At 34.2% G+C, this 72,089-nt stretch overlaps 4 protein-coding genes and 1 non-coding gene across 8 annotated transcripts; 1 reads left to right on the top strand and 4 right to left on the bottom strand.

Annotated features, from left to right (window-relative positions):
* Positions 1–40,141: 40,141 nt before the first annotated feature.
* On the bottom strand, positions 40,142–44,095 carry LOC115719054 (uncharacterized). Its single transcript, XM_030647940.2, has 15 exons — positions 43,935–44,095; positions 43,726–43,813; positions 43,607–43,653; positions 43,308–43,397; positions 43,133–43,186; positions 42,644–42,721; positions 42,487–42,555; positions 42,250–42,405; positions 42,041–42,167; positions 41,582–41,619; positions 41,250–41,339; positions 41,026–41,130; positions 40,742–40,888; positions 40,465–40,574; positions 40,142–40,386 (listed from the first exon to the last, which is right to left on the bottom strand). The coding sequence occupies exons 1-15, from the start codon at positions 43,968–43,970 to the stop codon at positions 40,311–40,313; spliced, it is 1,311 nt and encodes a 436-aa protein (XP_030503800.2). The 5' UTR covers positions 43,971–44,095; the 3' UTR covers positions 40,142–40,310.
* Positions 44,096–44,169: 74 nt separating this feature from the next.
* TRNAV-CAC (transfer RNA valine (anticodon CAC)) lies at positions 44,170–44,243 on the top strand. Its single transcript has one exon. It is a non-coding gene; the product is annotated as a tRNA-Val (tRNA).
* Positions 44,244–44,330: 87 nt separating this feature from the next.
* LOC115719053 (pentatricopeptide repeat-containing protein CRR2, chloroplastic) lies at positions 44,331–47,298 on the bottom strand. Its single transcript, XM_030647939.2, has one exon. It carries the CDS (start codon positions 46,463–46,465, stop codon positions 44,486–44,488), a length of 1,980 nt encoding a protein of 659 aa, XP_030503799.2. The 5' UTR covers positions 46,466–47,298; the 3' UTR covers positions 44,331–44,485.
* Positions 47,299–48,428: 1,130 nt separating this feature from the next.
* Positions 48,429–49,745, bottom strand: LOC115719292 (uncharacterized). Its single transcript, XM_030648272.2, has 2 exons — positions 49,259–49,745; positions 48,429–49,164 (listed from the first exon to the last, which is right to left on the bottom strand). Exons 1-2 carry the CDS (start codon positions 49,599–49,601, stop codon positions 48,623–48,625), a joined length of 885 nt encoding a protein of 294 aa, XP_030504132.1. The 5' UTR covers positions 49,602–49,745; the 3' UTR covers positions 48,429–48,622.
* A 12,315-nt stretch (positions 49,746–62,060) lies between these two features.
* On the bottom strand, positions 62,061–67,319 carry LOC115718952 (serine/threonine-protein phosphatase PP1 isozyme 2). 4 transcript variants are annotated; one of them, XM_030647780.2, is made up of 5 exons: positions 67,086–67,319; positions 66,716–66,976; positions 63,483–64,042; positions 63,173–63,395; positions 62,061–62,414 (listed from the first exon to the last, which is right to left on the bottom strand). In XM_030647780.2, exons 2-4 carry the CDS (start codon positions 66,915–66,917, stop codon positions 63,210–63,212), a joined length of 948 nt encoding a protein of 315 aa, XP_030503640.1. In that variant the 5' UTR covers positions 66,918–66,976; positions 67,086–67,319; the 3' UTR covers positions 62,061–62,414; positions 63,173–63,209. The 4 variants fall into 4 exon arrangements, with proteins under 4 accessions (XP_030503640.1, XP_030503641.1, XP_060966699.1 ...); XM_030647781.2 differs by having other exon boundaries at positions 62,061–62,403; positions 67,086–67,318; XM_061110716.1 differs by having other exon boundaries at positions 62,061–62,403; positions 66,716–67,299.
* Between the last annotated feature and the right edge of the window lie 4,770 nt (positions 67,320–72,089).

Raw genomic sequence — 72,089 nt, 5'->3', positions numbered from 1 at the left:
AATTATTTAATTTTTTTATTTAAATATTTAAAAAGTAAAAAATGAAATTAGTTGAAGGATTTTTTAGAAAAAAAAATGGCTGCACTTGTTATCGATTGATTAGCTTGAGGTCTCATACTTAGTTCATATAATTGTAACAAAATAATTAAATATCATTTAAAAATAATTAATTATTTGAAAATTTATTATAAGAAGATAATTTTAATTTGTGTCAAAAGAAGTTTAATTTTTGTAAAAAAAATAATTTTTTTTTGTAAATATTATAATTAAATGGCTTAATTATTAAAATGATTCAAGTAAGGATTTAAATATAAATATTAATTACTAAAAAGAGGTCTTGTTAAATATTTAATTAATTATTTTAAGAAAATAGTTAATTATAATTAAATAATTCTAAAAAAAGAATGTCTATTTAATTAATTATTTTAAAAAAATAATTAATTATAATTAATTAAATCTAAAAAAAGAAAGTCTACCTATTAGTAACCTGCTATTACAGGTTAAAGAAAAATGTAACCATATGGTTACAATAAAAATGTAACCATTAAATAGTCACCCATATATATATATATATATCAATATATTACCACTTTATAATTGGCACATAAAAAATATAAAATAAAATTAGCACAAAATTATAGAAACCAATAAACTATGTATTGCTTAGGGAGAATGGAGATTCATGAATAGTACTAAATATAATCATTATAAATATAAGGATTAGATTAATGAAGAATAACTATACATGGAAAGAAAGTATATATATAACTCAAAATTTGAGATTTCCACACAAATTATAATTGATTCACTAAATAAATGTCTTCTTTATAGCATTTGTAACAATTTTTCTTATTCTTTATTGTATTTTCAACAAAATACAACCTCAAGCATCTCGAACCCAATGTTATCATCACTGAAATTTGCAATAAATTAATAAAAATTATAAATACAAATATAATTTAAAGAGATAGGAGATGAAGAGATAAAGAGAAAAGAAAGAATACCTATACTATTTGTACTCGCTCTTTACTCACACATTGATCGTCTATAGACCTCAAGTACATTGTTGCAAGAAAGCCACTACCACACTATCAGTGAGATTAGTCAAGTCAAATATAAATTCAATATGTAACGACAACAATTTATAATAATAATAAAAAAGAATGCACACTATTATATTTATGGGGAACAATAAAAGATTAATCAGTGAGAGTAAAATATATGTCATTATATAATATATATATACTTAAGACATTTAAATTCAGTTAAAAGTATAATATTAAAGAAAACAAACATTAGAATCTTAAATATCAGTTCAAATATTAATGAAATTGGTTTTATTATTATTTTATTATATATAAATAATATTTTATTATTTTATTAAATAAAAATAAAAAGTCACCCATAAATTTCTCATAAACTAAGAATTTTAGTTATATAGGCACACTTTATATAGAATAGATATTTGAAACACAGCTAAATACGTTTATTGTTACTGATTAAAGATCTACAATTACCAATACACTACATAGAGTCTAAGTGCATGTTTGACATCATAACTAAAAAATTGTTTTTTGTTTTTAAAAATAAAAAATTATTTTTTGAAAATAATTTGACTTGTTTAGCCTTGTTTTTTTTTTTTTAAAAGACAGCTTTCAGAAAACAAAGTTACAAAAAACAAGAATTTCGAAAACTACAAAATGTTGTTTTCTGTTTTGGTCAATATTATTTTTAAAAAATACTAATTAAACATGACTTGTGTTTTAAAAACTTCAAAAACTATGAGCATGTTTGGTATTGTTTTCTGTTTTTTGTTTTCAAAAAATTATTTTTAAAAATGAGAACAAAAAATAGTTTTTAAAACACAAGTCACGTTTGGTTAGTGTTTTTAAAAACAATATTAACCAAAAGTGAATTGATTTTTAAAACAAAAAACAACATTTTGTTGTTTTCAAAATTCTTGTTTATCGTAACTTTATTTTCTGAAAACTGTTTTTAAAAAAACAAGGCCAAACAAGCTAAATTATTTTCAAAAAATAATTTATAGTTTTTAAAAACAAAAAACAGTTTTTTAGTTATGATGTCAGACATGCACTATTTTTTGTTCTCATTTTTAAAAACAATTTTTTGAAAACAATACCAAACATGCTCCTCTTGTAGTTGTTAAAGGACTGCAATCACATTAAAACTCTGTCTCTGATTTTTATTGTTTGTTATCAAACATTTCACTGTTAGTGTCCAATTTTCCTGGAGTGCAGATATCTCATGTCAATAGATCTGCGAATACTGTTGTCCATAGGCTAGCTAAGTATACTCTTTCAGTAGATGCTGATTGTTTATAGTTGGAGGAACTTTCACCTCCACTTATGTCTATTGTATTATAACTATTATTTTAATATAATAGCATTTATCTCAAAAAAAGAATAATAACTTCCGTTGGCATGTTTGAAAATATATAAATTATTTATATAAAATAAATTATATATTTTACTTAATAATAATTAAGTCTTTTATAAAATTTTAATATTATTATTTTTTTATAAAACTCAAAAAATGTTGCATCTGTTGGGTTTTATGCCCTAGATAAAACTCCATTTCAATGTAATCTTTATCTTTTAAATATCAATAAAGAAACAGAAGTATTTTCATCACCTATTTGTGTGTCATTTGGTTCATGTTATCATTTATTTGTTTATTTGATTTATAAATTCATCCAAACCCTTATCACATTTATATATTCTTATTTATTGTGTCGTCAGCACAGTGGAAAGTAATCAAGATTGTGTGATTAAATATATATTACTAGATTTATCAGTACACAAGGGTTTAACTGATATGATAATCTACAACATAGTTTACTTGCACCTTGGATAAGTGATATGTTCTTTCCAGGGCATTGGTTAAAGTAAAGCTTGGGTTGGATGCATGGAGTATGCATCGGAAGGGACCGATATTGAACATTTGTATAGATATGATGATTTACCATAATATCTATTCAATTCAATATCACCTAGTTGATCCTAGATCAAATGATCTTAATCCTGACATGGTTAGGTTCGAACTCAATAATATTATACATGTTCTTTGATTTGTTAGTTAAGCCTACTTTTTGGTCAGGGTGATACGTACATTTTGGGAACATGGTAGTGTAATTGAGTGGGAGCCCTAAACATAGATATGGAATATATAGCTTCTTTCTAGACATAGAAGTGAAATGATGTTTTTCTTCGAGCTTCGCTAAATAGAGATAAATGGTTGAGTACTCATTTCAGTGATTATGTTCACTGAAATATCGTTTATAGGTGGCTAAGTGTTTTAAGGATAAAATACATTGAATGGTGTAACGGTAATTTAATCCCTATACAATGTAGATCATCTATAGAGGATCATTGATTATTGGGATTATAACAATGGATAACTAATAGCGTATCTATATTGTGGAACATATAGAGCGTTCTATATAACTGAGAGTGCAATTCCAAGTTCTATGAGTGGATGCAACAAGGAATTAATAAGTCAGTAAATTTACTTGGTAAGTTCTGGGTCTGCTTATTGGATGCTCAGATATATAGACCCATGGTCCCCATACTAGTTGAGACAATACTACTTGTAAGACTTAGTCAATTGATTTTGATTAATCAATTATAATTCTAAGATTAGACTATGTCTAGTTTATGAATTTCACTAAGCAAGGGCTTAATTGTGAAGAAAGAGTTTCTAGGGTTTGTTTGTTAATTAAGAGACTTTGATTAATTAATAAATATATTAAATGACAATATTATTTAATAATTAATTATTAGTTATTAAATAATTAGAATTGGCATTTAAGTGGTTAAATTAGAAAATTGGCGTTTTTGAAAAAATGAGATGGAAAAATGACAAAATGGCAAAATTGTGAAGTGGGGCCCATTATTCACATCATGGCCGGCCACTTAAAGAGCATATTTACCATTTATTTTTTTCATTATTTTAATGTCAAATAAATCTAACCTAACCCTAGGTGGTTTCCTATAAATAGGTAGTGATGGCTTCAGGAAAAAGATGATGCATCTCATTCCTTCACATAAAAATTCAAAGCCTTCTTCCTATACCCTAGCCGCCACCTTCTCTCTCTCTCTCTTCCTCTCTTCTAAACCGAGCCTATAGTGAGTGAGTGAGTGCCCACACACATCAAGTGGTATCTCAATCATAGTGTGTAAGGCTGTGAAGAATCCAAATTCAAGAAAAGGACATTCGGGGTCAGATCTTGGTGATACTCTGCTACAGAAAGGATACAAGGGTTAGAGATTTGAGTGGAAGGAGACATTATATTCCGCTGCAACCACTGTAAGGTTTCCTATACTTTATATGTGTTTATTTCATATCGTTTTAGAAGTTCATATTTAGGATGTTAAATAACATACTTGTTAGTAAATCTAAGATCTTGATAAAATAATTCCAACAGCATTATCATTTTATATTTAATCTTTTATATAAGTATATATATATATAGATTATTGATAATTTTTTTTATTTGTTATTATTTTGTAATTTTTTAATTTTATATAAAATATTAAGTTTTAGCATAAAAATCTAATTAAATGATAAAAATTAAGCAGACTAATAATGACATGTTTATATAAATTGTGTTTTACTTTATAAATATATGTATTAAATAATAAAAAAAATATATAATTTAAAAAATTAAAATAATCGAAATTTAATAATTTTTTTGTTTGTTAAAATAATTAAAGAAACTCAAGTTTTGATAAAATTTGAAAAAATCAAAAATATACCTTCTATTTATCTAAAAATTATAATAAATTAAATAAGAATTATCAGTTACACGTACAAAATTATGTAATATTAATTTTGCACAAATTAAAGTGAAAGAAATAATAATCTATAAATAGTCTCTAAGTGGAACACCACATTCATTTCTAAATAATGTGGAAACTTTTTTAAAATAACTCACTAAGAGTGAAATCAATAAAATTTTAAAAAAATAAATAAATAATGTAAAAAATAAGAAAAAAGATCAATTAGAATAGAACTCATAGAACTGTCTTATGTTTCTTCTTTATATAGATATATATAGGGGTGTTCATCCAATCCAATCCTCACTATTTTATTTATAGTGCATCCGATCCGATCCGCACTAAATGCGGATTTTATTTTTTAGATCTAATCCAATTCGCACAATAGCTCAAATTCAATCTGTAAAAGTATAGATTGGATCGGTTATTTTTGATTGGTTACTTTTTAATATTAAATTATTTAATATTTATGGAAAAATATTTTTTTTTCACATAACTAGCAACAAAATAAAATAAATTATAAATATTTTATGTCTCCAACAACACATTAAAATAAATAAAATAACAAATAATAAATTCAAATAAAGAAAAAAAAATGTATTTATAAAGAAATGTTTTTTTTTTATTTTAAATTGTATTTAAGAAAAAACTTATATAATAGAATATACATTTGATCTATTAAGTTTTGAATATGCATTAGACTTTTAAATTACTATTTTTTTTACATTAAAATATTATTTATATATGTAATTTTTTATTTTTTTTTTATAAAAATGTGTAGATTGGATTGGATCGGTTACTTTTACATGTCAATCAACATCCGATCCGCACAAGTGTGGATTTTGAATTTTCTAATCCAATCCAATCTGCACAAGTGCGGATATCCACACTTTACGGATTTGATTGGATTGGATCGTGCGGATTGAATTAGATCGGCTATTTTATGAACACCCCTAGATATATAGATAGATATAGATTATATATAGATAGATAGATATATAGATATCAGGGACATACTTTACAAATGCAATCCCCTTAAATTGATGTTTCCGTGGTCTAATTTTTGAGAGAAAAATTGCGTGGAAAATTCTTAAAAAGTTCATTTTGATATAAACAATTTTTTAACCTCAAAAAATAGCGGTAATAGTCCACAAGTTCGAGATTATTGTAAGTCTGTCAATCCTAATTTTAACAGATTCGTTAGTTGCTCCTGAAAATGTCATGTGTTAATATAAAATTACTGTATAAGTCCCTAAAAAGTTTACTTTATTGCAGATAAGTCCATAATCTTAAAAAAGTATGGTAAATAGCCCCCAGACTCAAGATTCTTGTTACCCAATTTAATTGCTCTATTTGTTGCTCTAAAAAATGCCACGTGTTGATATTTTATTGGCCAAAATTATAATTTTAATTAAAAAATAAAAAATTAATAAATTAATTCAAAAACTAATAAATTAACTTTTTTTTATCCTTTTTATTTTTCTTCTTTCTTCTTCTTCTTCTTCACCCTAGCCCACCCTGCCGAGTCCCAGTCTACTCTACTAAAATTCTCCAATTTCATTAGCAAGAAGGGTCACTCTAAAAAAAGTTGTCTAAGTTAAGTTTGAACCAAAAAAGCCGAGGCCAGAGAACTGGCCACCACAACCCACCACCCTCCACTACCCACATCTCTCTTTCTCTACCGCATACTCCTTCCATATCTCTTGGTTTCTTAAAAACATGAATAAAAAAAGAGAAAATTGCGGTATAAGTCACCAAAAATAGCAGTAATAGTCCCTAAGCTCGAGATTCTTGTAAATCTATTGGTCCTCATTTTAACAAATTTGTTGTTGCTCCCAAAATGGCATGTGTTGATATTAAACTGCAGTATTAGTCCCCAAAAAGTTCACTTTGATGCAAATAAGTTCTCAATCTTGAAAAATTATTGTAATAGCCCAAAGCTTAGGATTCTCATTAGTCTGTAAATACCCAATTTAACTACTCTACTTTTTGCTCTCAAAAATACCACGTGTTGATATTTCCTTAGTCCAAGTCATAATTTTAGTTTAGTATAATTTAAAATAAATGAATAAATAAATGAATAAATAATTTTCAAAACTAATTAATTAACTTTATTTTTTTTTATCTTTTGTATTTTTTTTTTCTTTCTTCTTCTTCTTCTTCTTCTTCTTCTTCTTCTTCTTCTTCTCGTTCACTCCTAGCCCAACCTTCCTAAAATTCTTCAATTTCCATTAGCAAGAGGGGCCACTCTAAAAAAAACCTATCTAAGTAAATTTTTGTTATACCCATATTTTAAGCAAGCAATATGGTGATGACATGTATGAAGAGGCTGGAAAATAAACCAGCTCGTGTTATAAAGCAACAAATATGTTCAAAAACTCGCCTAAGAAAATATAATTGGTAGAAATATTCGAACTTATCCTTTCAAAGATAAAGGCAAGCCGTGAATAATAACTGTCGTTTTTGTAAGACCAGCGAGATGAACAATAAACGTAGAAGGTCCATCTCGTGATACACATACTATACTACAGAACAACAATCAGTTGGAAAGGGTAGATAATAAATTCTTTAAGAGCTTGTAGCTTATTAACCCACATACTCGTGAGTATGTTGGAAGACTAAGGGGTCTACATACAATAAAATTTATCTTGGAATTATCACATTATGATAGTACATCGTGTTTTTGTTAAAAATATTTTACCAGGATCTAGATTTACTAACAAGTATGTTGAATTAACATCCTAAATATGAATTCTCTAAAACAATGAAATAAACACATAAGGGTTTAAGAAAACCTTACATTGATTGCAGCGGAATAATATGACTCCTTCCGTTCAAGATCTCTAGCCCTTGATTCCTTTCTGTAGCAGAGCATTATCAAGATCTGAACTTGGATCTCTTTCTCTCCTTCGGGTTTGGTTACCACCGTCTTACTCACTATGATTGAGTACTTGACTTGCTATGTGTGGGCATGGCACTCATTCACTCAAGGTTCGAATGATGAAGAACAATTAAGGAGGTGAAATCTCTATAGAAGGAACTCTCTCATCTAGGTTTGGTTGAATAGTCAAGTTGACATTAATTTGACAAAGTGTCAAGTGGATGAGATGAGAGTATCATGTTCCTTTTATAGTGTTTCAACTAGGGCTTAGGGTTGAATTATATGGATTAAAAAAGAATAAAATATTGGGCAAAAATCCACACTTGGTCGTACACTTAATGGGACCTCTTTCTAGTTAGATTTTTGCCACTTTATTTCAACCACTTATTCTTCTTTTCAATAATACCATATTTTCCAATTCAAACCTATAAATGCCAAAACTATTTATTTAATAATTATAATTAATTACTAAATAAAATTGCCATTTATGTAATTTATTAATTAGACCATACAAAATCTCTTAATTATCAAATTGACCCCAAAACCTCTTTTCTTCACAATTAAGCCCTTGCTTAGTGAAAATTCTTAAATAAGACATAGTCTAATTTTAAAATTATAATTGATTAACTAAAATCAATTGACTGAGTCTGCAAGCAGTATTATCTCAAATAGTGAGGGGACCATGGGCCTATATAACCGAGCTTCCAATAAGCAGATCTAGAATTTACCAAGTAAATTTCCTACTTATTAATTCCTCATTGAACCACTATAGATCTTGGAATTGCACTCTCAGTTATATAGAACACTCTATATGTACCACGATATAGATACGTTATGATTATCCATTGTTATAATCCTAATAGTCAAGGATCCTCTATAGATGATCTACACTGAATAGGGATAAATTTACCATTCTACCCTTCAATGTTTTTATCCTTAAAACACTTAGCTACCTATAAATGATACTTCAGTAAACTAATATAATTACTGAAATGAGGCCTCAATCATTTATCTCTATTCAGCCAAGCTCGAAGGAGATCATCGTTTCACTTCTAAATACCTATAAAAGTTATAGATTCCATATCTATGATTAGCGCTCCCACTCAATTGTACTATCATGTTCCCAAAATGTACGTATTACCCAGACCAAAAAGTAGGCTTAACTAACAAATCAAAGAACACAAATAACACTCTTGAGATTGAACCTAACCATGTCAGGATTAAGATCGATAGACCTAAGATCAACCATTGATATTGACTTAGAAAGATATAACGGTAAGTTTAGGATATCTTATCTAAGATCAATATCGGTCCCTCCCAATGTATACTCCATACATCCGATACTGGTAAACTTTGCCAATGCCTTGGAAATGACATAACACTTATCCAAGGTGTAAGTATACCTATCCCTGATTATCATGCCAGTCTAAATCTAATGAACAGACAAATCAGGGAATTAAACTTTTGAACATACAGTAGAACCTCTATTTAAGAATACTCTATTCAAGAATAACCTCTAATTTGTTATAAAAAAAATCAAGTCCCAATTTGGGCTATCTATAAATAAGAATAACCTCTAAATTGTAATTAGTTATACATTTTCTAAGTCCCGTATTAACAAAGTATACTTCTATATAAGAATAATTACATCTTAATAAAATATATACATATATTTTGTAAATTTACTTATTTAAAATTAATAATTTTATTTCAAATTATAATACATGTACGAACATTATATTTACTCTAAAATAATTTTATTATGATATACTATTAATGATTATTTATTGTTATTATTATTACAATGATATTTTTTAGTTTTTTAATTTTTTTTAGTGTAACTCTATTTAGTTATAACCTCTCAATCAGAATATAATTTACTTGGTCCCAAGTGTATTCTTGGATAGAGATTCTACTGTATAATCATGATTATATTCTACTGTGCTGACGACACTATAATCATGAACAAATACATATGTTTTGGACTTAATAGAATTTATACATTAAACATAATCATGAAATAAATCATGTGAACCACGCAACATAAAATGCAATTTCTGATCTTTATTAATTAGTAAATCTGATTATATTGAAAAGAGTTTTATTTAGGGCACAAAACCCAACAAACTCCCACTTGCACTAATATAAAATAAAAAGTGAATTTCAAATAATCTCTACACCTTGATATCCAGATCAAGTGTAGTATGTAGTATTCTCTCCGTTATAGGATCTGACAGGTTGTATTAAATACAACCTTTCCTCCACCATTACATTTCCTTAATCACATAATCCTTGATATTGTGAAATTCCTCTCTATATGTCTACTCCTTTAGGGATACTGGATTCTTTACTTTTTGGCAACTACTTTTACGTTAGTCAGGAAGTAACACTAGTAGTTAATAAATGATGGTACAATGCCAAAAAAGTATAGAACTTTCCTTAGATTGAATAAATATCTTTCCTGCAACTTTAACATTCAGTCTCTCTGGTAGACTTAGAGACTTCAGATAGGTTTTTACACTTCTCCAAAATCACTACTCCACTCCCAGAGTAATCACCATCTTATCAGTAGACTTTCTAGCACTAAGACAAATCTAGAAATCTAATTTGGTGTAGTCTAAGAGTATTAGATACCACCCTTATCGACTAACATATAGTTCCTCTTCTTGATCTTAAGATTTACTTGACTGTCTTCCAATGTTCTTTTCCTGGATTAATCTGATACCTACTCATTTACTCCCACTCAACAACAGGTGTCTGGTCTAATGCATAGCAAAGCATATCGGAGATCTCTCACTGTTGATTCAAGGAATTATTTTCTTGGCCTTTATCTTTTCTGGAATAGTTGAAACTTTTCCTTAGATAAATAAAATTTATATCTAGAAGTCAAAAAGCTTCTATAGATTGCCATAAGAAATATGCTCCAGCATCTTACTAAAGTAAGTTGCTAGCACTAAAGTAATTAAATCACTAGGTATACCACAAGCCATAGGTTTAGATAAACTCAAACCTTTCATACTAGGAACAGGAAGTTTTGTTAAGTCCGTTGAATAGACTTACTAACAAAATTTCCTTTCCTGTCCTTGTAATAGAAAACTTTTAGTTGTTCCATATGAATGGTTTTCAACCATAGTTCTCTTGGCTTTACTTCTTAGTTCCTTATTCTGACAATCCATTACTTGTTTAAACTAACAATGGATTTTAATCATAAGTGTCTCCCAAGTCATAAGAGGGTGAGTTCCATGAAACCCTCCCACTACGACAAGGTACCGTGACTTTTGTCTAAGAATCTAAATGGTATTGTCATCTTTGGTTGTGTCAAAATAACAGAGGCAGTGGGATCATCTTATACAAAATAAGATGATAGAATACTTTTGAAATCAAGAAAAAAATATCTACTCTACTTTGCTACTTTATTTTCAGACTTAGTTATTTTCTTAGAATAGTAGTATTTTGAAACAAACACTTTCTTATCTAATGACTATGGGATGGTCCACCCGTAATCACTTAGAATAGCTATCGAACATGCAAACCTTGGTTAACAGTTTTAGCTTTCTTAAGATCACGATTAGAACATCCATGAATCTAGTAATGGTTTACACTAAGTACACAACCATTCCATCATTCTGAAATTTTCCTATCACTAGGGTATTTCCCTAGAAGGACTTAGGCAACGGCTAGTAACTAATCATAGACCTTATAATATCATCAATATGCAAATCTAATTTCTGAGGGGTAAGTTTGGATATAATTCGAAATTCAACTTAATGATCTTTGAACTGCATATCAAAATATTTCTCCACCCCTATCAGTTCGCAAGATCATTAACCACTTACCTTAATGTTTTCCAACATTGCTAGAAATTCATGAAATTTTTCAAACATTTCAAATTTCTCTGCATAAGGTAAAGTCTAGAGTAGTCGTCTTAAGAATATAACGATAATCATATCCACCCCTGAATGTACATCCATTTTCGAATATAGATGATCTTACTTTAAAGTGGATATAGGCATATTTAACTCTTTGTAGAGAATGATCTTGTCAAAACCACCATGAACAAGATGCAAATGCCATAGATATATAAGAATGTGGTTTTGGTCTTTTGATGACTTAGGTCTAGTTACAATAAATAGTTCTTAGAATAGTCTAAGTGGATCCTGGTCACAGAATACTAAACTCAAATTCTATACATTAACATACAGTTTGGATCCATTGACAGAAAATGGATATTAATAACTTGTGAAAGTTGAACTATATTGTATTCTGGAAACAGAAATATAAAATTTTTATTTGGAATCTAAAATTTAAAGTCAAAGACTTAAATTTATACCAAATATACAATGAGTAATTATTCTAGCTTGGACCACCACTACTAATTTAACTCTAAGTTTAATTTGCCTATAGTAAGCATGTACAAGTAGAAGATTCTATAAGATCGAGGTTTTATATCATTTCGGGATAGAATCTCAGGAATATAATCATATGTGCCATTCAATTTCATAAGAGAATTTAGAGTGACATCATAAGTAGATGATTTATAAATCATTCATCCAATGATATATTATTTAAGCTAATTCGAAATGAATAAGCTAAGAGGAAAAATTAAGATAATTTCGATTAAAATAAGAATCCAACGATGTCCTAGTAGGCGAGAGTCAAAGTTATTCTTATTTTACACGAAATTTACAACTACAATTAATAACAGAAAATAACATGGTTCAATATAAATTCATACACAATTAAGATATTATTAAGCATTTAGCAAGTAACAAAGACATGTGAAAATACAAAACTATCATATCTTAAATAATTTCCAAAGTTTCCAACAAACTGATACAGTGTCCCGGTAGGCGAGAGTCAAACTATCATTCATTGAATAGAGTTGTCAGCTCATCTAAAATGGACACCATTCTAGTAACCTTTTATTCGATCAAAACAAGAATCCAACGTTGTTTCGGTAGGCGAGAGTCAAGGTTATTCTTATTTTATGAGCTTCTACCATTGTTTCATACTTCGTAAATTTATCTCTAAGTAGTCACCGTAGGGGAGAGTCTAATAGATACAAGAACTTACAAAATACTTATCATAAGAGATCGTTACGGTATTAAATGCTCCAACGAATAACCATCCATAGGCATAGGTGGCATAGGACGCTTCTCTCGGCGCCTAGAGGTTCCCTCTCCATGTGGTTGTGTAGGGACAAAGGTTCCTTTACCAAGGGGTTGATTAACTTCCCCCTTGGGACTTCAACCTCTTCTTCAAAAATTTTCCTCCTGGTACTCATCACCATTGTTGTGAAAAAGGTAAATTAATGAATTTTCCAAAGGGAAAATAATCAAATCTTCACCGTGGCACTTTCAATGAAAGCAACAAACTGTTGACGCGGTTTTTCATCAACTGATCTAAGAAGATCATAAAATAAAAGAGGACCACAAAAAATTAATCTGACTAATAAAACTGGAAAAAATTAAATGGACACCAGGGATTTATAGTAGTTCACCCCCCATGTCGCGATGATAATGGGGCTACGTCTACTTGTGATTTATTGATTGGATACGACACACTAGAGTTATGTTCTCAAGAGTGTGTGGATAAAAGTACAACAAATGATTTCTAGGTGAAATCTTAATCGAGATTTATGAATATAAGGCTCATGGGAGACTTGATATTCATAAATCTGATCTAAATTAAAGGTTGTAAAGTTCTTGGGAACAATAAACCAATAATTTGTAGAAAAAAGTGTGTATTAAATGATATTTTGAGGTCTGGTGTCGCTTGAGTATGGTGGACTCAATAAAGAAGGTGATGGAAATAATAGTGTTCTTGGCATTGTCAAGTGAACTTCAAGGGGAAGGTCACGATGAGGAAGATCCAAAAAAGAGGGAAAGGTCTCAAAAGGAAGAAGCCAAAAAGAAGCCAGATAGAAGAAGAAGAAGAAGAATATCCCTTTCTCAGCCTCCACTTGAAATATATATTTCACTAACAAATCCCGTATACCACTCCTTTTATGACTAATGTAACATCCCCGCTTCAAGCCTCCATTGGGCCCTTACACCCACGGACTAATGGCTCTTATACACGAGTACGCCACTCTGGCTGCTTCCTGGATTGATGACTGACCCTACAGACCAACACGAGTGTTTTCAGCGTGCTTTGTCCTCACTCACACGCATCCTGGGAAAACTTCCCAGGAGGTCACCCATCCTTGAAATTGCTCCAGGCCAAGCACGCTTAACTGTGGAGTTCTTTCGAGATGGGCTACCGAAAAACAAGATGCACCTTGTTGATATAGGTAGTACCAATCAATCCATTTAAGCTCTCTTCAACTGTGTAGTCCCATACCTACACAGTCTCAGAATCATCCCACTTGACCTTCCCAGGCGGTGTGGGATTGCACAGCTTACCCGGTGTTTCCCCTTACGGATCACGGGACTACTGACTGTCACAATCACCCCCCCTTACGAGGTCCGACGTCCTCGTCGACCACACTTCCGGCTGGGTCAAGGCTCTGATACCATTTGTAACGTCCCCCTTCAAGCCTCCATTGGGCCCTTACACCCACGGACTGAATGGCTCTTATACACGAGTATGTCACTCTGGGTGCTTCTTGGATTGATGACTGACCCTACAGACCAACACAAGTGTTTCCAGCGTGCTTTGTCCTCACTCACACGCTTCCTGGGAAGACTTCCCAGGAGGTCACCCATCCTAAAATTGCTCTAGGCCAAGCACGCTTAACTGTGGAGTTCTTTGGAGATGGGCTACTGAAAAACAAGATGCACCTTGTTGATATAGGTAGTACCAATCAATCCATTTAAGCTCTCTTCAACTGTATAGTCCCATACCTACATAGTCTCAGAATCATCCCACTTGACCTTCCCCAAGCGGTGTGGGATTGCACAGCTTACCCAGTGTTTCCCCTTATGGATCACGGGACTACTGACTGTCACAACTAAAATATTACAAGTAAATAAATATCAATTAAAATGTCCTTATATCTAGGCAAATATCCCACAAATATTGGACAATTGGTTATTTTCGATTGAGGATGCACCAATTTGAAATGGAGTGCTGAACACATGTGTTTTGGACTGCCGATGCTATCACACGATGCCACATAGGCTGTGGCGGTGTGCTCCACCAACCCTCGCTTAGCCGCATTTTCCCATTCTCGAGTAAAATGCATTAGATTTCCTTGCAAGCTAATTTTGGACCCGATATCTTCAAAATTGAGTCATACCTGTGAGACACACTTTGGTCCGTATCAAAATTATCTTTTCAACGCAAGTTGAACCATGTCATTTGAATAAAAATTGAAAGAGTTATGTTTATTTTACTGAAGGAAGTTTATTCTATCTTGTACCAATTGCGAGCACTGCCATGACCAAATGGCAGAGGTTGGAAATGCATGTTCTCTGACCCCTTAGGTAGTGTTTTGAATTTTTTTATTGGAAAATCATATTTTGGAGGTCTCGTGACTAAAAAACCTCATTTCGACGTCTGAGACCTTAAAAGGTGACCACTGCCACCAGTTGGGGCCAAATGATGGCACAGGTCACCCAGGTGTCTCTCACTTATATTTGGTACATGGATGTTGAAAATATAATTTGGTCAATAAATTCCTCTTCCTGATGTGGTAACCGACCTGTGCCATTTCACTATGGCATTTGTCTCCAATTTGGACAGCATTGCCATTCTCTTATGGCACTAGGTCACCCAAGGCGACTCCTAAGCCGAAAATGACTTTCCTCACTTGTTTCTTACTCCTTGATGTCGTGAGAACCCACTCCGACAATTTTCCTCCCATAGTTTGTGAGGAGTGACCTGCGCCATTCTACCATGGCAGAGGTCTACAAAACTGGAGAGCACTGCCATTTCCTTATGGCACAGGTCACCTAAAGCGACTCGTAGGTCGAAAATGACTTTTCTCACTTGCCCCATGCTCCTTGATGTCAGGGGAATCCTTTCAAACACATTTCCCTCCATGGTTCGCGAGGGGTGACCTATGCCCTTCTACCATGGTAAAGGTCTCCAAAACTGGAGAGCACTGCCATTCTCTTATGGCACAGGTCACCTAAGGCGAAACCTAGGCCAAAAGTGACTTTTCTCACTTGTCCCTTGCTCTTTGATGTCGAGAGAACCCGTTCGGACACTTTTCCTCCCATGATTCGCGAGGAGTGACCTGTGCCATTCTACCATGGTAGAGGTCTCCAAAATTGGAGAGCACTGCCATTTCCTTATGGCACAGGTCACCTAAGGCGACTCCTAGGTTAGAAATTACTTTTGTCACTTATCCCGTGGTCCTTGATGTCGAGGGAACCCGTTCGAATACATTTCCTTCCATGGTTTGCGAGGAGTGACCTGTGCCATTCTCTTATGGCACAGGTCTCCAAAACTGGAGAGCACTACCATTTCCTTGTGGCAATGGTCACTTATTGCTCCTTTCTTGTGGTTTTAGAGCTATTTTGACTTTATACATAAACTCGAGTCATTTTCATGCCCAAACCAGTCAATTCCTTATTGGTTTCTTTGGCAGATTGAGGTCCCTAGGGCGAAAACACTCACTCGGGTCCATGAACCCTAGTTTGGGCACACTTGGGTGTGTGAGCCCTGGTGCCGAATGGTTGGTTGACGTTTTGGAGCCCTCTAGAAGTGCCATGGGGCCCTCAAGAAGTATGTCTTGATTTATTTGACATTTATGAGTCTTGGTCAAAGTCGCAAGATTAACTTTAGTGTCTTCATGGTACTCTTGGCATGTGGGTCCTTGTGCAAGAGTAGCCATTTTAATTTTTTTTGCAAAAATTGGGTATAACACAATAATATCGAACAACTTTCGAGAACATGTCGAAAAACCATCGAAAGAAATGACAAACCAGAACATACCAAAAAATTAGATCTCGTGATTTCATGCCAAAAAAAAAACAGAAAAACAATACAATACAATACAAATCACAACCACATAGATTTACTAGAAACTAGAAAGAGAGAGCATTGACGTTTAGTGCGAAGGTGGATGTGCGCAATAGCCGATGTGAGTAGGCAAATCAGCCACAGTGGATGTGCAATGACCATGTGGAACAACAAATGTTCGACGACAGAAAAGTTACTGGTGGTTCTGGCAACTTCGTGGTGGTGGTGTTTTGGAGTTTGGTTGATGAGAGAGAGAGAATTAATTGATGGGTTTGTTGTTAGAGAGGTAAAATTTGTATAACATATAAACTTAAGTATAGACACATACATATATAATATAAAGTGTACATTTTTTTCTTCTACATTTAAAACACGATGTTAGCTCTACCCCAAAATGCATTTTTGTATGTCCTCATATCTTTATATATGTAAAAATTAAATTTATATTAACATATTTCCACTCGTCATCAATTAATTTTGTGATATAACTCCATCATAAATAAACAAACTTATATAGTGTAAAAACATATAGGTCTCACTGTTGGATTAAAAATCTTTTGTGGGCACATATGTATAATGTATATGCTATTATAAAGTGTGATACAAAATTAAGTGACCAATTATGTTATGGGTATCAAAAGGGTATTAAAGTGTCATGGAATTAATGTGTAGATACCATAAGTTAATTTATAATTTGTTGAGGGGCCAAATTATAAATACCCAAGAGTTATTCTAAGATGACTCTATAAATAGGTAGTGGTCCCCAAGAAACACTAGGGTTTCTGTATTCTCTCCTTCCCCATCAGAGAAAATACCTAAGAAAATAGTGTATTCTTGGAAGATCAAAACCTTCTCTGCAATCTCCAACAATGGCTTCAGGTTAGTGCTTCCGCTGATCTTTTATCATCATCTTCTTCTTTAATTTAGCAAAGGCTTTATAGATTTATATGACTTAGGGTTTTCTATATTAAAGCACTTTAGGAATATGTTTAGATCTGTGATTTATATATTTCTTTGAGTGTTTTATAAACCCTAACAAGTGGTACCAGAGCCACCTTTGTTGAATTAATTGAAGATCTGATGTTTTGGTTTATGAAATTGGGGATTTTTTAAAAATTAGGGTTTTGATTTTTCTTTAATTATTATTGTGCCGTAATATTTTGAATTTTTGGTTGATATTCGGCGTGAAATTTTTTGATTCATGAATACATATATTATGATTGGTGTTATGTATCATTGAATGGGAATTTGGTATTGTTTATGTATAATATATATATATATACATGAGTTAATTCGTTTCAGTATGATGATTATTATTATTATTATTTTTTCTTGCGTTAAGCTTCAGTCAGTGACTACTGTTTCGGCTATACTTTTGTTTGTCAATTTATTAAAGTTTTATGCATATTATATATATTTGATCACATCGATATATGTCTTCAGTATTGAATTGTATGATTATGGCTTGATGTTAATGAATTTCATGTATATATGCAATTTTTATTGATAAATTAATGCTTCAGTACATCAATTCATGCTTCAATACATCGATAAGTCCCATAAAGTTCGGTGTCCTTTTTTTTTTTTTTTTTCACACTGTGCTTATGGGCGGCTGTATATATATTATCTTTAGAATTGTAATGGATTAAAAGAAAAATGATGTTTAATACATATATTTAGTGTATGGTTTTAGTGATATATATTTGGAACAATTTAATTCAAATTTTGGTGTTGGTTAATGACTAATATTTTGAGTAAATTAGTTGAAACAATATGTTGCCAAAGTGACCTCTTTTGTGTAGATTAATTTATTTAAATATTAGGATGGTTGTATGTTTGTAATTGATGCTTATATTGACTAGCCCAAAGGTAAGTGAATATTTTGCTAGATTTCAAACATACCTGTGGCAATAAATATGTGACAATTATAAGGTATTTTGTGTGAGCAATACGTTAGTCCAAAGATTAACCTATTGTTTGACACAGTTTTATTGTCAATATTTGATTGCTACACCAAGAGTACCGCTTACAGTTAATATTACTGTCCAAAGACTTGATATTAATGTGTGTTTGGTATCTTGAGATGAGATTAACCAAATTTTGAATTTATTGTTTAATTATGCATATTAATGTGAGCTTGTTTCATTTGTTCTATATTCAGCTAGTTCATCTTCTGCTGCTTCAATATCTGCTAACATTAATTCTATTCCTATGCTTAATGGGACCAATTTCAAGGATTGGAAAAGGAACCTACTTATAGTTCTGGGATGTATGGATTTGGACCATGCACTAAGGAATGAACAACCTGCACCTCTCACTAAGGAAAGTTCCCATGATGATAAAAGGGAATTTGAGAGGTGGGATCGTTCAAATCGCATGAGTCTAATGATTATGAAACACAGCATTCCAGAAGCCTTTTGGGGCACAGAATCCGAAGGGGTTACTATGGCTAAGAATTTCCTTGAACAAATTGAGGAACGTTTTGCTAAAAACGATAAGGTTGAAATGACAACACTTCTTGGTTCTTTAATGAACATGAAGTATAAGGGTCAAGGAAATGTAAGGGAGTACATTATGGAAATGCATCATATTGTCTCAAGATTAAGGACACTTAAGATTGAGCTTTCAGATGATGTACTTGTACTCATGGTTTTGTTAACGCTTCCTCCACAGTTTAACCAATTTAAAATTAGTTACAACTGTCAAAAGGAGAAATGGACTCTCAACGAGCTTATTTCTCATTGTGTGCAAGAGGAAGAAAGGTTGAAAAAGGACAAAACCGAAAGTGCTCATTTGGCCACTACTCCTAAGGATAAGGGCAAGAAAAGGAAATTTGAGAATGAAGCTGCTAAGGGTCCGAGTTCAAAAGAAACAACAACGGGATTCTAAGGGTTGTTTCTTTTGTGACCAAACTGGACATGTGAAGAAAGATTGTGCCAAATATCACGCATGGCGTGTAAAGAAAGGTATTAATCTTGCTTTGGTACGTTTCCGAGGTTAATTTAGTTTCGGTACCTAGAAACACTTGGTGGATAGATTACGGTGCTACTACTCACATAAGTGTTTCTATGCGGGGTTGCACGAGCTACGAAAGCCAAGTGATGGTGAAAGATACATCTTTGTGGGCGATGGTCAATCGGTGGAAGTGGAAGCAATTGGGCATTTCGGATTGTTATTAGGAAGCTGGTTCTTATTTGGATTTGAAAGACACTTTTGTTGTGCCGTCTTTTAGGCGGAATGTAGTTTCTGTTTCTTTGTTGGACAAATTTGGATATTGATGTTCATTTGGAAACAATCAGTTTACTTTGTCTTTAAATTCAAATATTATTGGAGCTGGTTATTTGAATACTTATGACAATCTTTATTTGTTAGAAACAATTGCATCCTATAATGAAACCTTGCATGTGGAATCACGAGGTACTAAACGCAAATTAAATAAAGAAAATTCAGCGTCATTATGGCATAAACGCTTAGGTCATATCTCAAGAGGTAGAATTGAGCGTCTTGTGTACGATGACATTTTAGAGTCTCTTGACTTCACAGATTTCAATGTACGTGTAGATTGTATCAAGGGAAAACAGACCAAAACTAAGAGATTAGGTGCCAATAGAGCTTCAGAAGTCTTAGAATTGATTCACACAGATATTTGTGGGCCATTCCCTACGGCATCTTGGAATGGTCAACAATATTTTATATCATTCATAGACGATTACTCACGTTATGGGTACCTATATCTCATTCATGAAAAATCTCAGTCTGTGGACGTGTTCAAAGCTTACAAAGTGAAGTTGAGAATCAACTCAACAAAAGGATTAAGAACGTCAAATCGATCGTGGTGGTGAGTACTACGGTAGATATGATGGCTCGGGTGAACAACGTCCGGGACCATTTGCTAAATTCCTAGAGGAATGTGGTATTGTCCCACAGTACACCATGCCGGGATCACCTAGCATGAATGGTGTTCTTTGAGAGACGAAATAGGACTCTTAAGGATATGGTAAGGAGCATGATCGCTCATTCTACCTTACCTGAGTCCCTCTGGGGAGAAGCATTAAAGACGGCGGCTTACATTCGAATAGAGTACCAAGTAAAGCGGTTGCAAAAACACCTTATGAGCGTTGGACCGGTCGAAAGCCTAGTCTAAAGCATTTCCACATTTGGGGATGTCAGTGAGGCAAGGCCTTATAGGCCACATGAAAATAAATTGGACTCCAAAACGGTTAGCGGCTACTTTATTGGTTATTACGAGCGATCTAGGGGCTATAAGTTTTATGATCCCATTGTCGAAATATTTTTGAGACGGGAGCGCAACATTTTTTGAGGATGTTGAATTTGGGGGGAGAAATAAGGTTAGAGACATTGTTTTTGAGGAGGAATTGAATTCAAACTCGGTTCCTACTATCATTTTAGACAATGTTCGAGGCTTCCACACTGTCATTGATCAAGAAATGAATGCGGAACCTCAACAAGACAATGTTGAACAACTCCCAAATCAAAATGAGGCTATTGTTCCAGAAGAACAAATTCAACACCCTCAAGAACAAGAGCCATTAAGGAGGTCCACAAGAGAGAGAAGAAATGCTATTTCAGATGACTATTTCGTATTTCTTCAAGAACATGAGGATGAAAATGGAATGATGGAAGATGATCCAATCAACTTGCATCAGGCCATGAAAAGTTCTAACTCTCAAAAGTGGATTAATGCCATGGATGAAGAGAATAAGTCTATGCAAGACAATAAAGTTTGGGAAGTTGTCCCATTACCAGAAGGTGTAAAACCAATTGGTTGTAAGTGGATACTTAAAACCAAGAAGGATGAATATGGTAATGTGGTGAGATTTAAGGCACGTCTTGTAGCAAAAGGCTATACTCAGAAACAAGGCATTGATTATACAGAGACTTTCTCTCCGGTTTCATCGAAAGACTCTTTTAGGATAATATTGGCACTTGTTGCTCATTTTGACCTTGAGTTACATCAGATGGATGTTAAAACAGCGTTTCTCAATGGCGACATTGATGAGACAATTTATATGGAGCAACCAGAAAACTTTGTGGTTGGTGACCCAAAGAATATGGTTTGCAAATTAAAGAAATCCATCTATGGACTCAAGCAAGCTTCTCGTCAGTGGTATCACAAGTTTCACCAAGTAATTATCTCATTTGGTTTTGAGATGAATATTATTGATGATTGTGTATATCACAAGTTCAGTGGGAGTAAATACATATTTCTGGTTCTATATGTCGATGACATATTGCTTGCTACTAATGATATAGGCTTATTGCACGAAACCAAGGGATTTTTATCTAAGCAATTTGAGATGAAAGATCTTGGTGACGCCTCTTTTGTATTAGGAATTCAAATACGTCGAGATCGTTCTCGGGGTATTCTTGGATTATCACAAAAGGGCTATATCGATAAAGTACTCAAAAGGTTTGGCATGCAAGATTGTAGACCAGGTGATACCCCTGTTGCTAAAGGAGACAAATTCAGTCTTAGACAATGCCCTAAAAGCAGCCTTGAAATTCAGGAAATGAAAAAGATTCCCTATGCATCAGTTGTAGGGAGTCTAATGTATCTTCAGGTATGTACGCGTCCAGATATTGCGTACATTGTTGGGATGTTAGGCAGATATTTAAGCAACCCTGGTATGGACCATTGGATAGCAGCCAAGAGGGTTATGAGGTATCTTCAGAGAACAAAAGATTACATGCTCACAGACAGGAAATCAGATCATTTGGAGGTCATAGGGTATTCTGATTCGATTTCATTGGATGCCAAGATAACGAAGGTCTACATCGGGCTACATTTTCTTGTTAGGCTGGAGGAGCTATATCTGGAAAAGTGTCAAACGGACACTTGTAGCTTCTTCCACTATGGCGGTGAATTCGTAGCGTGTTATGAGGCATCAAATCGGGGAATATGGTAGAAACTTTGTCACCGGGCTGCGTATTTTGGAGAATGTTGAAAGACCACTTAAGATATTTTGTGACAATAAATCGGCGGTCTTTGTATTCCAATAACAATAGGAGCTCATCCAAGTCAAAGCATATTGACATAAAGTTCCTAGTTGTGAAAGAAAGAGTGCGAGTGGACGATTTCCATAGAGCATATTGGGACAAACTCCATGATAGCGGATCCGCTCACAAAAGGATTACCACCCAAGGTCTTTCATGAGCACACTGCTCATATGGGTGTAGTATTACTTGAGGATATCATGATTTAGTGGGAGTTTGTATTCTCTTTGCTTTATGTTTGTTTAAGACATTTATGTATTTGGTTATTTTCTGATCAGAAATAAAGTTTTCAGTTTATTCACTCTGTCTTGTTATGTTTAAGTTTGACCTCACTTTGGTTTAAGGAGGACCAGTTGGAAATAGGCATGTTCGGTTCACATTGCATGTAATTTCCATGCTACACATCCATGATTGATCTATGTCATTTGGCTATATTTGTATATGTGACCATTGATGGGTTTAGTCATGATTGATATGACGAAAATCGCTTTGATCCTATATGGGTATAGTTGATGGACGAGATTGTTGTGAATACCTTTACATAATAGCAAATTTTGAGCTCATAAGGTTATACATTTATCAGGTAACATATGTTGCCCAAGTGGGAGATTGTTGGATTAAAAATCTTTTGTGGGCACATATGTATAATGTATATGCTATTATAAAGTGTGATACAAAATTAAGTGACCAATTATGTTATGGGTATCAAAAGGGTATTAAAGTGTCATGGAATTAATGTGTAGATACCATAAGTTAATTTATAATTTGTTGAGGGGCCAAATTATAAATACCCAAGAGTTATTCTAAGATGACTCTATAAATAGGTAGTGGTCCCCAAGAAACACTAGGGTTTCTGTATTCTCTCCTTCCCCATCAGAGAAAATACCTAAGAAAATAGTGTATTCTTGGAAGATCAAAACCTTCTCTGCAATCTCCAACAATGGCTTCAGGTTAGTGCTTCCGCTGATCTTTTATCATCATCTTCTTCTTTAATTTAGCAAAGGCTTTATAGATTTATATGACTTAGGGTTTTCTATATTAAAGCACTTTAGGAATATGTTTAGATCTGTGATTTATATATTTCTTTGAGTGTTTTATAAACCCTAACACTCACAACATAACCAAACTTTCTCACTTTAAAAACTGTGTCAAACACAGAAAAGACTAAACATCCTATCCCCACGTACCCAAACCATTAAAACAAACAGCCCCTAAAGAGTTTTTTTTTTTTTCCACTCATTAATCTTTTTCTTTTCTTTTCTTTCTGAAAGGGTATCAATCTACCTTTTTGACCCTCATCATTGCCAAGTCTAACTAGGAATATTATTATTATCCTCATGCAATGTCATCTTATGTATCAAGATTCGAAATATTCTATACAGAAAAAGTATGAGTCTCGTGAATCAATTTTCATGGAGAATCATAACATGTTTATTCATTCATTGAATTAAGAGAATTTCAAGTGAAAAAAAAAATCAAATAAATAAATTTTTTTCATTCTCAATTTAACTATTTATTTTCGAAAATAAAAACAATGTCATTTATTTTTTCTTTTTTTGTTTTTTTTTTTTTGAGTATTGAGTTGTCAAATGGCTTTTTCTTCACCAATCCCTTTCACCACCACCACCACAAATATTCAATTTAATCAAAACAAATCAAAACAAAACTAGAAAAAGAAAACAAAATCAATTGTCGGTGGAATTCACCTTTATCTATTTATGGCTACAGCAATGGCACGTTTTCTTAGCTTTTTTTTTTAAACATTTATATTTTACATTGCATAATTTTAAATTTAAACTTAAGACTTCCAACATAACATATGTACTCCTCTCTTATGACAACTTACGTTAATTAAAGTGATTCACGTTTTCTTAGCCTTTAGTTAGGAGTTTGAAAAGTGCCCATTTTTTTATGTGGCCTAAAACAAATATTAGACTATTTTGAATAAAAGACGTTAAATATTATTGGACACTTCTAGAGTACACACCCCTAAAACGGATATATTGGTGTGACCCCTTAATATTGCAGTATAATTCGTCGAAATGTTAGAATACACTGTATTTTTGTGGGGTGTAGAACATTAAAATGAAATTACTATTTTCAGATTTATTATTTTTTTTTAGAAAAAAAATGAAAATGCTCAAATCTAAGAGTCATGGAAACTGTTTCATTTCACTTAATTAACTAATCAACCTGAATTTTAAAAAATAAAATAAAAGTGTAACTTTTTTCTTCTTCCTGAGAACTTTGAAGTAAGAACACCATTGTTCCTACGTCCACCCATCGATTCTAAGCTATCTCTCGTTTCCCTCTTTTTACATTTTTCATATGTGGGGCTTTTTTTTAGTGCTCTTTGGGCAATATTTTGGATTTTGAGCCCAACAATTTCTTTTGTTAGGGATTTGAAGAATATGTCTTGATTCCCTTGTTAATCTTTTGCTTTTGCTATACTTGAAGTATTCAATCAAATAATACACATACATGTTTATATTGTGTTTACGCGTAGTAATTTTTCGATAGCATGTTTTCAATCAAATTAGATTTTTTGCTGTTAAAAAGAAATTGGAGTATTTAAATTGATGGATGCCCAAAACCGGGTTTTTAAGATGGAGGGTCAATCATTGGAGAGTTCTCGGAGGAGTAAATTGTTTAATGTGGGATTGAAGAGGTGTTGAGACGAGATTGAGGACGGTTACTTCGTAGACAGGTGTACCAATAATAAGAAACCTTATGAGTCACATTGGTGCACCCTCTTTTTAATAGCAGATAATCTAATACAACATGGACCACATAACTAGGCCCACAGAAACAATAATAGCCAATAACAACAAAGGATTTTGGACGTACCCGTACTTTTAATTTTGGGGTGTTTATTGTAGAATTTTCCAATATTATTATTATTAATCATTACTTAATATTTTATTAAAAATATATAAACTTCATTATTTTTATTTTTTTATTACTTAAATAATGATAATGATAATAATAATATAATAAATAAAGAAAATAAAATTATGTAAAAGTTAATGAATGATAAAAGTAATATTATAATAAATGAAAAATGTAAAATTTATTGTATATTAAATTTAACATAATATTATATTTTGTGCTAAATTTAATACAATTTTTAGCGTACCAAAATTGACACTTTTAGAATATCATTGGAAATTGGAATTGTAATTTTTTAAGTGTAATAAGATATAACAATACATCACTCTTTTAGCACTTAATTTTATTGGGAATGCTAGCTATCTATAAGTTGAGTAAAAAAAATATTAGCTATCTATATATATAGCTATATATATATGGCCATTGATTGATACAAGTGTGTGTAACTGGCATAAAAGTCCTCGTTACTCTCCTAATTATAGTATAATTATCATAAATGTAAACTCTGTAAACATAAGATTTAATGTATAATTGGACAATAAATTCAAAGTGAAAATGGACTGTAATGGCGGGTATTTAACCTTTAATTACTAAAAGTGGAAAATCTAATTTTAATCAAAGCAAGCTACATTAACCATTTCTTCTTGTTATGGCTATGGCGATATGGGTTGTTTCTTATGATAAGAGCATCTCTAATGAAATACTAAATAAGTGGTGTATTATTATTTTTTAGCACTTTTCAATAAAAATTTTCTCTAATAGTGTGCTATAAATTGTGTCAAATTTAGCACATGCTAAAAATTGGGCAAAATTTAGCACAAGATATAGCATTGTGCCAAATTTGACACACAATAAATGCTACTTTTTTAATTACACTTTTACCATTAATCATCAATGAAATACTTTAATAAATATATTTTATTTACAATATTGCCACTAGTAATTTTTTAAAATATTTAATTTATTGTTTGTCATTAATGATATTTTACTTTTTAGACCAATTTACTGTTTAAAATTTTGCAAATATTGTGTTAAATATAAAGTTTGTTCATTTTTTTGTTTCAAATTTTATACAATATTGAGATGGTCTAAATTGTTATGTAACTACTAATACAAGTTCTAAATGCATGTTAAAAGACATGTTTTATAATAATAATAATAATAATAATAATAATCTATTTATACAATAATAAAAAACAAATTGTAACTGTAATAATTTGCGGTAACAAATTAATAACTTGGTTACATAGAAATAACTTGAAACAACAAAATAATTGTTAAAAAGTAAAATTTGACATAAGAGAATTTACGTGGTATCGATATTTTTTTCGAATACTACTAGTCCACAAGGCTATGATCAGAGAATGAAATCAATTAGTAAAGTGTTAATACTGAAAAGCGATCAACTCTGTACCGTCTAATAAGCAATAGGGTGGCCAATGAATATATGTATAGAAAGTAAAAATAAAATACCACAATTATAGTAGTTCACTCTCCTTATCGCGAAGGTAATAAAGTTACGTCTACTTAGAGCTTTTATTATCACTAAAAGTTAATTGACTTACAAGAGAACTTAGAAAAATCACTATGTTTAGCTTCGCTTCACAATTTCTAGAGAGAGAAAGTGTGAAGAGAGACAAGCTCTAACCTGGTAGAGAAAAAGTAAAGTGTGAAAAATGAGCTAGAAGAGCTCTTCTTTTACAAGAAATGAAGTCTAATTAAATTACAATAAAAAAATAAGAAAATTTGCACAAAATTTGCTAGGAACTCCTACACTAGATTGTGAGTCAATTTTGAGGCCAAGTCAAAAATCATTCTCGACTAAAAGGATCTATTTGTGAAGCTTATGTGATTAACGAGGCACTAAGATTTTGTTCTATGTACTATCGGAAAGTTGAAACTTGATTCAACCGAAAAATCGAAATAGTGATGTCCTCCTAAATAAGCTTGAAAGGGAATTCTCCGTATTCAAGCATGTTGAGAGACCTATTGGTAAGAGGATAATTTTGTTTCTACCAATACAATAAAAGCTTAAGGCAAAGTGGTACATACTGAATAATTGTATTAAAGTAGAGAAGTATTCAAATAAGACATTTTTTGCATTCTTAATTCACTCATTTCACCCACGACCATGTCTTACAAAAATCTATTTTTGTGCTCTAAGGATATGAATGAGCTACAATTTAGGGATCATCAAAACCTTGACACAATTCAAGAGAACAAGTTTTGTGATTGGTTCAAGTCTCGAGTAAGTATCGCTTTCTACTAATTTTGTCATTCAATATGATTTATGTTAGTATTATTATATTTCTAACTCAATGATAGGTTAATCAACTTTGAGCAAACAATCTTAGGGAAATATCAGATGAGTTGTACGCCATCGCAAATTCCTCTCGTTGTTTATTATTATTATGGATGTATTGTTAACGGTATTAAATTCCTAGTTGAGGACCAGAATGACAATTGTAACATCCAAAATAGTGGCATTTTGATGCCTGGTGAAGGTGGTAAGAATTTTTATGGCGTTTTTTCACTAGCATCTGGGTAGCCCGTGGATGGTATCAAAATGAACCATTCATACTTACATCCCAAGAAAATTTGGTATATTACATTCTCGAAGTGAAGAATGGAGATGATTGGAAGCTTGTCATGCTTACACGTCGCATAATGTGTGGGATTTCTCATATGTGGATGATGAACAAATCGCGAATATACAAAAAAAAAAACTCTTCAGGAATCTAGTTAGTTGTACAACTTCCACACACTAGCCTATGTCGAATATGTCTGTGATGATGTCGACCCAACTGAAGTGACCAGCATGGACTGTGTGCATCATGACCATCAAAATTTAGATAATTTCATTGTTTGTAGTGATGTTGAAGACACTAGTGGTAGTGATGATGAAAATAATGTAACACTTAATGATGGTGATGAGGATGATGATTATGATGACTTGTGGACTTTAAAATATTATAATATTTTAACCCACCATTAATTATATCAAATACATGTTTCTTTTTCTAATAAATTGATTATGATTGTAATTACTTTTTTATTATTAATAAATATAGCTTGTATGTGTAGAATGTTTGGCACAGGTGCAAGAAACAGTAAGAAAAAGGAAGTTAGAGGAGCATACAAAGGGAAAAATATGGAAGAAGAACTGGCCAAGTAGGCTACGGGACAGAAATTAAAATTTTGATGGCATCCGGAGACTCGGGCCCCCATACACGACTATGGGAACAAGTTTAATAACATGGTCAAGCTCTTTGTTCGCAACACCATTCCCATGAATAAGCTCACTTGGGAAAGCGTTGACAAAGCCAATATTCAGTCTATTTGGGATAGACTAGTGGTAACATTAATTTTTAGTATAATACTTTAAATAAAATTATTGTACAAAAAATATATATGACTTTAATGTTTATTTTTTTTTCCAGGCAAAATTTGAGTTCTCACTTGACAATCCTAAATCTTTAGACTACGGTTTGTTAGCAATATCAAAAGGTATACGGGTTTGGAGATTGAACATGAAAAAGACATGGAAGAAGAATATTGCTGAAATTGGGAGAGGTAGAGGCGAATAGGAGATGTCCACAAGGGGTCACACGAGAAGTGTGGGAAAAGGTCATCGTTACTGGAAAGACCAAAACAACAGGTAGAAATTAAAAATTCTAAAATTGAATTTCTATTAACTAATGCGTTTTTGCGCATTTAGTTGAAAATAAATTTATTTTGAATTACAGTGAAGAGCCGAACAAGACGCAAAAAATTGAAGTCAAATGAAGATTCAAAGTGAATGGGGGTTCAAGACCATTGTCGGCCACATCGTCAGTGGGGTGTATTGCTATAAATATTATTGCTCAAAAACTAATAAGTTTTTAAATAATATATCACTAATTCTTTATATATAAAAAAATATGCTAATCCCGAGACGAGAGAACTTCCATGTGCCATGAAAACTTTTGAGAAGTTCCACCTCAAGAACAACACTTGACACGATGAATACACACAATGATTGCATGCAAGTAATTTTATATCTTTAATCATATCGTTCTATATTTAATTTCTATTCAATTAATGTTTTTTGTAGGCCTAAATGGTTGAGATACGCAAAACTCAACTTGCCCTAAGCAATGTCACTCATTAGTACAATGTAGAACTCACCCAATTTCCCACAGACAGGTATGCTATGACACAGGTGCTTGGTGAATCATCATGCCACTTGAGAGGCATTCGCCCTTTGCCTAGACTTAGGGCAAGATTCATACAGGAAACTCCCAGGGCAAGTCCCTCTAGGCAACCCTCATGTTAGCATCAAGGAATATGAGGCGTTGAAGTGAAGGGTAAATGATGCAGACTCATAATCAATACATAAATACGTTTCAAGAATAGTTCAAGTATTTTTTTTTTTGGCATCGTGCCTGGCTTCAACTTGCCTAAGATGTCTCTGATTCCACCGATACGTCCTACTCCTGGCATTGGCTCTTCATCACAGGTCGGCTCTCCTAGCCAGAACGACGATGATGACGATAATGTTGTTAATTTATAGTGTGACTTATATTTTATTGCTATTTTTTATAAACTGTGTCAGCAACTTATTAATTACTTTTATAATGTTTACTTTAAATTTTTCTAATTATAATATGTGATCAGGATTATATTATTGTATTATTATTTATGAATTTCTTTTTTTAATTTAAATTATATTTTATAATCTCAAAAGAAATATTTAAAAATAAATAAATAAACGTTTTGCCAACAAAATTACTTACGTCGGAAAAAGTTACCCGTGCCCTACAAAATTACTGCCAAAATGTTTTGTTGGCGAAGTTACTAGCGCCTACAAAACTTTTGCGCGAAGTAAAAAAAATTGGCCAGAATTTCTTACTGGCAACTTAGCTCGCTGGGAAAAACTAGCAGAAATAGCTTAGCCGTCGGGGCAATGATGTCGACTACTAGGGTTGTACATCGGTCAGTTTAGTCGGTTTATACTACATATTTTCTAACCCAACGTAAAGATCGGGTTGTAAAATTCTACATGCAACCTGCCCAATTTAAAAAAAATAATAAAAAAATTCTGAACCCGACTGACGGTTTGGGCGGTTAAGAGTTTTTTTTTAGATTCAATTAAAATAAAAATTAACCACATAAATACATAATATTCCAAATCTAAATTCAATTATCCAAATCCAAATTCACATCACCATAATAAAACACAAAAGTCTAAAGTCCAAACATTCAAAATAAGAAATACAAGAGTCCAAATTAAGCATTAATCCAAAAGTTAAAACCAATACGAACAACTCAGCAGGACAACATAGAAACTCAAACTATAATTAAATAAATTCTAGCAGGAATGAGGAATTAAAGTAAAAATTATGCATATTATAGGAGCAGTTAAATATATGAGCAAGCGATAAAAATAAAAAAACTAATGTCTAGTTTTAATCACTTGTTTTTCTGTAGCAAGCTTTCAATTTTCAATTACAATTTAAAATCTCAAATTAGATTTAGAAAAGCCATTACCCTAAAAGTAAAATAAATGTTCAAAAAATAAAAAAAAAATATGTTAAACTTAAATAATACCAACAAAGCTGCTACAATGGAGGTTGGGTGGTTGACTGGTGGTGCTGCTACGCTGCCTCCTCTCCCGCTGCTCGCTGTTACGCCGGAGGTGATGACAGTGATGGCTGCCGCACACGAGGATGAAGATGGTTGCCCACGCGAGGATGATAGTTGGATAGAGAGAGAGGCGGGCTGAGAAGATGAAGGTAACGAGAGAGAGAGAGAAAGAAAGAGGCGGGCTGAGACTAAAATTTAGGGTGAGATTTTTTTTTTTTTTTTTTTTTTTTGAGGAAATAAACTTGTTATTATAAATCAAAGATGAACATCATTTACAATAACAGAGTTTATAGGCGGAGGTATACAATCCGACCAAAGACAAGTCTCATCCACCCCTAAAGCAAACTTAGCCAAACCATCAGCAGCCATGTTCGCTGAGCGTTTGACATGAGAGACAGTTACATTAGGGAAAAAGGATAGTAGACTAGAAATATCAGCAATTAAATCATTAAAAGAAGAAATTGCAGATGAAGATTTACACAAAGCATTAGAAACACGAAGAGCGTCTGTTTCAATGAAAGTGACTGGTAGCTGCTGTTGAAGGGCCCAGCATAGGCTATGAAACATTGCAATTGCCTCCATTTCATGAGATTCAAAACAGCCCACAACTGGTTTCGAGAAGGCTGCAGCAACAGTACCGTTGGAGCGCCGTACTAGAGCTCCAATACCTGTTATTTTCCTTGAGGTGTCGACTGCTGCATCAACATTCAGCTTGAGTGTTCCAGGAGGTGGAGGAGTCCATGGAACCGGATGTGCACTTGGTGAAGACTGCAAAGAAGACGCTGCTGGTGCGTGAGTCCGATTGGTAGCTGTAGCAGTAGAACCGTATTTAAGTTGAGCGCTTTGATAATTCTGCCAGTAGTTCCTTGCAAAATTTGCAAGATCTTTGGATGGTTTTGCTTTATGGCCATGAATCACTCTATTACGTTCAGTCCATATCGCCCATAGGATACAACAAAGGTGCTCCATCTCCATTTTAGAGTATATAGCAGCCAAATGAATCAAATAATCACCCTTCCTCATTGTCATGGTATTGTTCCAGTCTAGAGTGAAATTTGAAAAGCGCCAAACAGATCTAGCATATTTACAACCAAAAAGAGCATGCCCTATAGTTTCCCAAGCTTGTTGACAGATGGAGCAAGTGGAATCCGTTATTATTTTTCGCTTCACAAGGGCTGTAGCTACAGGAATGGCATCATTATAGACTCGCCACATGAAGATTTTGATCTTTTGGGGTAATTTTAGCGACCATAAAAAATTCCAACTTGCTGTCATGGAAGAAGAGGAAGAACTGTTGTCAATATCATCAAGTGAAGCCGCTAAATGATAGCCCGTTTGGACAGAGTATAAACCAGAGGAGCTGGGATGCCATATGAGAGTGTCATCATGTCGAAAAAAGCCCAGGGGAATGGTTAAAATTCGGTCCACATCAGGTGGTGAAAACCAGCGATTTAGCAAAGATATATCCCATTGTCGCTCATCCGTGATGATATTCGAAACAACTAGATCCGGGGGTCCAGAATAGTGGTAAGGTTGAAAGCTAGAGTGGCCCGGAATCCATGGATCTTTAGCACAAAGAACTCGACAACCTTCGCCTATTTTCCATCTTAGACCAGCAGTAAGGAGGCCTCTTCCCCAATGAATGGCTTGCCAAGTTAATGAGGGGGAGTGGCCAAGATGAGCTTCAAGGAAAGAGTTGTTAGGATAGTACCTACTCTTGAGAAGCTTAGCAAGTAGGGAGTCCGGTTGCTGTAGAAGTCTCCAGGCCTGCTTTGCAAGCATTGCTTGATTAAAATGCACAAATGAACGGAACCCCATACCACCATTATCCTTTCTTTGGCACATAAGCTTCCATGAGCGCCAATGAACCTTGCTTCCATTTTCATTTAAGCCCCACCAAAAGTTGGCCATCATAGACTCAAGTTGATTGCAGAAGTAAACAGGTAAGCGGAAGCAGCTCATAGCGTAAGTTGGAATGGATTGGACGACCGCTTTGAGAAGAACCTCACGACCTCCCGCAGAAAAAATTTTCTCACTCCAAGTGTGCATGAGTCTCCATATCTTCTCTTTGATGTCACTAAACATCTGCTTTTTGTCTCTCCCAGAGTAGGAAGGCAAACCAAGATATCTCTCATGACATTCACAGATCGGCATTGATAGTTGTCGATGGAAGAAAACTTGGGCAGCAAGTGTAGTGTTGGGGGAGAAGGACATAACTGACTTATCGGGATTGAGAACTTGGCCTGAAGCTCTGTGATAAACATCCAAAGATCTCTTAATTGCGAGACAAGAAGACTCATTAGCTTGACAGAAAAGAAGGCTGTCATCCGCAAAAAACAAGTGAGAGATGGACTGAGCATGTCGTGTTAACTTGAACCCATTCAGATTCCCCATCGCTTCTTCATGTTGGAGCAGCCGTGATAAGCCTTCAGAACAAATTAAGAACAAGTACGGTGAGAGAGGACAGCCTTGGCGAAGCCCTCTCGATGGAGTAAGTGAACCCGTGACCTCACCATTCAAGAGAAAAGAAAAACTGTTGGTACACAAGCAGCTCATGATTAGTGCAATCCATCCATTAGCAAACCCCATTTTCCTCATGACCACCTCAACAAATCTCCACTCAACACGATCAAAGGCTTTACTCATGTCCAATTTCAAAGTTGCCACCCCTTTACGACCCGTAGTTTTGTTCTTGATGGCATTAACAAGCTCAAAAGCAACAAGAATATTGTCGGTGATTAAGCGATTCGGCAAGAATGCACTTTGGGTTTCTGAGATAACATAGGGTAGAACATGTTTGAATCGGTTCACAAGCACTTTGGTGATTAGCTTGGAGATAACATTACAAAGACTAATAGGGCGAAAGTCTTGTAGCTTCTGTGGTTTTTTGATCTTAGGAATGAGGGTAATTAATGTTTTGTTTAACCTTGTAGGATCAGCCCCATTATTCAAAACACTTAACACAGTAGTTGTCACTAAATCACCAACAACATCCCAATTTTGCTGGTAGAACATAGGGGACATACCATCAATACCGGGACTCTTATCTGGAGCCATCATGCTTAAAGCCAACTCAACTTCAGCTGCTTCGAAAGGTTTAAGAAGAGCACAATTCATTTCAGGTGTGACTGTTGTAGGAATGGCATTTAAAGTGGTAGCGAGGGCATTCTCATCAATAGTTGAAGCCGTGAAAATTGAGGCAAAATAATCATGAATTGCAGCAGCCATAACAGGTTTAGAACTAACCCGATTGCCTGTTTCAGTAACCAGAAATTTAATGGTGTTGTTTGTCTTCCTAGCTGAAGCTTTTGCATGAAAGAATTTCGTGTTACGATCTCCCGAGGTTAACCAATCAATCCGAGACCGCTGCTGCCAATAGACTTCTTCCTGCTCCAACAAATCATCAAGAACAGCCTCTGAATTTTTCAATGAATCCATAGCTTCTGAGGTTCGGTGTGGAGAGTTGTTAAGAGTTTCCACTTTCTTTTGTGCCTCGGAAATCTTTTTCTTCATGTTACCGTACTTGTGAATATGCCATCTTTGAAGTTTTGAAGCACACTCTTCCAAATTCTGAAGGACCGAACCAATAGGATCGACTGCTGAAGTAGATTGCCAACTAGCCGATATAATCTCCTTACTTTGTTCATCCGAAAGCCATAACTTCTCAAAGCGGAACCTACTACGTCTTTTATCTTGCTGGAGCAGTGAGTTTACTGGTGTAAAAGTGGCAGAGATTGCTCTGTGATCTGAGCCAAAATAGTCAAGATGATGTACAAGTGGAGCATTGAATTGGTTGACCCAAAGATGATTCACAAAACACCAATCAAGCCTTTCTTTAATGGTGTTGACTCCTGAACGGTTCTTTATCCAAGTGAAGCGATCTCCTTCAAAAGTAGTTTCATGTAATTTGCAAAGATCCAAAGACTTGCGAAAAGCTTCCATTTGTCGTTCAAGTCTTAAACCACCACCGGATTTGTCATTGTTGGATAGTATTTCATTGAAATCTCCTATAACAAACCATGGAACAAAAGGGGACACATTAGCAAGACGTTGCAAAAGGAGCCAAGAATCAGCTTTATTGTGAGCATCCGGAGCACCATAAAAGGCTGTGAGGTGAAAACTTTTGTCATTCTCCACTTGAACAAAACCATCAAAGAAAGTTCTACCATAATTCAGAATAGAGACATCAATATCATGTTGCCAAAGAAGCATCATTCCACCACTTAGACCAGAACGTGGTGATTCTAAACCGTTACTAAAATTTAAAGTTTGCCGAAAATGCGTAAGAGAATTCTGTGGGAGCTTTGTTTCCATAAGAAACAGAATGTGGGGCGATTGCTGTTTGACAAGCAACCGAAGGTGCCTGAATGCAGACGGGTTCCCCAAACCCCGCGCATTCCAACTCAAGATTTTCATAATGAGTCGCGGGATTGCAAAGCAATCTCCGCGGAATTGTCAATGAAGTCATCGGAATCCATATCATCAAAGGAAACTGTTTGACTTGAGCTTTCTCCCACAAACATGGCAGCAGATGTAGCATGGTTCTGATTTCGGCAACGTTTTAAGAGCTGTCTCATAGTGAGAGAGTCACTTTGTCTCTTAATGGTAGGCATGGGTGGTAAGTTTTCCTTGTTTATGACAGTAGCAACTATAGATGGAGAAATAGTGGAGGTGGCAGGGAACAAGTGTGGGCCATTAGTGCTTGATTGAGTGGTAGAAAGTGGAGACAAATTTGGAGGGTAAGTTGCCACGGGGTAAACAGGTGAAACGGTAGAACCAATATCTGGAGTAAAGATGCCAGATAGATGAATAAGAGGCTGACTAGTAGGAACATGCAGATTGGAGTGTGAGGTAGAGACAAAAGAAGTGGGGTTGACTATCACAGAAGGTAATGGTTTGGATATTGATGGTTGATTTAGTGGAGGCTGATTATGGGTTGTGAAAGTGTTATGGCTATTTGTTGACTGGTGCGAAATAGATGGCTGTGTGAGTTCTTGAGGAAAGTTTGTAATAACACTAAAGGGAGTGTGTGTTACAGAAGCATCATGGTGTGTTGGTGGAGAAAGAGTTGGTGAAAAAGTAGCATTAGTAACACATGGAGCAGGCCGAGAGAAGGGTAAGGCTGAGACATTTTCAGCATCTGTCAATAGGCTTGGTTGTGGAGTGGCTGCAGTGTTGATGCGAGGGATGGCTGAAGTAAGAGTGGTACGGGCAAGACGGGTTAAGAGCGGCCATACATTCCCTTTAGAAAAGTCAGTTCTATACTTATCATAACCCGTTGTAGGAAGTCGTGCCCCTTTCATCCATGGTCCATAAGGAAGATCGTCATCATTTCCATTGTCCATACGTTCCATGAACTTGACACATTTCTCAAAGGGGTGTCCGATCAAACCACACTCAAAACAAAACTCCGGTAGACGCTCATAACGAAAATCAATCCAAAACTCATCTCGTACTTTAGGCAGGCTAATCATTTGTCCACGAGGAAGAGGCTTGTTGATCAATATTTTCACACGGATTCGAAGAAAAGGACCCCAGCCCTCATCAAGGGAGTCCTCATAGACATCCAGAAATTCACCAATTAGATTTCCTAAGGCCTTAGCAAGAGCTTTTGATTTACTTAGAAATGGCAGTCGGTAAATTTGAACCCAAAATGGTGTGGAAGTCAAGTTATTCATTGAGACATTCTGCAGAGCACTTGGAGTGTACATCACAATGAGGTGATTTTGAAAGTGCCAAGGTTCCCTATTCATAACCCGAAATTTATCACCTGCACAATGGAAAGAAACCTTGAACATATCATCCCCAAAATCAGAAATCACAACCGGAAAACGGCCCTTCCAGTGTCCCGACATCTGGTTAATGAAAGTCGGCTTGTGGACGTATGAATCAGTGAGAACTCGAGCAATAAACATATGGCCGGAATGCACATCTGCAGGGGCAGTTACTTCATCTGATAAAGCAAAGACAGTTCCTTCCACATCAGTCAAGGAGAGTGTTGTATTAAGGGCATTCTCGATAGGTTCCATGATAAAAGCAAAAGGAAAAGGGCTGAGGAGGAATGAAGACAGTAGTGAGATCAGAAGAAGAAAGGCATGGGCAGATGAAGGAGAAGGCAAACCAGAAAAAAACTGAAAACAGAGGAAAAAACGATTTCGAAAAGAAGGAGAAGTTAGTTAAAAAGAAAAAAAGGTGGTTAAAATGCACAACTGCAACAGACCAAAAAAGGCACTTGGGGAGTTTTTCGATGAAGAAAAATGGGGGGTGAGATTTTTTTTAATATATATTATTATATTTTATATAATACATATATAATAAGAAAAAAAGAAAATTGGATTAAATTGGTTTTGGCAGTTTAATTGGGCGGTTTGGGTCAAAAGTCAACCCGCCCAATTTACTAATTGGACGGTTTATAATTTTGTCCAATTATGTGAGTTTGTATTTTTTATCGGTTTTGTCGATTTGTTTAGTAAGATTATTCGGGTTGGCGGTTTACCAAGATTTTCGTACATCCCTAGCGACTACTTTTACACTGGCAACTTCACTCGCTGAGACAAATGACTTTTCCCGATGAAATCACTACATTCACTAGCATAAACCCTTTTCCCGCCCATTTATTGTCGGTGAGGTTCCTCGTTGACAAAAGTTTACCTGCAATTCTAAACTTTTGCTGGCGCAAAACTAATTTTCTTGTAGTGACTGATTGTTTTAGTTTGGATCTTGAGTGCATAAATTTCCAACAACAATTAATTTATGCATATTGACTCTGTCAATGTGACCTACAACCTATTAAAGTTTTTCCAAAAACTGTTTCCACTACGAAGAAGATATGCTTACTTATGCAACTACAAACTCATGAAATAAAGATACAAATAATCTTCTCTAATTAAGAAAATAGAATAGGATGAGATGTATAATAAGAAGTCTGAGGTTACAAACTCAAATCAATGCTCTTTCCCACCCAAAAGTATTCCTATATAAGAGTAATGATCTCTTGGTGAGCCAGAGCTTAAAACAATATGGTTTTCTTCCTTCTAAATCTAATTGAGCAAGTGTTATGAAATGAATAGATAAAAAGATTTTAAGTAGGAAAAAGCTGTTGATTGCGCTAGCCGCTAGCATCATTTTACCAAGCCCTATACAAACCAATCAACCAAATATTTATTGGATAGTGGAATTCAAATTTGAAAGATTTAACTTCAACAAACCTCGACATTACCATTATTATTCCTCTACTTCAAATATATTGGTACAAATTAAGTAACGAAAGAGATAAAAATACAATGTATTGAAAAAGACCACCAAGAGATGAAGAAGTAGAGGAATAATGGAAAAAGGAAAAAAACATTGTTTGCTTAAGTCCAATAGAGCAAATCTAGTAAAAGCATGAGGTGTAAAATAATCTATCGAACACTGATTATAATCTCATAAACTCTTAGAAATTTCAACAAGCTGTACCAATCACCACACACCAAACCAAAAAAAATAGATCTTATTAGCCTTTATTATACACATTCACTCCTTCCAATTCAATTGACCAATCAAACGCCTGATAATGATGATGATTTATTTATAGAATAGAACCAGATACGAAAAAGGTGCCACCACTTTCAATGACATCAACCGCCACCACCACCTCCTCCATCACCACCACCACCACCATGAGAACTACCACCATCTCCACCACCATGAGTACTGCCGCCATCGTTGGCGTGCATGGCTGACACGGTGGCTGCAGTGGTCACCATAACAGCAGCCATGTCAGCAGCATCACTGCTTGTGGTGGCACCATCATAATTGCCTTCATTTTGGGTGCCGGCGGGACCAACTACTTCAGGCTCTCTTTTCTTGCTTCGTCCATGAGATGTGGAGGACTCTTTCTTCCCTTGTTTCTTTTTTCGGCTTGGGATGCAGAAACAAATGGTTTTGCTTGTCATTTTGCTCATGAGAGTACTTTTTTTTTCTCAGTAGAGAAGAGCAGACCACACACTGGTTTATTTATATTTTTATCATTTTTCTTCTTACTCTTATTATAAGAGATAAGATAAAGTCTTCAATTATTATCATGATTACTTAGTTAACAAGCATAATGATTTTAACCAACAAATTAAAGAACAAATGTATGTTCAAGTGTTAAAGTAAAAAACGGTTTAACGCTTTTACCATCTTTTGAATGATTTGTACAAGTGGTCTAGCTAGCCAACCAAGCAAAACGTCAAATGTCGATGTGTATTTTAATATCTAAAAACAGCTAATAATATCTATTTTGGCCTTTGGCAAACTGTATGAAAGATAAGGCCACAGAATTATTCAAAAACTTCAAAAGCATTTCCCAATAAGCCAAAAGATTCCTTAATAAAGTAGACAATGTTCTCATGATTAGCAATTAGAATTATGAGGCAGTAATCACGGGATTAATATATTGATGAATAACAGATATAGTACATATATGCTAAGCAAGTGCACATGTCTTAATCACGATGATCAAACTGTTGGCCAGTTATATAAGATGATATCTTCTGCTTTTAAAAGGATAATTTGGTAGACAAATATGTTAATTAAATATTTGAAGAGGTTGTAGCTTGTACGAAAGAGAGTTATTAAATTACTCATTATTGATGGCGTTAGTCTTAATGCAGTCAAATACTTTAAAGAAAAAATTAATGAATCACACTAACGATACTTCCAAGTGGTTAATGACACTTCCAAGTGGTTAATAGTGTATTATATAATCACCTATTTCAGCAACAATTATATATATAAATAATCAGCTAGGACCAGGTTTGAGAGAAATTCAAATTTCCAATCAGGTGGAGAAGAACCCAAAAAAAAGATAGATACAATACAACCAGATTATCAAGAAGAAGTTCATGTAAACAAACAGTTGCAATAATAAAAGACAACTTCTTTAATGCACCTCTTACTTTTTTATCCGATCTTGTTTAAAAAGAATGCGAAAATAGAGCTTCTAATAATTTATAGAACCTTTGTTGTACCTAAAGAATTAGAATTTTGTTACTTGCAATAGTGTTAACAGTGATTCATTCTATAGAAGCTTTTTAACTCAACAATTTGACACTTGCCTTGCCCTTGTACAAATGAAGGGGAAAAAATAAAAGAAAACTTGTGTGTGTGCCAGATCCACATGAAATCTATACAAATTATAATATTAAATATTAAAATTGTCTCTAATCTCATTTCACAGTCACAGAACCATCCTGCTTCATCTTTATTAGACTGCTTTCTATGTTCCGCAGCACCGGCTGATACCTGGAAAATTAGACAAAAACAATGTTACATGATAACAGCTAAGACGATCAGTGGAGAGCGATAGAGAAAGAGACTTACAGGCGTGCAAGACTATTATATGCTTGAGTGGTTTGCTGTAGTCGGGCTGAGAGCTGCAATACATCTGCAGCTAAATTCTCTGCTCGGCTCTGTTCTTTTGCAACTTGACCCTATTAGGGGGCAGACCACAAACCAGACCAGCATTGTTATTGAAAAACACAGTAAATTATAGGGTAAGAACATAGATTTTGTATGTAATATTTATACTTGTTTCTAGACAACAAATCCATCGGACTGGTGCCTATCTTGCCCTTACAGCAGTTAAGTAAGAACTAACCTTGAGGGAGATAATTTCAGCCGCATATGCAGGAGAACCAGCCTCATTTACACCGGCAAGTGGTTCCACAAAACCCTTTGCCTGTTTGATTCTCAACTCATCGAGAATTCCACGGAGCTCTTCATTTTGTTGGAGACAATCCTTCACCTGGGAAGTATCAGAAAAACACAAGTTATGCAGTTACGCAAAAAAAAGAAAAAAAAATCATTCACAGCATTAGAAGGGAGAGAGCAATGAGCATAACACAACCCTATATTTGCAAACAGAAACCATTAACAAAATACCTGATTCTCCCATTGCTTTGCTGTGCCCATAGCTTCCTGATAGGAACTCTGAAGGGTAGAGTTTTCCTCAAAAAGGCTTTCAATCTCTGAAGATTGAGAATCAATCTGCCACCACAATTTATATATTATAATAAATTAAATAAAAGAAAAGATCAAATTTGCAGTCAAAAGACATTTGAAAAACAAAAATCCTATTGTATCTAAAAAGATTTTGTGACCACTACCTCCACTAGAAGTTTTTGTCTACTACTCTCCAATTTTTCAATTACAACAGCCATGTCATGCAATTGCTTCTCAAGTTTCTCCTTTTCTTCCTGCAGATAAGAAACATGAACAAATGCCGAAGAATTCTAGGCTTTCATTAAATGCATAAACCAAGTAAATCGTGTAATCTTTTTAGCAGAACAAACACTTCAAAAGGAGAATAGAGTTAATTAACACAAAAGAGTAATACATTTTAGTGATCTAATGGCAGAAGATTCACGAAACTGCAAAATGATAGAAGAAGGGTATCATATACAAGATTCTAAAACATGATAATTGATTAACAACTCACCAATGAAAATACTTTGTTAGATGCTAACTCAGAATTTTCTGCAGAAGAAAAGAAAGTGTAAATGACGGAACGGAGTTCAACAATTTTACAAATAAAAAATTACATGTGAAAACATCTTGTGCAATTTTGTCTCACAAAAATATAAGCAAAAGAACTCTTAAAGAATCTGACTTCAGTGAAATCACAAAATGAATGACTACTATGCCAAAGTTGAACTAAAATGCTAAAATAGGTTTCAAATAACAACTCCAAGCTATAGGTTATAAACATGAATGAGCGTAAGTCTTAGATAAAAATACAATAGCATAAAATCCTGGGCATATCTTAAACAATCAATTAAAAGACATTTATTTCTGATTATTACCCTTCCCTTGGAAAGAGGTGCACAAAATATGATATGAGTTTTTAAATCCTTTCCTCAAGAAGAAAGAAGGCTAATGATAAAAATTTGACAGATACCTGATGCCGTTTTAGACATAAAAGCAAGCTTTTCTTCCAGTTCTTGCTTTTCCAACATGAGCTTAGAAGTTTGGGTTTGCTCCTCTGCTAATCGTTGTCGCTCTTGCTGCCTTAAATGTGATTCTTGCTAGAAATTTGATAGCCGTGTAAATAAGAAAGCATTGTAACTGCAAAATAAGGAAGAAAAAAAATCCATGAATGCACTGTACCTGTAACTCTGACTTCAAGTTCAATAACTCCTTTTCTAGGACTTGTATTTGATCCAGTGGATTTACAATGGAGGTCACTCCGCTAAGAGAACCATTCATAGATTGTTGCTGTATCAAATTCAGTTCTGCTCTCAAGGCTGCCGCATCTTCCTCAGCCTATTCAGCAAAGGAACTGTTAAGAAAATACAATTGACGAGCATTAAGAAATCAAAGTAAGAACTATAGCATACTGCATACTCGATATTGTTCCTCTTCTGCTTCTTTTAGACGTTTCTTGAGAGTGCGAAGTTGGGCTGAAAAGTCCTCCTGCACTAACAGATCAGACTTTAAAAACAACACAACTAAAACATAAATGGATGATAATTACGTAAAGAAAGGGTGTATAGTGCATTACCCTTGCGACAACAGCTGCATCTTTTTCCATAGCTACACTCTTCAGAGCTTTTCTCAAAGAAGGTACAGTGTTTTGTTCCTGTAATATATTCAAAAATTAATTAATTAATCATAGAACAACAAAGTGGAAACTCTGGAAAAAAATTAAGAACCCCTAGCAATTATTTTAGATATTTACTAATCATACACAGATTATATCCTACTTAAGAAAGTAAAATACTTCACACACAAATTCCCCCATGAAATAATTTACTTTTCTGTATTGTTTACAAGTTAAAACTGAGTTTATGAATTAAGCATCTCATTTCAGGCACCAACCCATAACCCTTTAGCTTATGCCTAAACAGTTTCAGCAAAAATTTACAAAGGAAAGATTACATCAGTTCTGCTATGAACGTATTAAACTCTAATATAATGGATTGATTATCTCCTCGCACCCTCAAAATAGTATAATTAGACAACAATCAAAGTAATTTCTAATTTCCCTTACAAGATCATTCAAACGCTTTTGTAGTGTGTCATTGTCAGCCTCGGTTGTCTGGAGCTGAAATTTTAGGATGAATAAAACAATCAGATACAGTTGATCACCACCCAAAAGCTTCAATTCCTCAATCACCTCAAACGCTACAAGAAATAAACACATATGGAGAAGAAAATATAGCTACCGTTGAAATCAATTTCTTGTTCTGCTCTTCCAATTCTGTATTCCTTTTCTCCAGGTATTTTATTTGAGCCACTAAGCCACCAATATCTGACTGCACCATTATTAGTGTTTATAAAATTAAATATTGACATGCACAAAAACTAAGTATAATGAAACACTTTCCTAACAGCCGTTCAAATCGAAGTAAAGAACTTCAGCCCAGAGTGAATCGGATAATTGTTGAAGACAAATGTTTTCTCCGCATATACCATCAATTTTCCAACCAACCAAACAGAAACTACAAGCAAAATAAATTGTTACCTCCGAAATTCTATTTCCACTCTCTGATTTTCTCATAGATACAACATCTGTACCAAAGTGGAATAAGAATTAACGATTATTCATCAAATATAAGAACTCATAGATTGAATTGCACAAACCATTTGAATTTGAAACTTTGCTGAGATCTGGTCCCGACGAAGTTTTGCTCAATCTTTCTGCAGCTCGCTTTTGACGAATTTCTTCAAGCTGGAATAAATAAAAAAGAAGAACAACAACAACAAATACTAGTTTTCAGCATATAAGAGATCGTTTTAGGACCAGAAATACAAAAATGCGAACAATTTCTAGAAAGAGCACAAATATGTACCGTTCTTCTGCCAAGCGAAGCGTGATGTGATTCCATGGCAGACGGATACGACTTGCAGGAGTTTCCTCCTGTTGGTATTCGAGGTCGGAACGGGGAAGACGATCAACGGTTTTTGGAGAAAAGAAGGTTTCGAACGCAGACCAGAGTAGTAGGCCCAATTGAAAATATTATTCTGTTATTATTATATTAATTAATATATAAAATGTTTTATGAAAACTTACAAGTAAAATTACCTGTCTGGGTGGTGTAGTCGGTTATCACGCTAGTCTCACACACTAGAGGTCCCCGGTTCGAACCCGGGCTCAGACATTTCTTTTTTGATTTTTGAACTTGCTATAATTTTGCACATATTTGTTTATCATTATGATATAAAAACTGGTAACATAAACATCACAGTAAGAAATTAAAACTTTGATTTCAAATCAACGTGTGAGCCTAACAAAACTTTGTTAAAGTAGTATACAGCATATAAAGAACGTCTGTCTTGTTTCATTTTTTTTTTCTTTAAACAAGGACATAATTACAAGTTTGAACAACAACTAAACATAGAACTACCAGTAGTCCCCACATGAACAAGCCCCATCTCGAAAATGGTGGAAACGATTCACGTCTCGGACAACAATCTCTCGGTCTGCAAACTTGGAAATGATCTTTGTAAAAGAATGACAGTCTTCACATAGCCTCAAGTTCTTGGAGATTCTAATAGTTTCTCTGTTACTGTTAGTATTGATTAGTCCAAATGCAACAGCTAATTTTTCACTATGGCCTAATAGAATACGCTCTTTCTCTTCCTCCTCAAGATCATACAGCACGATTTGAGTTTGAGGCACATATCCCATCTCCTTCACCTCTGATGACAAATTCACCAACAAAGCATGAACCAGTTCGCTCTGCGGGTTAAACTCATCAACAGACATGAATGAGTAGACTTTTTTTTTAACTTCCACCCAACAACAACCTGGGACCTTTTGTAGCTTTCTAACTTCTGAAAGCCGCTTTACTCTTTTTACTTCATCCCACATACCTGCTTCAGCATATATATCAGCTAGAAGCACATAATTCCCAGCATTTCTAGGCTCCAACTCAAATAGCCTTTTACATGCTCTCTCTGCAAGTTCAACATTACAATGAATCTTGCAAGAGCCAAGAAGAGCACCCCAAACTTTTGGCCCCGGCTCTATTCGCATATCCTCTATAACTTTGGCTGCTTCATCTAGTAGATTGGCTCGGCCAAGAAGATCAACCAAACAAGCATAGTGCTCCATACTAGGATACATCCCGTGTTCTCTAACCATGGAGTCAAATAGTTTCTTGCCCTCCATAACAAGACCAGCATGACTACAAGCCCCCAAAACACTAATAAATGATATATGATTTGGTGATACTCCATGGGAGATCATATCCTTGAAAACTTGAATTGCCTTTTGCCCATGTCCATGGATCCCATAACTTGAGATCAACGAATTCCAGGAAACAATATCCCGCTTATCCATTTGATTGAAAACATGTTGCCCAAGTTCAAGCTTACCACATCTTGCATACATAGAAAGAAGGGTGCTCATAACTGGCATGATAGAATCAAGTCCCCTTCTAAGTATGTATCCATGGATCAACTTCCCTTGCTCAAGAGCAGCAAGCGCACCACAAGCTTGCAGAATGCTAACCATTGTGACTGAATTGGGAAATGAATCACCAGTCTCGGCTATCATTTCTCTAAAAAGCTCCAAAGCTTCAAAAGGTCTTTCATTTTTCACATAACAAGCAATCATAGCACTCCAAGTCACAACATTTCTAGTTGACATTTCACCAAACACGTAACTTGCATATGAAACACACCCAAATCTAGCATACACGTCCACTAAAGTAGTCATAATATGAACATAAGACTCAAACCCATGACGAAGAATATGACCATGAATCTCCTTACCTCTCTGAAGCAGAGAAACCGAACACTCTGAAGCAACACAAGCTTTCAATATATACGTATAAGTAAACCTATCAGAGCGAGTGCCAGACCAATTCATCTGACGGTACAAGTCGAAAACTTCTATCCCATAACCTGCCAAAGTCAGAGCTCTGAAAATTGCATTCCATACATAGATAGTTCTCTTCTTAGTATTATCAAACACCTGGCGCGCAGTATCTATGGAGTCCAATTCCGAGTACATATTGATAAGTTTGGTGGCAAGGAAAGGATCTTGGTCCGACCCATCATCGAGGAGGTGGCGATAAACGACGAGCCCATCAGAGAGAGAATTACGGCGTATGCAGGAGAAGATTAAGAGCTCGTAGGTGAGTTGGGTTGGGTTTGGCTCGTGAGGAAGGAGTTGAAGGGCTTGTTTAAGGTTGCCCTGTTTACAAAGAGACTGAATCAACTTGTTCTTATCACCACTGTGTTTGGCAGTAGAGACAGAATGCTGTAAGGATAAGGAACAAATTGGCAGTTTTTGACAGTTATGAGGAGCAAGGTAATTGAAGTGGGTGGGGAAGAAGGGTGGTTGGAGAGTTTGGGAAGCAGGGAAAACCAACATCACATATGAGATAATTCTTTGTGCCCTCGCGAGGAAAGGCTTTCTTTCATATCAGACTATGTGGTTTCACTTTTGCCTGCTTTAGATATCTTTCGGTCATTTTTGTCTTCTTCGTAGATATATCTCAAATATGTGTATTTTTTTATTTTTTATTTTTTTTTTTTTTTTTGCTAATTTGTAATTTTTTCCCTGAACTTTGACATGTACTAAATCATGTCTTTGAATTTTTTTGGCCGTTAAAAATTCTCCCTGAACTATTAAGATTGTTAAATTTAAGGACTTTTGTCTAATTTTAGTAAAAAAATTCTAACATGGATAAAAATTCAAGGGGCATTTAGTACATATTAAAGTTTAAGGGGCATGATTTGGTAGACATCAAAGTCTGGGGAGCATAGTTTAGTACATGAAACAGTAAAATTGAATGAAATTGGACAGAAGTCCTTAAATTTAACAATTTCAATAGTTTAGGGGAATTTTTAACGGTCAAAAAAGTTCAGATGGCACGATTTACTACATGTCAAAATTTAGGGAGAAAAATTACTAATTAATTTTTTTTTTTTTTCTTTCTCAAATATGGTTTGAACATGAGTGAAAGAGCTTCCTTCTTTTTTTGTTTGGAGGACAAATTATGTTTCAAAACAAATAAATAACAAAATGAAATCAAAGAAAAATATATTTTTTATTATATTAGTTAGGTTGAATTGTACATATTGTCTCTCCATAATGAATGATTTTGCAAATGTGCAGATTGCATACAACACAGCAAAAGCATCAATAGATTGATTTTTTTTTATCAGAAAACAATCTACTGCCAAACAGATGGTACATTTTACTTGACATACATTACAAAAACTTGACATATGCCCAGTTTGGATAAGTTTCTATTTTTGCATATAAGTATAACATAATTATAAATTTTAACTTATTTTTACTGTTAGATAATTATTAGATAGATTTTTTAATAAAAAATACTTTTTAAAATATTTAAATATCATTAAAAAACATAAATAAATTAAAAATTATGTAAATTATTTTAATTTTAAAATATCTTTTAGGAGAAGTTATAAATCTAACTTCTTTTAAAAGAATTTTCATTTTTTATCTGAACACTTTCAAAAAAGAAACCAAGTCAAACAGGACGATAATGTAATGTGATAAATCACTTTTGATCAAGTAAAACGTATATAAATGTTATTTGTGGCAAGCCACGATAGTATATCATTCTTCTAAATAAATGTCACAATATATATTATATAATACCATCTATCACAAGGGAACCAATCTTCAATCGGATTGCCTGCAACTCCTATCGAAAATTCACAGTTCTTGGAAGGATAACTCCGCTCTATCCAGACTCGTCCATCAGATTCGAGAGTTCCTATCTCTATCTCTATTCCCTAATGATCTCCTTCAGCACATCCCTCGTAGTGAAAATCAAGATGCACATCTCAATGCAAGGGAAACATTAAGGCTAAATTTGGATTCTGTGTGGAGAATTTAGCTTCTCCTTTTCTCTGTAACTGTTTTCTTGTCCAGTTACTTCAAAAAAAAAACTACAATGTCATCTATAATACATCTCGGATCATCAACTTTAACGCAAATTGCTCTTATGAAAACTGGAAAAGTACAAAATTAGATATGTCAAAAAAAAAAACCTCTCATCACAAACCAGTAGACTTGCATAGTTCCAACCAATATGACCCTCTAGAAATACTGTAGAGTACTAAGAATATATACTCACAACAGCTCGAATGCAGATTGCAGGGTTAAGCAATTTCCATCTCAAACTCAGGTTTCAACTCTCAAAATGCAGACTAAAATACAAAAGCTTATTCAAGCCATCCACATATCATGCAGAATTGCTCATTCGATTCAGAGACCCACATACATTCAAAGGAAACTGAATTATTGTTTGTTTTAATCTAATCTCAAATTGATTTTTAACAAAAACAATGCAACCGAGTTTCCCCAGCATCAACCATCTTCCTCCTCTTTGCAAAATCATCAATATTACAAAAAGAAACAAAATGTAATAAACAAAAATAAATAAAAATAAAAAGGTAAATATAGCTTCTTGTTCAAAACTAAAACAAAAACTGCTCAAATTTCTTTGTAAATAATTCATAGAATCTAAGGGCAGTGGTGAGTAGTAGTACTCTAGTTCGTTCTTGGGGTAGCCCATTCCACTCGGAGGATAAGATTATCATAACCATAACCATTGAGTTTATTAATGGCTCTCTGAGCATCTTCACGATTAACAAAGTTCACAAACCCAAATCCTCTGCTCATTCCAGTTTTCTGATCCACAGCTACGTAAACACGGCTCACAGCACCAAAAGGTCGGAAGAGCTCAAGCAAGTCAGGCTCGCGAGTATCCTCCGAAAGGTTTGTGACCCGAACAGAGTTCTCATCATTCCTCCGTCTCATGTCCGTTCCGCCTCTCTCCGCCACCGCTCCTCCTCTCATTCCAGGAGGAACATAGGTTCCCTTCCCTGAACTAGGAGCAGCTCCCGGAGCCGCTCCATCGGATGGACCAGCCTTATCAACAAACACTTCAGATGGGGCTGCGAGATCCTTGTAAGGGCATCTCGAAGTCCAATGGTCACCTTTCTTACCACATGTTCTACAAACCATGAGAACAGCACCACCTTTCGCACTCAACGGATCTCCAGAATTCTTCGCTTCTTCTGCCTTGCTACCTATATCATTCCAATTTTCAAAAACAAAAATTTATATTTGTAAATCGATGAATCGAAATAGAATCAGTTGAATCATGGTAGAATAATAAAGTACCAGGAGCCCTAGGTCGCTCGAGGATGATCTCCTCAGTGGAGACCATGGTGAGCCTGCTGCCAACATCTTCTTGCACCGCGTCGCCGAACTTGGGCCAGGAGCGGCGCTCTACGGCCCGCTTGCTGAGACGAGCGTTGGCTAGCTTTCTAGTTCTTGTGATAGTGGTGATCTTAACCTTATTACCTTCGTCATTGAATTTATATTCAACGACCTTCTTGATTCCATTCTCATCGGGTCCGATGACCTGACGAGGAGGCAAAAGAAAGTCAAGGTCCTCGCCATCGTCTTCTTCAAGCTCTCCCCACCGAAGCTTGGCAGGCTGCGCAAGGTCAGTTCTCACCATCGCCCTAGTTATCGAGTGGTATTCGACTGTGTGCGTGCCAATGAGATAAAAAAGATTAGGGTTTTGATATCCTTATCACATTGATATCAACGTAGTTTACTTGCGTGCTATCATTTCAAGGTATTAGTTAAAGTAAACTTGAATTAGATCAATGAGTATGCATCGGAGGGGAACGATATTGAACTTAGTTGATTTTAGATCAAATGATCTCAATCTTGAGATGGTTAGGTTCTAATTCAATTATATTATTTATGTTCATCAATTTGTTCGTTAAAGTCGACTAATAGATCTTCTCGTGACATACATATTAAGGACGTGGTAGTTCAATTGAGTGAGAGTGCTAATCATAGATACAGAATCTATAGCTTCTATTTGGACATTAAAGTGAAATAATAATTTCATTCGAGCTTGGCTTAATATAGATAAATGGTTGAGTATTCATTTCAGTAATTATATTATTTTAGTGAAATATCATTTATAGGTAACTAAGTATTTTAAAGATAAAGTACATTGAAGGGTGTAACAGTAAATTTGTTCCTACTCAATTTAGATCATCTATAGAGGATCATTGATTATTATTATTATAACAATAGATAATTCATAGCGTATCTATATCGTAGAACATACAGAGGGCTCTATATAATTGTGCAATTGTAAATCTATAGTGGTGCAAGGAGGAATTAATAAGTTAGAGAATTTACTTGGTAAATTCTAAAGCTACTTATTGGAAGCTTGATTATATGAGCCCATGGTCCCCACACTAATTGAGACAATATTTCTGGTAAGACTCGGTTAATTGGTTTTAATTAATTAATTATAATTTTAAAATTAGCTCATTTATGAATTTTCACTAAACAATGGCTTAATTGTGAAAAAAAAAATAGGTTTTAAGGTTTATTTGTTAATTAAGAGACTTTGAGGAGTCTATTTAATAAATAATATAAATAACAATTTTATTTGATAATTAATTATAATTATTAAATAAATAGTTTTGACATTTATAGGATTAAAATTGGAAAATATGACATTTGTAAAATAAAAGATAAATGGTTAAAAAAAATGGCAAAATTATAACTAGTGAGGCCCATCTATATGGTCGGCCACTTAGTCTTATTTTTGTTATTATTTTATCATTTTTATTCCATATAATTTAAATTCTAACCCTATGTGAAATAGTATAAAAAGAATAGGATGGTCTCATTCTCATACAACTCTTATAACCTAGTTTTCATTCTGTCAGACAACTAGAGTTCTTGAGACCTCCTTCTTCCTTCTTCTATTTCGAAATCTCCTTGATTGTTCTTCAATAATTTTGAGCCATTAGTGAATGAATGCATGCCCACCCATAGCAAGTCTAGTACTCAATCATAGTGTGTAAGATTGTGAATAATCTAACAACTTGAAAGAGAATCGGGCTCATATTTTGATAATACTTTGCGACACGAAGGAACAATGGTTAGAGATCTAAGTGGGAGAAGTCATATTATTTCACTGCAATCAATGTAAGGTTTCTTACGTGTTTAAATTCCATTATTTTAGAAATTTATATATAGAATGTTAATAAACATATTTGTTAGTAAATCTAGATCCTGGTAATATATATTCCAACAAATTGCTCCTAACGTACAAGCTCCTCCAACAACTGACACTCCTGAAAAGGTAGATCCAAAAGATCCTGGAACTTTAGGCTTTCGCAAAGACAAAGGTAAAGGAATTGATGTTGAAAAACCAAAGAAGACTCCTTCCACCAAACAGCCTAAAAAGTCTAAAGTTGTTGACCAACCTAAATAGAAGAGAAAAGGAAACCACGCCTCAGGGCACGGTGACCAGACCAATTCCAGTGGCAGAGTCACATAGAAAAATAAGACTGATGCCGGAGTCTAGAAGCTAGAGTGTCGAAGGGAAAAGCCTCCTCCTAGTGATTCCAGTAACCACGATGAGGATGTTGACGAAGTACATTCGGTATCAGGCGACAGTGGCAGAAGCCTTTCCACGAATGATCTTCAAAAAAAGATTGAATGCTAAGAAGGAAAGAGCCAAAGCAAAAAAACGCAAGACCTCGTGAGAACGATTTGAGAAACCACATCAACAATCGTGTTTGTGGAAGAGAATCTTCAAGTGATAAGACTCCATGCCTAAAACGTAAGGTTAAGGAGTTAATGAAAATCACGAAAAATATTTCTAGAAAATAAAGTGGTGTCGTATTTGACTTTGAGGAAGAAGATACCGAGCCTTTTGTGAAGAGAATCATTGATGCACCACTACTAGAGCATTTCAGAATGCGACGGATGGAGCTGTATGAAGGACGTACGGACCCCAAGGACCATTTGTCCAAATACAATTGCATCATGCAAGTCGCCAAGGCTAGTGATGATAAAAAATGTTTATGTTTTTCATTAACAGTAAGCAATTTTGTGGAGGACTGGTGGAAGAGGTTGTCTCCGGGATCGATCCACAACTAGAGAGACCTACAAGTAATGTTCAAAAAGTAGTTTATAGCAACTAAGGATTATGATTTGGAAGTTAGATCTTTGACCAGTGTCAAGCAACAACCAAGAGAAAGCTTGAAAAAGTTTATCCAACGTATGATGGATGTAGCTGCCAAAAGCAAGGTCACCGATGACATGAAAATGGTGGCCCTAACATTAAGACTTAAAACTGGATCTTTATTGTGGGGAGACCTTCAGCGTAAAAGGGTAGATACATTGAGTGAGTTCTTAACAAGAGCTCAAGGGTTTATAAATCTGGAAGATGCTTATGCTCAAGCATATGGAGTACTCCCAACACCTTCCACTGAAATAATAAATGCCCAACCTTCGCAGATGACAACTCCACCCATTTACCCTCCACCAACTACTTTTGCTGTTGGGTTTTGTGCCCTAAATAAAACCCATTACAATCTGATTAGTTATCAATCTAAGAAGTTTGAAGCGATTTATGTTTGCATGAATTTTTCATGTTTATGGTTTAATATATATTTAATATATGCACAAAATTAGTTAAGTCCAGAACATATATTTTTTCACAATTACAGTATTGTCAACACAGTGGAATGTGATTGTGATTATATGATTTAAAAAACTAAGTCCCTGTTTCATCAGTGTTTTGGATTTACACTGATGTGATAATCAGCGATGAAGTATACTTACACTTGGAGTAAGTGTTATGTTCTTTCCAGGACATTGGTAAAGTATACTGGTTTCGAATGTATGAAGTATACATTGAACTGGACCGATATTGAACTTAGTTAAGATATTATAAACTTACCGTTGTATCTTTCCAAGTCAATATCACTAGTTGATCTTAGATCAAAAGAATCTAAATCCTGATATGCGTAGGCTCAATCTCAGGAGTGTTATTCATGTTCTTTGATTTATTAGCTAAGCCTACTTTTGGGTCAGGGTGATACGTATATTTTGGGAACATGATAGTATGATTGAGTGGGAGCGCTGAACATAAATATGGAATCTATAGCTTCTACTGGTGTATAGAAGTCAAGTGATGATTCCCTTCGAGCTTAGCTAAATAGAAGTAAATGGATGAGCTCTTGTTTCAGTGACTATTTCTTAAATCACTAAAACATCATTTATAGGTAGCTAAGTGTTTTAAGGGCCCAAATACATTGAGGGGTGAAAACGATAAATTTATCCCATCTCGATGTAAATCATCTATATAGAGGATCTTTGATCACATTAAGATTATAACGATGGTTAAATGAGATAGCATATCTATATCGTGGAACATATAGAATGCTCTATATAAGTCTGAGAGTGCAATTCCAAGTTTTAAGAGTGGATTCAACAAGGAATTAATAAGTTAGGAAATTTACTTGGTAAATTCGGTTCGGCTTATTGGAAGCTCAGTAATATAGATCTATGGTCCCCATTCTAGTTGAGACCATACTGCTTGTAAGACTCGATAATTGATTTATGATTAATCAATTATAATTCTAAAGATTAGACTATGTCTAATTTGTGAATTTTCACTAAGCAGGGGTGAAATTGTAAATAAAAGAGATTCTAGGTTTGTTTATTAATTAAGAGACTCTATATGTCTAATTAATAATTATGTTAAATGACAATATTATTTAATAATCTATTTTAGTTATTAAATAATTAATTTTGGCATTTAAATGGTTAGAATTGGAAAATTGACATTTTTGAGAAAGTAGAAATAAAAATTGTGAAAACTGCAAAATCCAAGTGAGGCCCACTAACACCTATGGCCGGCCACTGAATGGCTTTTTTCAATTAATATTTTTATTATTTTAATGTCAAATAATTACTAACCTAAACCTAGTAGTTGCCTATAAATAGAAAGTGATGACTCAGACTAAAATAAGAGTTTTTTCAGTAATTCAAGAGATTGCCTTTCAGAAAAACTGAGCCTTCCACTTTCTCTCTATAGCCGACCCTCTCTCTATCTCTTTTCTTCTTCATAATTTCGAAACACCCTAGTGATAGAGTAGTGCCCACACACAGCAAGTGGTACCTCAATCATAGTTTGGAAGATCGTGAAGGATCCAATTCAAAGAGAAGGACATTCGGACTCAGATCTTGATAATACTCTGTGACAGAAAGGATACCAGGGTTAGAGATCTGAGTGGAAGGAGACATATTATTCCGATGCAACCAATGTAAGGTTTCCTTAACTTTATATGTGTTTATTATCGTTTTAGAAAGTTCATATTTAGGATGTTAAACAACATACTTGTGAGTAGATCTAAGATCCTGGTAAAATAAATTCCAACATTTACTACTCCCACGGTATATGGAATAAGTACTTACATGCAGCCAGCTACAGAAGTTAGTTTTATCGGGTTTGGAGCTGTACAAACCGGATACAGTGCCGCTCCCAAACAAACGAACTAAAAAGTGAAAGTTCCAGACTCCAATATAACCCACTCACGGAGTAAGAGGATTTTGAAGGTTCAAATCAGAGTGAGTCTGTGAAGAAGGGAAAAACCCAAGAGCCAAGATACACCAAGTACATAAGTCTCATAGATACTCGAGAAAATGTATACAAGGCAACTTGTAAGATGGTACACTACAAGAAGCCTCTGCCAATGTATAAAGGCAAAAAGTAAAGAAAAGATTTGAACAAAAAGTGTGAATATCATGGTGATATTGGTCACACCACAAATGAATGTGACTATATAAAAGATGAAATCGAGGGATTAGTGCGGAATACACTTAACCGATTGGGTAAGGATCCCAGTCATATATCTAGGACAGGCAGTCACACACAGATAATTTTTCATTCTAGGACAACATGGAGCCATAAATCCTCCTCAGAGAGTAGGTCATCCACAAGTTCCTAAAATACAAGCCCCGAATGCACAAGCCCTTCAGGGGGCACAGAACGCTCCAGCAACAATAGTAGTTATAGTTCCCAGTCCTGGAAACCCATACCCTTCAGAATCTACATTACTAGTCTTAGATGGTCATGTAGCAACTATTTTAGGTGGACCTCATATTGTTGGAAGCACTCGTAACACACAAAAGCAGTACCTAAATGAGTTGAATCAAGGCAAAGCTTGCCACTTGGTACAATCACTTGCCCAACGTCCAAGGATGATGAATCTGCCAATGACTTTTACAGAAGATGACGCCATGTTCGTGCACTTCCCTCATAATGACCCTTTGGTAATAGAGGCTCAAATAGCAAACAAAAGAGTTTCCAAAATCCTCGTAGATAATGGAAGCTTTGTAAACATCATTTTTAAAGGAGCCTTCCATGCCAATGGTTTAGTGGAAGCCAATTTGCTACCATGTCTGATTCAACTACAAGGTTTTAATGGAGATACACTAATCCTCATGGGCAAAATACAACTTTTGATGACTATAAATGGGAAAGTTCCTAGAAGAAACACAACATCATCATTCAAGTACAACACATTTATGATAGTTGATTTCCTTAGTGCTTGTAATGCTATCCTAGGAAGACCATTTTTAATAGATTTAAAAGTAGTGACATCCATCTGACATCTGTGCTTAAAATTCCCAAGCGATACCGAAAGCATTGGGACAATCAGAGGAGATTAAAAAAGTGTGAAAAGTTGCTACAATGTTTCAACCAGAACTGTACTCATGGTCCTAGAAGGAAATGACTCTAAAGTTGGAACATCTTCCCAGCCAGCACTGGGAGTGGTCTAGGAAGATGAGCTTGATCCACGAATTGGCGTGGAACGTATCATAGAACTAATGGAGGAAGTGGAAGAAGTATGCATAGATAATGGGGATCCCACCAAGGTTATCTGAGTAGGGAAGAACTTGCCTCTGGCAGTGAAAGAAAAGATAATTTCCACAGTAAAGGCAAATAGTGACGTGTTAGCCTGGAGTCATTTTGATATGACCGACATTAGTCCCCATGTTATTTGCAATGCATTGAACATAGATCCCAATGTTGAACTAGTCCGACAAAAGCGAAGACCTCTAGATCTAGCGAGGTCGAAAGCAGTAAAAATAGAGGTGGACAAGTTGACAAACATTGATTTCCTTAAGGAAATTCTGTATCCCATATGGCTTGCCAATTTTGTTCTGGCATCAAAGCCTATGGGACTTGGAGAATGTGTATAGATTTCACAAATCGAAACAAATCTTGCCCTAAAAATTATTTTTTAATTCCTTGCATTGATTAGATGGTTGATGCTACCTCGGGATATCAACTCTTAACCTTCATGGATGCATACTCTGGCTACAACTAAATAAAAATGCATGTGGCTGGTCAGGAGCACACCAGTTTCCAAACTGACAAAGGAATCTATTGCTACAAGGTCATGCCATTCCGATTGAAAAATACTAGAGCCACTTACCAGTGAATGGTGAATAAAATGTTCAAGAATGTTCTGGGGAAGAATATGGAAGTTTACGTTGATGACATGTTGGTAAAATTGAAAACCTCCGAGAGCCACCACAAAGATCTAGAAGAGGCCTTTTCCATAATTCAAGAGTATGAAATGAAGTTGAACCCAAGGAAATGCACTTTCAGAGTCTCTTCAGGGAAGTTCTTGAGTTTCATAGTCAGTTCTTGAGGAATCGAGGAAAACCCAGAGAAAATTAAAGCTCTTCTAGACATGCCTTCACCTAGAAAATACAAAGATGTCTAGAAGTTGACAAGAAGAATAGTAGCACATAGCAAATTCATCTCCAAATCCACAGATAAGTGCATACCGTTCTTCAATGTACTTCAAGGAAATAACAATTTTGAATGGACAGCTGAATGTGAAGTAGCCTTCCAGGAACTAAAAGAACATCTAGTGAAGGCTCCAATACTATTCAAACCAGTTGATGGAGAGTCGTTGTTTCTATACCTGAAAATTTCAGATCACGCTATAAGCGCCGCCTTAGTGCGAGAAGAAGGAAAGGTATAACTTCTAGTATATCATGTAAGCAAGAGACTGTTGGGCGCAAAGTCTAGATATCCCATGATTGAGAATTTTTCCTTTTGCTTACTAATTGCTTCATGGAAGTTAAGACCATATTTTTAGGCTCACACCATAAGGGTACTAACCAACCACCCTCTTTGTCAAGAGTTACAGAAGTTGGAGTCGTCAGGAAGACTCTTGAAGTGGGCAATGGAATTGAGTCAATTCGATATACAATATCAGCCCAGAATTTCAATTAAAGATCAAGCCTTAGTTGACTTCATTGTGGAGTGCACAGGGATAAATGACAATCTTGAAATGTCAGTCCTGGAGAGAGAAGTCTGGAAGATATATGTAGACAGAGCGTCAAACAAAAAAGGTTCCAAAGCCAAAATCATTTTAATATCTCCACAGAACCTCCAGCTCCAAAGTGCACTTCGTTTCGAGTTCCGAGTTTCCAATAATGAAGTTGAGTACGAGGCTATGATCATTGGTTTACAACTAGCGAAAGAGGTTGGCACTAAAAACATCAAACTCTATATTGACTCACAGCTTGTAGTCAACCAAGTGTTCACAATTTTAGATTGGATCTAAATTATACTTTCACTAGTGAATTAACGTTACTAAAGGATAGAGAAGTAATTAGAAGGGTAAAATAGTAATTTAATCAACACTAATTACGAACCAACACAAGGAGGGCTAATCACTAAAATTAATTATATTAATGGACATTATAGTAAAAATTAGTAAATATAATTCTATAATAACTAAGATTTCAATTTTATATTTATAGTGAAGTAATCATAGAATTAATAAACAAGACTATTTGATTGATGAGATTCAATAAATAAATCTAGTTCATTGGAGCCTAGAATTATAGGTCCATGGTTCCCAAATCACCACCTTGAAACACTGTCAAGGGGTAAGAAATGTTGTATATGGAAGTTCAAAAAAATCTATTTTAAATTAGCAAAATAGTAATTATTTTTTTTGTAATAATAATTTACTTTTAAAATTAATTAAATAGGGAAAAGATAAAAGTTATCGAGACAAAAGTTGTCAGGACAAAAGGCTTATTCCTTGTCTTAAACAAGACATAGGAGGCCCCACATGCATTGTGTCAGACACAGTGCATGCGCCCCATATAGTGTGGGGTGTCCCTATTACTTTTGCCATTTTAGGTTAATTAATTAGTTAGTTGATTTGATGGATAAATATTTGAATTTAAAAAGTAGTTGAAATATTCTCTCAAGTAGTTAAGAAATTTTCTCAATCGGTTATTAGATGTAAATATTTATAACCAGATTTAGTTATATTATTTATTCAAATAATTAAATATGATATAATAAATAAATTTTAATTTAAAAAATTAATAAAATAAATTTTTTATTTGATTTATTTAAATATATCGCATAACAAAGTTCTGAACATAAGTTTTGTGAATAGAATTTTCAAGAAATTTTTTGAAAGCGTAAAAAGGGTTTTACCAGTAAACCTTTTTCTCACTATCACATAAGAAACAGTTATTGCTCATGTGTTGAGATTTACACAAGAACTTCATATACACTTTATCCTAGTAGCCCACACTACTCCTTGTGTGTGGTGGGTCGATATGGAAGACTACAGTGTGAGATTTATTGAACCTAACTAACGAGAAGTTTCAAAAATACCCTGATAGTCATCAAGATGTATTTATTTCTTTCATGTATTTAATATTTTTAATTTAATATACATACATATAAAGATTCTTGGGACTATGGTACAATGATTTGGTACCATAACACTGACATGGGAAGCAATAGCACAGCAAGAGCTAACATCAATTTGTAGAGTGTGGATTATGGTACCGAATTGAATTTGGATAATCAATTAGCCTTATTGAAGGCATTTCCCTGTAAGAAAATTTTAAAAAAGCTATGTTTAGTATCCTTAATCATAAGAGTCCTGACCCGGGTGGATATGGTTCTCCATTTTTCAAAGTTCTTTGGCTTGATATAGGTATGGAAGTTTGTAGGGAATGTGTAATTTCTTTGATACATGTCAGTTCCCTTCATATCTTCATGCTACAACAATACTCTCTTTGATTCCTAAGATTGAGAGGCCAAATCAGGCAGTGGACTACAAACCAATTGCTTGCTACACTATGCATTATAAGTGCATCTCAAAGCTCCTCGGCTTAAGATTAGCTTCTATTCTACCTAGTCTGGTGCATCAAAACCAAGGGGCCTTCATTAAACACATGTCAATAGCTCACAACATCATGATATTCCAAGATTTGATCAAACACTATGTTAGAAAAAAAGCTTCCCCAAGATGTGCCATAAAAATCTACCTAAGTAAGGCTTATGATACTGTAGATTGACTATTTTTGGAAGATCTTATGAAAGCTCTTTGTTTCCCTTCAAGATTCATTAGTTGGATTATGCCATGCTTAAAGAATACACCCTACTCTTTGGTTATGAATGAAAGGATTTGAGGCTCTTTTAAAGGAATGAAAGGGTTAAGACAAGGAGATCTTGTGTTTTCCCTTATTATTTATATTGGTGATGGAATCTTTTACTAGGCACCTTCAAATGGCTTCTAGTTCAGCAGGGTTCAGATTTCACCCTATGTGCAAAAACTTAGAAGATCATAAGTTTGTGCTTTGTAGATGATTTGATCCTCTTTTGTAAAGGGATTGGGGAATCTATTGCAATTTTAAAGAATACCCTAAATGAGTTTAGTTTCATGTCTAGACATCAAGCCAACCTTTGTAAGTCTTAAATCTATTTTGGAGGGGTTTCTAAGGAGGTCAAACCTAACATTCTTGAAGACGCTCGGTTTGAAAAAAGTAGCTTTCCTCTAAAGTACTGTGGTGTTCCAATGAGACCAACAAAGTGGAGAATGTTAGAATGTGACATTATTACCAAAAAAATCAAGCTCAAGCTTCACACTTGGGTTACTCGGTATCTTTCTTTTGCCAGTAGTACAGCTGATCCATTTTGTCTTATTGGGTCTCCAAAATTATTGGATGAGCATATTTGTTCTTCCCCAAAGTGTGACTAAGGAAGAGGAGAAATTGTGTAGACAGTTTTTGTGGGGTTCTAACGAAACAAAATTAAACTCCATTTTGCAAGTTGGGATAAAGTTTCCATTCCCAAGTCCTATGGTGGTATAGGTTTTAGGAAAAGTTTTGACTGGAACAAGACTATTTTGACTAGGTACATCTGGGCCTTAACCAAGAAGTCTTGTATAATGGGTTAAATGGGTTAGCTCTTTACTTGAAAAGGGAGGATTTCTGGACCTATCATTTTAAATAAGACTCGAGCTGGTACTAGAAAAAACTCTGTAATTTAAGAAAGGTGTTTAATAAGACCTCAGTTGCTGCTGCTGAAATGCATGATAAATTCAACTTAATAAGCTTATATAATAGCTCTCTGGTCCAATCTCAGATCTCTTATCACCAACAGTTTACTAGAGACCTCTTAGCTAGGAAAATGTTAACATGGTCTCTATTCTATATCATGTTTACGAGTTAATACAGGAGATTCATGAGTATTCATTCTTCATTTGTTTCTTGTCCAAACAGATTATTAATATGATTTTGGCCTGGTTTGGTTTCATGGCTTGGCCAGCGAATTAGAATAGCTGGATCACTTGGCTAAATAGGAAAAGGAAACATTTGATTGGGAGCATTATCATAGAGTGACAACAACTACTGTTTATAATATATGACTCAATCGACACAATTGATTTTGAAGGAAGCTTGAAGTTATTTTAGCATATTGTGAAGGATAGTAAGTTAATGATTTATTTTAAAATAATGAATATAATTTGGAAAGAAGCCTCCATCCGGAGATGAATTTTTATAACAGAGTTATTTGTAAGTAATTTTAAATTTGTTTTGGTGAAAGCTGTTTGTAGGTGTGGAGTGGTGTTGTTTTGTAAGTTTTCTTGTAATTATTAAAGTTTTTTTTTTCTTGATAAAAAAAATCTTCCAAGATAAACAAGTTATATATATTATTATTTTTATTTGAACTTTTATTGGTTTTACTCAATTAATTAGATCTGAAAGAATCAATCAAATTTCATTACTTTCCATCATGTATTAACTAATACTTAGGGTGTGTTTGGAAGTAACTGTGTAATTACTAGGTAGGGTAGTTACTAGGGTAGTAATTACATAGTTTAGTAATTACACTATATTTTAAAATGCAAGGTGTGTTTGGATATGAGGTGGTAATTACATATGAATTCTTAATTTCTTGTTTGGCAAAATAGTTAGTAATTACAAGGGAAAATAATATTTTTTAGTAGCTAATGTTTAATATGGAAAGTTTTTAGTAATTACACAATGTAATTACATCCAATTCTCATGGGGGGCCATGAGAATTGGAGAGTGTAATTGGAACCCCTCAATTACTTCTAATTACATAGTTACAGTGTAATTATATGGTCAGACAAACATGCCAAATTGTGTAATTACCTCTAATTACACACAAATCCAATTACATTGTGACTTTCCAAACACGCTCTCAGTAATTTTACATGTATATAAAAATATTTTGTTTAAAGCTTAATTTCGAGACTGAAAACTACAAAGTATATTGTCAATAAAAGCAAATATGTTGTTTCATGTATGTATAATCATTCTAAATTGTAGAAAAATTACATGTTTTATTTATTTTATTGGCTTGTAAAAAACAAAACTTAATTTTTCATTTGAATAAAATTCAAGAGGGGGTCTTCTGAAAAATAAATAAATTAAGTGGGTTCAATCAAAAAAGAAAAAAGAAAACAATTAGGAGGTGTGTTCAAATGTTTGTATTATAGATTATAGCGAGAAATGAAAATACAATTTCTTGGTCAGCAAAAGGCTATAGTAAATATTTCTCAGAATATGGAGAGAATCAACTCATATTTGAATTTCTGAATCAATAAAATTAATATCTGAAAGAAGTTGACAATAGTCAGTGGGAGGTCTGTGGCTCAATGCTTAGATAAATTTAAAGGTATCAATCTCATGCCATGGAACTTGCAGAGAAAAATAATGCAGCATCCATCCATGTTCTGATTTTCAATGAAACAAGGTAGAAGTAGAGAATTTCATGCAATGATAAAAAAGTATGAAGATTTTAGAGAGTGAAACAGCTTGGCAAAGAAGGGGGTTCAATGTTCATCGACTACAGGTGCAGTCATTTACAAATCAAATGTTATATGCAGCAAGCACCATAAAATATTTGAGAAAGTAGTACTAATTAAGGAGCGTGTGAAATTAGAGGCTTTCTTTCTTGACAGCCACTTCCCTAAAAATAGTTGACCCTTTTTTAAACTTGAGAAGTCACAGTTCTCCTACCATATAACACAACAATTTGAACAAAAAACTCATCTCAACTTGCATGGTGATGATGATGAAGATATCCATCTTTTTAATTCCATTATTCTTCTGCCTTCAAACTTTTTTAATCCTGAGTAAGAGATAATTAGTTTAATATGGTTAAAATCATATGCAGAATGCTTATACTAAATCTACTAGAAAACAAAAAGGTTTCATACAAACTCTTGGAACCTAAAGTCATACAGAACATGTCTAATTCAACTATTGTGGCTATAAATTAAGAATAATAACTCCTTTGTCAAATGAACTTTTTTCTCATTTTTCTTGCAGTATGTTGTCTTGAAATTTATTCCTATTTCCATAAACCATGACTTTGGATAAGAAATTTATCATAATTAACCACTTCCATGACCTCTGACAAAGTGACGAAATGGCCACAAACTTGAGACAACTACTCATATTTCTCTCTTATTGTCTTTGCTAATGAAGTAATATGATTTTTTTTTAAAATATATATATAAAGATATATATATATATAAATACAATGGGGATTTGAACACCCCCACCCCTCTCCTGCCGCCTAAGGGTGTTCATCAACACGGCAAAAATTGTCCACACCGCATAAAAAATGCGGTTTAAATCATTTGTGGTGCAGTTGCAGTTTTCCAAAATAGCATGGTGTGGTGCGGTATGTGATTTTGAATTCTAAAAGAGCAGTTCAGACTGCACGCACGTCCACACTCAAACATTGAACAACTTGAGGCTTACGCTATGAAATGATAAGATGAAACTTAAAAGCCCTCAAAACAGCACGAACTATATTTTAAACACAATGGCTTATGAAGGGGTGAACAATAAGCTCTGATACAGAAGTGGCATGAAACTTACACTTGCAATCATAAGAGGAATGAAGGCTAGACAGTCTTCACATCATTGTTGAACCAAACCTAGGTTTTTTTTCAGCTGGCTTGAGAATTTGGAAAGAGCACATTAAGCTTTCATCAACGCTCATCATTGCACCAGCATTATCGAACTCACCACAATAATTAGGAGCAGAAAATATTGTAACAAGCTGCCTGTCAGCAAAGAATTCATACCCATCCTCAACAACCTGGAAGAAGAGGAGGAAGCATCTTATAAACCAAAACTGAGGAGAAAGATGGGGGTGAGAGGCAACCAAAGAGAGACAGCAACTAACCTGATGGGCACGACAAACAAGGTCCATTTCATGCTTAGTTAAAAACTCTGCAACTTTATCCACACCAAAAGTGTATGAGACTCCACGGTCATTCATTCCCCAGCCTTTGACATCTCTACCAGGATCTGACCAAAGTAAATCGCAAAGCAAACCAGAATCTGGAACATCAGTTGGACGAGGTAAATTCCTAATCTGATCCAAATGTGTTAAATCAGGAGAAAGGCCACCGTGCATGCATAATATTTTATCATCTATGAGAGCAGCTACTGGAAGACAGTTAAAACTATCAGTAAAGGTCTTCCAAAGCCTGACATTGAACCGCCGTTTACATTCATCATAAAATCCATAAATCCGGTTAATCGAAGCACATTCATGATTTCCTCTTAGAAGAAAGAAGTTCTCAGGGTACTTAATTTTATATGCAAGCAAGAGGCAAATAGTTTCCAAACTCTGTTTGCCACGGTCGACATAGTCTCCTAAGAATAGATAATTAGCATTGGGAGGAAAACCCCCGTACTCAAAAAGCCTCAAAAGATCCGAATACTGCCCATGAATGTCACCTACGGAAAAGAGTAAGAAATGTATAGGTCAGCTAGGAGTTTTAATGAAACTATGCATGGTGGACACAACCCTAAAACTGATAACATGAAAAAGAGGTTTTGGGACATCACTTAGTTCCATTCATCTAGAAAACGAAGATGGAGATAGCACAAAATTGTAGAGAAACACACTGCAAGTAAAGAAGTCAAGTAGATAGTTTCAATTCAAATGATAGATCTAATGCCAAGGTTTTGAAAAACGAAATCAGTAACCAAGGCGTTTTCCCTTAGCCCCACCACCCGCGAGGCGTAAACCTTGAGGCGTACGCCTCAACAATAAGAAGAAAAACTTCATTAATATCATAAAACTCCTAAAATTCATAACAAACAACATATAACTCCATGACAAAGTCATCAAACTCATAAAAATTACTAGTTAAGTCTTCAAATCATAAACTAAATACATAAAAGGTTCAAGTTCAAACAAAATATCAAATTAATAGAGGAATGATAAAAGTCTAAACATATAAGGAAGACATATTCCTACTTCCAACACTAGCCTAGGAGCTGCCTTGACTTTGAGAGATAGTAAAAAAGGAGATAGTGCGTGAGGGAGATGAAGAGTGGGAGTGGCAGTCGTGAATCTGTCAGACTGTAACGACATTTTGACTTAACAGCTAATTTATCTTTCCTATTAATTTATTAAAATTATGTTAAAAAAGGCTAGAAATTCAAGTAATTTAAAAGCCTAAAAATAAGAAAAGGCCCAAGTGAGCCCACAACAAAACAGTCGTAACCCACAAAACAAAGCTCAAGGCTGCGACGTGCGCCTCAATATGCCTAGCCTCGCCTCAGAGGTGTGCACCTCCAGTGTACCTCATCAGTGCGAGGCGTGTGCCTCAATGGCAACAGCTGAGGTGTATCCTCATGTACGTTTTTGCACCAACTTCCACTAAAGCAAGTTAGAATACCATTGCATTTTAAACCAACTTCAACTAAGAAGTTAAATCAGCTTATAATTTGACATAATGATAGTGGGGAAAACAACATCACCTTATGGCTTAGGGAAAACTGAAAAGATTGATGTCTTGAGAACAAGCCCATAACAAACAAGTGACTATCATTTCAAGTTTTGGCCATTTTGGGTATTACAGGCCACACAAACAATGGTAAAACAGTAATTTTGAAGAATACACAATCAAAGACCAACAATACTTACCTTAGAATTCTTGAGTACGGCCATGCACATAATAAATTGTAATTACCAGTTTGTAATAAAGTATAGAAAGAGCCATTCAAAAAAAAAAAAAAGTATAGAAAGAGCCAGGGTGATATGAAGATACGCATCTATTCGACAAATTGGAATATAATGGATGATTAAGCAAATATGCATAGTGCATACAACACAATAACACATCTGGAAGATCAATAGGTTGAGTTTTTTTATCAATTGACTAAGTTTCTCCGTATAAAAGTCAGAAAAAACATGTCATATTAGCATTTATAACAAATAGCATTTACTGCAAATGACAGCAATTCTGATACCCTTAAAATAACTTTATCAACTCCTCCCAGACCCCACCAAGAGAAAACATCATTCACAAATATCCCACATAACTCTGTAAAGTATGCATGGGCATCTCAACTAGTTCCTGAATCTGTAGCAGTGGAAAATATCAATATGGCTGTAAAAGTTCCCGTACAGCCAATGGAAAACATCAAATAGATTTTTTTTTATGTGAAATACACTCATCAATTCTTAAGCCAACTATTTCACTTATTCTCCTTGAAAGACAACAAAGAAGAAATATATGTGCTGCTTACATTTATGCGTGTTTGTCAATATCATACAATCTGTTCTGGACATCTGGGTTACACTTACTTCTACTAATGCCATCTTTTTTCAAACTCAAAAGAGATAAGCAATACTGAAATAAAGTGCAAACTGTCAATAGAAAGATATAATATACACCAATCCATGCCAATATGATATAAGGCATCCAGTCTTTGTAATATTTCATTTGAAACCTTGTTCAAGCATTAAACCTACATTATCATCCATAACACATCTCAATTCAACAACTCTCACACAAACTGCTCTTATGAAAACTAGAAATATACAAAATTAGACATGTCAAACTTAAAAACACTTATCAAAAAATCGTAGAACATGCATAGTTCTAACCAATCCGACCCTCTAAAAAGACTATGATATTATTTTAGTCATGTACTCATGCAATGGAGTAAAAAGCATATACTCAAAAGTTCCATATCAAAACATACATACATCAAGAGTGCTGGTTCCGCATGTTGTATATAGCTCACAACAGCTTGAACGCAGAGTACATGGTTATGCACCGGCAATAATATAGCATCCAGAATATCCTGATTTTCATCTCAAACTCAGGTCTCAATACTCAAAAAGCAGATTAAAAAACGAGGAACTATGTCCTAAAAAAAAATTCAAAACCGCTTAGAACTTATACAACCACCCACATGCAAAATATCTCATTCCATCCAAACCCACATCCCCAAAAAATGCTATCGAAGAAAAAAAAAAACAAACCAATGAAGCAAGCAAACATAACCCACCTAACAAAAAACACATCAAAAAGCAATAATAATGAAAATTAATTTTGACAAAAAAAGAAAAGAAGAAAAACAGAAAAGCTTTCAAAATTAATAAATCACTACCGCAGATCTTGATGGGGGCTTCGAGCTCAAGAAGATTGGGTTGTCGGAGGAAGATTTCCTTGGAAGCCGTACATAGTTGGCGGATCTCGCTCTCCATGAGCTGGACCTGCTTGACCGGCCTGGCGTGCCGAGACTCCAATAACCTGTTGATAATGTCATCTAGTATGGCAGGGTCCATTGTACCCGGTCCTGGTTGTGCCATTCAGATTATTTTTTGCAGCTATAGATCTCTAAATTCTTCCAACAAAGTTCCAAAAATTTCTACAAACACAACCCAAAAGAGAAAACTTTAATTTTAAAATATATTCAATATATATATTTATATAAAGAGAGAAAAGCCCAAAATTTTGAAAGTCCTAAAGAACCCAACTTTGCTGAGTTGGGTGCTCTTCTATTTCCTCTTGTTTTGGGTTTGATTTCGGCTCAGTGTTTCTCTATTAGCTTTTGCTCCCCCGTCTTCTGTTTCCTTTTAATGAATTTTTTTTATTTTTTTTTTCTTCATAATTTCGGTTCTTTTGTTTGTTTCTTTATTTATTTTTGTGGGTGGGTGAGTGGCTGCTTAAGGTAGGGATGAATGTGGCTGATTATTTAAAATTTTACATTACAAATGAAAAACACAATTTTTTTCTTTTAGGAAAAACAAATACAAAAATATTAAATAAAAAATAATACTTAGTAGGTGTTTTTTTTTTCTCTAAAAACAGAAATAATTACTAGTTTTTTTTTAATGCTAAATAATTACTAGTTGGAATAGATTATTCAATGTAAATGGGACTTGGGAGAAATCGAATCGTGAGGACTCACGAGGGGGATGAGAATTTGGACTGCAATTTCTATGCGACTCTGCTATACTATCATTGGCCATATCATATTGGTCCTTTTTTTTCTTTCAGTTTTGGATTTTAAAAAGCAAAAATTTTAGGAGAGAAATTTGTAGAAAACAAATAAGAAAAATATTTTTTATTAGAGAATTTTAACGAATATCATAACTGAAAAAAAAAATTTAAAGAATATCTGATCAAAATAATAAAAAGAAAATTATAAAAGGAAACTCAAAAAGAGTCAGAGCCATTAGCTACCATCTTGAGGGCCACTCATTACTAACACTTACCATACAATTCATTATATTTTACTTTCTAAACCACAATTACATTCTAACATTTAATCAAATAAAATTTAATAATTATTCATATGTATTATATGTACATAAAACAAAGACTATATGAAGAAATGCATGTCAGCATGTCTTTTACAAATTATAATTATTGAAACTCAATTTGATCTTCTATTCTATTGAGTATATGTTTTAATGGTTGTCTTTTTTCTGCCAAATAATTTTGTAAAAGCATGTGTTGTAGACACCTATGTCTATGTCTATCATTGGTTTACAAGAGAGTATGAGATTCATCAAATGATCTTGTGTAGATCACAACTCTCCATCACTTTTTTTACACTTGATCATTTGTTGGAGTTTCTAATTTTGCAAGTTGGGTGTGTCATTTTAAATTTTTATACCAACTAATAATATAATAATAGCTAGATAGGGGTATAATATGTTTTTTTGACTAGGTCTCATGACTCACTCAACTAAGAAAAAATAACATCCAAAATGTATAAACAAAGATACAAATTTGAATCCTAGTGTTATCCTCCAGTAGGTACAGACAAATCCTTAGAGTATTATCTAATTGTCTTGGCTTATAAGCAAAAAAACATACCAAGGACGATGGGATCAATCTACAGAAAGAGAAAGAGACATGTAATAAATAACACTAAACTAGTCTCTATGTAGTATGATCATCAGATTGTGTATAATACTATAAATATCTAGAACTTCATTGATAAAGAGAATAATATAATTTAGAGTCACACTATCAAATAAATTGCGATTTAAATTAGAAGGCATGTTGTTGATTAAAGTATGTGAAATGAAACCTATTTGCTCACTATATATAGAGAAAAGAGTTAGTTGAAATCTGTGTGGCTTTTAAATTTGCCAAGTCATTAGATGACAATGACATCAAATATTTTGACTTGGTCTTTCCGACAAACCTGAGAAGTATGTGGCTATGTTCTTACCAATATAATAAAACTTTGTTGCAATATATGAAGTTATATCTCAATTTATAACAGCAATTATGAACAAAGTGAAATGCATATATAAATAACATCAATATATCTTACCTGTTTGGATTTGTTTTATTATTTTGAATAATTTAATATATAGATTAAAAATGTGTACTATCATTTTATAATATTTGAGAAGTTGATGTTATGAGTAACCTCCACAATTTTTATTTTTTATTTTTTGAAAAAGCTTCAACAAGAAAAGAAACAAAACACACACTCACTGCATCCAGAAGAGAAAGGAGAACAAATCAAGGTCTCCAAGAACAGTCCTCTTCGCACCTGAGAGCTTCCTTCGCACACTTATGGGCTTCAACATTTTCATTTCTGGGGGTGTGCTTGAGGGAAACTGTAAGGAGAATACAGAGGGACTGCCTAATCATCAGCACCAGACTTGAGAGTGCTGAGTTGTCTTGCCACTTGCAATTAATTCTATTTGTGAGTTGAAGACAATCCGATAGAACTAGCAATGGCTGGAAATGGGAGTTCTGACACCATGTGAGCCCTTTCAGGAGCGCTTGAGCTTCTACAAAGATCGGTGAAGGAGCTCCAGATTTCTGGATGGAAGCAGATGATATGACTTGCGTATGGCCTTTCTTCAAAACCATTCACAAACCTGTTTTACATGATTTTTGGTCCAAGGATGCATCCACACACAAACAAATGTAGTCGTTGGGGATACAAGGGGCAAAACTGGGCCTGTTTTTTGTGGAGTGATGAGTTTGAACTGAATTGGTGTTGGCCACTTCATTAAGCTTCTGAGCTTAGTTATAATCCTGCAGGAATCTGATAACAAAGTCCTTCACATTTTCATTAGTAGCCAAATTATTATTAAAAAGAGGATTATTCCTTGAATTCCAAATATGCCAAAGGATACAAATAAACAAAATAAAGTCATCATTGCTCAAAGTATCAAAACCATGAATATAAACATCTGTTGGGTTTTATGCCCTAAATAAAACTCTTTACAATCTAATTAGTTATCAATATAAGAAATTTGAAGTGATTGATGTTTGCGTGAATTCTACATGCTAATGGTTTAATATGTTTGATATGTTTATTACATTCATACACACAAAATCAGTTAAATCCAGATCATATGTTTATTCACAATTACAGTATCGTCAACACAGTGGAATGTGATTGTGATCATATGAATCAAAAGACTTGGTCCCTGTTTCATCAGTGTTATTGGATTTACACTAATGTGATAATCAACGATGATGTGTACTTACACTTGGAGTAAGTGTTATGTTCTTTCCAGGACATTAGTAAAGTATACTAGTTTCGAATGTATGGAGTATACATTGGACTGGACCGATATTGCAACTAAGTTAAGATATTACAAACTTACCGTTATACATATCTTTCCAAGTCAATATCAGTAGTTGATCTTAAGATTAAAAGAATCTAAATCCTGATATGCTTAGGCTCAACTCAGGAGTGCTATTCATGTTCTTAGATTTATTAGTTAAGCCTACTTTTGGGTCAGGGTGATACGTATATTTCTTTGGGGAACATGATAGTATGATTGAGTGGGAGCCGAACATAAATATGGAATCTATAGCTTCTACGGGTGTATAGTAGTCAAGTGATGATTCCCTTCGAGCTTAGCAAATAGAAGTAAAGGGATGAGCTCTTGTTTAACTGACTAATTATTAGATCATTAAACACCATTTACGGAGGTATTTAAGTGTTTTAAGGGGCAAAATACATTGAGGGGTGAGAACGGTAAAGAAATCCCATCTCGATGTAGATCATCTATATAGAGGATCTTTAAATCACAATAAGATTATAACAATGGTTAAATGAGATAACATATTGATATCGTGGAACATACAATATGCTCTATATAAGTCTGAGAGTACAATTCTAAGTTCTAAGAGTGGATTCAACGAAGAATTAATAAGTAGGAATTTACTTGGTAAATTTGGTTCACTTATTGGAAGCTCAGCATATAGATCCATGGTCCCCATTCTAGTTGAGAACATTCTGCTTGTGAGACTCATTAATTGATTCGTGATTGATCAATTATAATTCTAAAGTTAGACTATGTCTAATTTTATGAATCTTCACTAAGCAGGGGTGAAATTGTAAAGAAAAGAGTTTCTAGGTTTATTTATTTATTAATGGACTTTATATGTCTAATTAATAATTAAATTAAATGACAATATTATTTAATAATCTATTTTAGTTATTAAATAATTAGTTTTGGCATTTAAAAGGTTAGAATTGGAAAATTGGCGTTTTTGAGAAAATAGAGATAAAATTTGATAAAACTGCAAAATCAAGTGAGGCCCAATACAACACCATGCCCGACCACTTAATATGGGATTTCAAATTAATATTTTTATTATTTTAATGCCAAATAATTTCTAACCTAAACCTAGTAGTTGCCTATAAATAGAAAGTGATGGCTCAGTCAAATACACATCTTTGAATATCATCTTCTGACAGAAATTTCTCTCTTCAGAAAAACTGAGCCTTCCCCACTTTCTACACCTGGCCGAAATCATCCCTCTCTTTTCCCTTCATCAATTTCGTGACCCTAGTGAAAGAGTAAGTGCCCACACACAAGAAGCGCAACTCAATCATAGATTGGAAGACTGTGAAGGATCAAACTTGAAGAAGAAGGACATTCGGGCTCAGATCTTGATTATACTCTGCTACAGAAATGATACAAGGGTTAGAGATCTGAGTGGAAGGAGACATTAATTCTGCTGCATCAATGTAAGATTTTCTTAACTTTATATGTGTTTAATTTATCGTTTTAGAAAGTTCATATTTAGGGTGTTTAAACAACATACTTGTGAATAGATCTAAGATCCTGGTAAAATAAATATCCAACAACTGGTATCAGAGCCATGGTAATTGATTTACTTGCAAGAAATTTGGACTTTAAAACGTTTGTTTGTTTGTTTTTGGATGGTATCATGTTGTATTGAGTGTTATTTGATGATTGATTGATGTTTGTAAATTTTCGTGAAAAATAATTGTGATTCTGTTTCTGGAATTATTTTTATTGGATAGTATGGAAAAAATTAAGCAAGTTACTTTTTTACAGAACTCAATTTCGATTTAATTTGAATTAGTTATGATTTTTTGAAGATTCGACAAAATCGGAGTTGTGCTGAAATTTTCCTGCGATCGCGAAAACTGTCCGTACAACTCACAATTTTTTCGTTTTTCTTCGATTTTTCATGCTTTTTCATGGAATTAACTTCCGATTTTTTGTGTAGTTTTGTAT

The sequence above is a fragment of the Cannabis sativa genome, chromosome 2 (genome assembly GCF_029168945.1).
Source record: "Cannabis sativa cultivar Pink pepper isolate KNU-18-1 chromosome 2, ASM2916894v1, whole genome shotgun sequence".
In the NCBI taxonomy this organism is placed as follows: Eukaryota; Viridiplantae; Streptophyta; class Magnoliopsida; order Rosales; family Cannabaceae; genus Cannabis; species Cannabis sativa.
Note: the sequence above shows the minus strand (reverse complement) of the source record. Positions and strands in the feature narration are given on the sequence as shown.

Excerpts from the sequence above, each read along its gene's own strand:
- LOC115719053 (XM_030647939.2), bottom strand. The coding sequence starts at position 46,465 with ATGTTGGTTTTCCCTGCTTCCCAAACTCTCCAACCACCCTTCTTCCCC.
- LOC115718952 (XM_030647780.2), bottom strand. The coding sequence starts at position 66,917 with ATGGCACAACCAGGACCGGGTACAATGGACCCTGCCATACTAGATGAC. Across the intron at positions 64,043-66,715 it reads AGCCCCCATCAAGATCTGCG|GTGACATTCATGGGCAGTAT; the intron begins GTAGTGATTTAT and ends TCTTTTCCGTAG. Across the intron at positions 63,396-63,482 it reads TTGTTTGTCGTGCCCATCAG|GTTGTTGAGGATGGGTATGA; the intron begins GTTAGTTGCTGT and ends CTCTTCTTCCAG.
- LOC115719054 (XM_030647940.2), bottom strand. The coding sequence starts at position 43,970 with ATGGAATCACATCACGCTTCGCTTGGCAGAAGAACG. Across the intron at positions 42,722-43,132 it reads AAAAGCGTTTGAATGATCTT|GAACAAAACACTGTACCTTC; the intron begins GTAAGGGAAATT and ends AATATATTACAG. Across the intron at positions 41,340-41,581 it reads CTAACAAAGTATTTTCATTG|GAAGAAAAGGAGAAACTTGA; the intron begins GTGAGTTGTTAA and ends TCTTATCTGCAG.
- LOC115719292 (XM_030648272.2), bottom strand. The coding sequence starts at position 49,601 with ATGGTGAGAACTGACCTTGCGCAGCCTGCCAAGCTTCGGTGGGGAGAG. Across the intron at positions 49,165-49,258 it reads CGAGCGACCTAGGGCTCCTG|GTAGCAAGGCAGAAGAAGCG; the intron begins GTACTTTATTAT and ends GGAATGATATAG.